Here is a 72,089-nt window from a genome sequence, read left to right on the forward strand (position 1 = left end):
TTAATTTCTACCAGGATAGGAGGAAAAAAAGAAAAAATAATAAAATAAAAAATAAAAATAAAATAAAATAAAAAAAGGTGAAACCAGAATCTTCTAGCTTTTTATTGTGTTAAGAAACATGTTTTCTTGTTGCTAAATTTCCATTACATTGACTATTTGTTTAACTAGTTATAAGAAATTAGACATCTTGGGTTCATTTCAACAAATAACAAAACAAACAAACAAACAAAAAAATCTGAAAATTCAGTATGTTATAATGAGTTACAACAAATAAGGGCACCTGATCTAGACCAAATGTCATAACCTTCTTTTACTTCCTATGTAAAAAATCTCATTATTTTTTAAACAAAGTGTGAATTAATTTTACTGCATTTCCTCACCACATCAGTTACTCAAGCTAGACTGTGGGTTATGTCTGGAGTGTGGCTATCAGTGACTACAAGCTCTTCAGAAGGCACAGGTGGGGAAGGCGGTGTTAGTATCTACACCAAGAAGGGAATAGAATGTGAAGAGCTGTCCCTAAAGAATAGTCATGAGCAAGTCAAAAGCCTATGGGTGACAGAGACCAAGGCAGCAAAGGGAGCCTTGTGATCAGTGCCTACTTCAGCAACCCAATCAAATAGAGCCTGTTGATGAAACCTTCTACCTCCAGCTACAGGAAGTGCTGAAATCACAATTGCTTGTTCTGCCTGGGGACTTCAACCACCCAAAGAAGAAAAAGTAGCATGGTAAGCTGCGGGCAATCCAGGAGGCTCCTGGGGTGCACTGAGGACAACTTCCTGAGTCAGATAATAGATGGCCCTATCAGGGAGGATGCAGTACTGGACATATGGCTCACCAGTACAAATGAACTGATTGGTGACACCAGGAGTGGAGGCTGCCTGGGCTGTAGTGACCATGTCATGGTGGAGTTCATGCTCCAGAGGGATATGAGACAACCAAAGAGTAAAATTAGGGCACTGAATTTTAGGAAAACCGACTTCCAGCTCTTCAGGGAATTAGTCAATTAAACACCGTGGGTAATTGTCCTCCTGGGTAAGGATGCAGAGTAGAGCTGGTAGATCCTTAAGGAACCTTTCCTCAGCATGCAAGAGAGCTCTGCATCCCCAGATGTAGCAAGTCAGTAAAGGAAGATGAGCATGGCTGAACTGGGACATGCTGGTCAAACTGAAGAGCAAGAACAAAATGCAGAGGCAGTGGAAACAGGGACAGGTAACATGGGGAGAGAATAAGGAAGCTGCTAGGCTGTGCAAGGATCAGGTTAGGAGAGCCAAAGCCCACCCTCAACTAAACTTGGCAAGGGGTGCCAAGAAGAACAAGAATAGCTTCTATGAGTATTTCAACCAGAAAAGGAAAGTCCAGGAGGGTGAACTTTCCCCCAGTGAGTGATACAGGCAAGTTGGTAACAACAGACAAGAGAAAGGCTGAAGTACTTGATTTTTTTGCTTCAGTCTTCTCTGATAACTTCTTTTCACGGAGTCCTCAAATGTTTGGTTTGGTAGGATTGGGGAAGCAAATTCCCTCACACTGTAAGTGAAAATCAGGTTCGTGACCACCTGAGGAACCCGAACATTTATAAGTCTATAGGTTCCAATGAGATTCCTCTAAGAATCCTGAGGGAATGAGCTGATGTAGTCACCATGCCACTCTCAATGATATTTGAAAAGTCTTGGCAAGTCAGATTGGGTCCCTGGTGGCTGGGAAAAAAAAAAAAAAAAAAAAAAAAAAAAAAAAAAAGCAACATTTTTAGGCAACGTTTTTAAGAAGGGCAAAAAAGATGACCCTAGGAACTACTAACCTGTCAGTCTCACCTCTGTGCCAGGAAGGATCATGGAGTAGATTCTCTTGGAAGCTATGCTAAGACTCCCTAAGGAAGAAGGGTGATATGGGAGAACCAGCATGGCTTCATTATATCTAAGCCCTTGTCAAAAATACGATCAGAGTACCTGAGTACCTGTGCTGGTATTTCCTTTAAAGCCTGTTAGGTCTTTTTGGCACTGGCACTGCAGAAGTAAGTTTGAGAACTGGCTGATCGACACAAAAATGTGTTAGTTTTCATCAGTGTGGTTCCTGTGTAATAGAGTGAAGTTACGGGGATGGGAATCTAGATCAGTAGGAGAAAGACATATGATTCTAAAATACCCATTTATATATGAAGTTTTGAAATACAAAATATATGTTTAAATTACCATTCTATTTCAAGGTTCATGAAAAGGAAGAGGTATATCTCAAAGGAATAATGATAAAATCATTGGAAGAAGTTAGAGAAGACCAATAATGTACTCTCATTCAGATCACAGTATCCTACAAGTATAATATTCTCAACATCTATAAACACTAAAAATCTAAAATATGACTGTGTAATGGTGTGATACCATGTTATTACATATGATAGGTATCAGTCTTTATGTTTAAGCAAAAACTTGTCATATGTGAGAAAAAGGTTGTATTTTGAGCATTTTCTAAATTTATTATGTTGTTAAAATTTGAAGAGAGTGTGTATAGTGGCTTTTTATATTTTTATATTGAAAAATAATTTTGCGAAGCTGAGATTTCAGATTCTGCTAGTGCAAAAAGCTCTCTGAAAATTGACCTGTTGTGCTTTGCCTCAAAGGAATTTTTTATGGCACTCACAAGAAAGCTGACATGCTTTCATCAATTTTTCTGTTATTTTTCAGAAGCAGTTGTTCCAAAAAGTATCAGTAGAATCCACACTAAATGCTCTGCTTCTCAGATCCAGCCAACACAGGAAAGTCATCCCTGCCAATCTTTTGAGTTTTTGCCTGTGAGAATATGCATATTCTAAAAACGGCATCTGTGCCACGATCTTATAGGAATACTCAAGTGATATGCTGTGAAATGGAAAAGAATTTGAGCCTTTCTTTCCAGGCCTTCCAGAAGGAATACTTACTCTTTGAAGCGAAACTCATATATCTCTTTATGCACTTGTTTCTCTCATGGACCTACTATAAACAGATGGACCTGGTGTAATCAGAAGAAGGAAGACTGCCAATTGTTTCAGTAGAGGACATGGTTCTTCAAGGTGCTGAATGCTAGCTAAAAGCAGAGGCTAACGCCCTTAGTCCACTTCAGAAGTCAACAGTGGTTTAACCACGCTTAGTATTTACAAATGTAAATTAGCCAGTTGTTGCTCCAGTGGCAGGCTGAGATCACTTAATGCTCCAGCTTGTCATTCTGAAGTCAATTAAAAATCCAGTTTGAAAACCTATGCCCAGAATATGCTCCCATGCATACTGAAGTGAGTCAGAACTTGTGAATGATGGTATAACACCCCATTGTTCTTAGTTTGAGGGTGAGCACAGGTTTGAAGTAGTGACTGTGTCTTCCTGACCAATCTTTTAATAGCCTTTCAAAAAAATTAAGACATTTTCTATTTTTTATCTATTTTTAAATTAATTAACTTTTCAATATTTTTTTTTCTCTTTTCTTTTTCTTTATGGTACTTTACTAAACATTTCTTTTTTTTTCTTTAATTTCCTCAGTTACTCCTCCTTATTTATTTTGATGAAGTTCTAATTTCAATAGGTTTCCTTACACTAAAGTAATCTCATCTTCCTTGCAAAAGGGCTAATTGTAAAAAAAAGCTTCAGAGACTTGTTACTCTGCCTATCAAAATATTGAGTCCACAGGATTTTTTTATTTTTATTTTTAATGCAAGCAGTATATTAGCAATTGCCATTTCTATTATTCTTGTGATTAATCTCATGGGAAGAGGTTACCTTTAAACAATAGAAATATGGACTTTAATGACTTCTACAAAATGAGATCTGGGAGAAGCGAGAGCAAGCCAAGGTTGTTCCATTCTATTGCTTTCAATTATTCCATAATATTTTAGTTATTGTACTCAAGACATTTAATTCAAGGCAATGATTATAGAGAGATCAAATGTCTCCTCTTAATTAAGGTCTCAATAAGAGTTCCATTACAAACCTGTACAGTGTTGCTTTTGTTTTTGTTTTTTTTCCCTTGCCTCTGGGGATTGTTTTTGTCTTAATTATTTTTAGATGAACTTTTAAACAGAGTTAAAGCTACCTGAGAAAATATGAAGGAAATTGCTAGTTGTTCTCCAGAGAGAAATTTAGAACGACACTCCAACCAAGGTTATTCTTTTTACTCTGAAGCACTACTGATAATTAATTTGAGAATATAAAAGCAAAACAAAGGAAAAAAAAAAAACAAACCCAAAATTTACTCCTTATCTTAACCTTCAGACTCTCCAGATATCTATCCTTTATTTAGCATGTAGCTAATGCAGTACTATTACAGTTTGTTTTTCACATATGTCAGTTCATGGGAAATGTGCTAGGTAAGGGTAGTAAGACAGCAATGGAAGAAGAGACATCCATAATGAGTGTTTAATTGATTACATTTGCAGAAACAAAAGTGAATTATTTTTCCAACTTCCTTAGTTATCGTCTGATACATGCAACGTATATTTATGTTTTATTGAAATACAGAATTCTTGCAATGTGAAATGCTTGGACTGAAAATTATGTTTCAATAAACACAGCAGTCACAGTTCTGGTGAGAACTTACTTAGAAAATGGATTTACTCCATACTAGATGAATATGTCTGAAAAAAGGATAGAGGAAGATCCAGCCTGAAATGAACTGATTAGCCCATACTAGTTAATAAGGCTGGCCTCCTTACCGACTTTTTTTATTTTTCAAGGTGGAAAGTGGGAGAGAGGAAGGAAAAAGTACTGTCCTATTATGATCTGAATTTTTTTTTAATATGGTATATTTCTACAGTGTGCCCTTTCACAGGGTTGCGACCAAAATTCAGACACTGATAGAGCTTAAGATGAAATCTAGCTTGAAATTAGAAGAAAACAGAGATCTTTGCTTTCATTATGCTTTGATAAGAACATCTCCACATGATCATACAAGTTTTTTTGGGTTTTTTTTTTTGTTTCTTTGTTTGTTTAAATCTAGACAATCAACAACTTCAAAATTATGATTTTGATTTTACACTGTATTTTCATTAATCACAGAATGGAACCCTTGTAGATGCTGGGATTTCTGACTGGTAGAAACATCATTCTGTATTTCTTCTATCCTTATTATACACCTTTGTTAGCAATATGGAAAGTCTTAAATGAATTGCTTCCTTGAAGTCTAAGAGTAAGCATTAAAGGCATAGAAATTATGCAAACACAAATTTCAAACAAACAAACAAAAACCTGATTCAGTAATTGGTATGTATGACTGAATTAAAATTGTCATAAATGAATGAAAATTTAGACTTAAAACTCAGATGTGTTGCATTTTGGCCAGGAAAGAAATTTCATCTGAACATGAACATACTGACTATGAACAATAAGGCTTTTTTAGTCCTCAGAAGAGCAGCTATTAAAACAGATAGAAAAATGTGTTTTCAAACTTAAGATGTTTTTTTGTTTGTTTGTTTGTTTGTTTGTTGGTGTTTTTTGTTTGTTTGTTTTTTAATCATTGATTCTTTAGAATCCATGTAGAAATATATATGTAAGTATGCATATGTTTGCTTATTCCACCTGAGGCTTTATGAGTGCAAATGAGTATCATGCTTATCCCACTTTACATAAAGAAGCTCTCAATGTATATTTTTACCATCCTCAATGATTATCCAGTCCTTGAAGGGAAACTTCTTTTTCCTTAGAGGGTAAGGAACAAATACAGACATAAAATGCTCGAATCTAGGTGGATCTAGCATGGAGTTCCTTCATTCATATGCTTGAGCTATATGTAATAGAAAGAAATTGATTTGTAGTGAAGCTTTTTGAAAGTGTCTTCAGGCATGAGCTGATTTGAGAAGCAACCACTTTCAAAATGCATTCTCTATTGAAGAGTGAATATGTTGCTTACTTTTTTTACTTAGAAATGTCTATCACATTTATGCTTTTAGATACATTTAGACTGGTTGTTTTGCTTTGTTTGAATTCTTTTTTTCTTTTTATTTTTAATCCTAAAATGATTGGAATCAATTTAAGTAAAGAAAAATACAGAGATGTCAGTCATTTTGAACAGAATTCACAAGGATTTACAACAATTTTAGCACAATCAGAAGACTATACTCAGAAAGATTGTAATTGTAGAAAAATTATCTGCAGTAAGCAATGTTTGCTTTTGGCATTGTGGTGTTTTTACAGCATTTGCATTATGCTTGTGTTTGCCTGACGTTCTTGGAATTTTAAAGAGAACAGGGTAGCATAAGATAAACTCATTGATTTCTCTAATCTGCTGGTGCTGAACTTGTTACCATTTTGAGAGAGCACAGCGCATCATGTATATTTGATTGCTGCAGATGAGCAGCAGGACATTGCATGGAATGTTTGAGCTCTTATTTCACTTCCATGTTGGCAAGTGATTCTTTTGCGCCAAGTCGATGGCTCAGAAAGAACCCTATTCTCCAAGTGCATAAACAGGAAATAGCCTTGTGTAAGGGGATAGGCAAAACGCAATCTGCTTTTTATTGACAGTTCTTTTCCTGCAGTATCTTTCGAGAAAGGTCATTCCCTCTGGTCCTTCTGCTTCTTCTACAGATGATTCAAGTTACAGTTAGTGTTGTGAATAGAAATGCAGTGCCATTAACACCCCATAGTGCTAACCTTTATTTTAATGAAATATTAATTCCCACAGAAATAGGCGGCAAGCTGTTAAAGAGTTGTGTCTGACATGTGTATGAGAGGCTGTGTAAGTTAAAAGGACAAGAAAAGTGTACAGAATGTGGAGGTCTTCAACTATTCCTTATATTCTGGGCATTTAAGTAGATTTAAATATTAAGTGAATCTTACAGAAACTTTTGGCAGACAATTTAACAATTTTCTCCCATAGTAATTGTGTTTAAATATTAAGTTTTATTTGAGATTAGGCTACATAGTACAAAGGCCAAGACTCCCTGTTATTCTCTTATGGAGACCAGTAGAATCCTGTTATTTTTCAATCTGAACATTTTCATACAGCGAACATTAATTAAATCAATATTTAATTGTCCTTATTTTTTTCTTTAGTCTGATAGTTGTTTGTTTGTTTGTTGTTTTTTGTTTGCTTTACTGGTTAAACTATTACAATGCTAGCTATATTAACTGGAAAAAGTCTCTCTCCTCTGTTGCTGCAGAAGAATTTGAATAGCTTGTCACTATCTGCCAAAACTATGATCAGTGAATGTGCAACCGAAGACAGGTGGGAAAATGTTGGGAAGTGGGATGCATAGGTGTGTGCAAGACAGTGAATATTCAGGGTAACATGGAATCAAGAAGACACAGTAGTTGGGGGAGATAAACAGGAGAGATGATTTGCAAAAATAAAAACAGATTGTGTGCACGAGACATGTACAGACTCGTTCATGCTGTACCCTCTCGAAAAATGAAGTTCTGCAGTATATCATCCCTTGTCCTTACATACTGGCATTATTTAGCACTTGTGCTATGGTAAAGGCAAGCATACTGTGTGCTGTGTGTATTGAAGAAGCTGCAGGACAATAAATTCAGAGGAATATTACCATCATTGGCAGCAAGAAGTCTAATTGTTTTTAATTTAGACTGTGTTATGAGTTAGAGTTATAAAAGTTTGTTGTCTATGATAGTACAGGTACAAAATGACTTTTTTTTTTCTTTTCTTTTTTTTTTTTTTTTCCCCCACAAACAGGCATAAGAACTGCAGTTAGGGCAGAACTATATGTTTCAGGTTTGTTTCACAGAATTTATACTGTGCAGCCTGATTACAGTGTTGCCTTTCTATCAGCTGCTCAGAAGCAGGTACTTATGATGACCAGTGCTGTCAATTCAGTAGGGCCATGTAGGCTGGGGAAAAAGCCCTCAGAAGATTCAGAAGAGAAGTCGTTGATTAATAAACAGATGTCAAAGCACAGACAGATTCAGATTCTCACTTTAAGGTTTTACTATAATTCATATTAGGACTAGCATAAGTAATTGAGGTATAGAACTTTCCTAAAAGTAAGCCCGTTGCTTACAGTAGCCTGGGTTTCAACATGCTGCCTGTCCTCTCTCCCTGCTCATTCTTACTTTCTGAGAGGAAACATCATAAGTAACTTCAACCCTCTCGGTAGAGAATTTATTGCTAACCTACATGCATTCAAAGTTGTTATCTTAGGTCTCTGAAGTAAACTAGGCAAGGGTCTCTCTTTCTGTTTTTATGCCTTTTCCTTCTTTAAACTTGACCTGTGTTTATATTTGCTACACAGATCTGGTGATGAATGATATTTGCTTCGCCAGAAAGAGATTCCAAGTAAGTCGCTTTTTTCATTTTCAGGCTCTTGTCTAAGATTCATACTTCTTATAGACAAACAAAATTGAAGGTCATGCATTTTGAATTCAGCAAATGAAAGACAACTATTTTCCTTGTACAGCAAACCAGTCCCCATATTTTCCTTTCTCTTTAAAAAAAAAAACACAAAAAAAAAAACAAAAACAAAAAAAAAACCACCAAAAACAAAAAGACACCCCAACCCTGCAAACCCTACAAAAAAGGCGATTCCTTTTTTCCCGTTGGCTTTCCAAAACGCAAATATTGACTAAAAATGCTAACGTTTAAATAAAAGAAAAATACTTTAGAATTTCTTACTAGAAATAGAAATTCTTACTAGTTTAAACAGATTGGGTGTTAATATTACTGATGTTGTAGTGATGTTTTCTATGGTCCATAATACTAATTTATTTTTCTACAATTAATTATTTTTTGCCATTAAGCATCCAAACCTGTGCATGAGATCCAAATTCCAAATCTTTGGTCTAGTTCCCCAAATTAGACAAATAGCAGTGTTAGATCTGGTTTGGAAAAGTGTAACGCACACAGAAGATTCAAATCCCCTTGGTGAAACACAACCCTCACTGTGCCTTAGGATACAAAGAGGCACTTTCTGGAAAAGGAAGGAAGGTGATAATAAATACACTCTGTTTGTGGCTAAAGGTTATACAACCCAGAAGATTACTCAAAGCAGTGTCTGCAAAGTTCCAGTCACACCTTATAACATTGCTGAGTGAGCGGTGATTCTGGACGTGGCTCATTCATCTGCAGCTGAAAGTACACAAGCAGCTACCAACCCCCATTTTAGCTTTCTTAGTCAGCATTAGCATATTCTACGTGTGAACATGCACTCTACTTTTTATTAAAGTTTTACTTTTTGAAGTTGAGGCCTCATCAGTTGCAAGGCAATGTGTTACGGGGAGAAGAGGGTTTCCAATTCAAGGGGTTTCTAATGCATTAATTCTTTCCAAGTTCTTGCTCTCCCCTTCATCCTCTCCACCACAAGCACACATGGGTATAAAAGCAGAAAGCCACAGAATATGGAGATTTCATTCATAATTGATGTGTTGGAAACATCTTAAAGGAATTATAACCACCCCAGGTTTTGCATTTCTGATCTATGAAAATGTTACATATCTCTTGAGAGTTGCCTGCAAACACAGATCTGTGCACCAGTATCGCATCCACATCATTGGGAGTGCAGTGCAGGATACGCATGGACTGTGTCTAATATCTGCTGGATGGCAAATAGCTGGAGCTTGTGCAGTTAAGTAGCTTCTTAAATCACCTTTAGGTCAAATGCAAACACACTAATCAAGCTCAATAGTTAGCCGTTGATCAACTATGCTTGAGAGAGGGTTCAATTAGGTTCTTCAAAGCTATATTATACACTTCTCTTGCTTTTCTGTTCAGAAAAGGTTGGATAAGGACTGTGCTGGTGGTTAATGATAAGAGATCATATCTCAGCAAAGGAATTATGTTAAAGCTGATGTCTGCAAAAAGAAGCAAGCAATACAACATGGGCTCTAAGTCAGCATTTTCAGGCTGGGCTGAAGACAAGCTACGGGCCTATTTTATAAATATTAACGAAAGATAAAATGTCACAGACACACGCTGCCCTTTGGAAAATTAACATTGATCAACTCTTTCCAGGGCAAGAATGTGTCCTCTTTGGCAATTGATAACATCTGTCTCCTGTAGAAGTCATTCTACATGTAGAATAAAAACTAAAAATTTAAATAATTTTCTTTTTAAAAAAGCATAATTTGATTATGTTCTAGAAAATGTTATTTGCTATGAAGGCAACACTGACAGTAAATTTCTCCAAGATGGAGGGGGAAATCAGTAAAGGATAGGAGAATTCTGAGGAAGTCTTTTGACAACAGCCTTAAGGAAGCCATTAAACAGCTCCTCATTCACATTGTGCCCATGAAGTGGCATTTAAATGACCGGAAGCTGTACTCTATGAGGCTTCTCACTTTCTCCTTTTTTTCCTATTAGCATCCATAAAGTACAAATACAAACAAAGGACTGAAGGAGAAGAACTGTGCAGCTGTGACCTGAGTGAACACATATGCAAAATGGAGGCAGGGTGAGCATGAGAACAAAGATACTATGGGCTTTTCTTTGGCTAGACAACCGCAGTTTGAACTGGATGTGTGTAAGCCAGGAAGTAGCACATATGGACAGAGATCCCATTTGTCTTACAGTGATGGTTAGGATGCTATGGTGCTGTTTTGATCACAAGATTTTGACTTAAGGCCTGGTTTTAGCTTTGGAGACACGTAATGTCTGAACGTGTGGCGATGGCATCTACACCACAAATGTTGTTCTGCGTGGCTTTGGTCCTCTCAGCATTCTGATTATGTTTGGCAAAGCCTCTCTCTGTTACCTCCATTGCAAGAAAACATCCGTGACAGCTTTTCAGCCACAGGAATTATCAGTGAAGGTACTCTGTTGAGCACTGGTTGGACATGCTCAGTGACCTGGACCAGAACCCTTGGTTTGTGATGTGGGATTCTAAAAGAGGATTATGACAAGAGTACAAGCATAGAGCTACCACCCTGCAGTTGCAGAGCAGTGTGTCCCAGTTCTCCCTTCTGGACAGGAACAGAGGCTGCCTGGAACCTCTTTAACACCTTTTCCAAATCTGTTCCACTGGGTTCAGTAAAAAACCCTGTAATTTCCTACAGTTTGTTCTGCATCTGTTCAGGTAGTACTACCACTAACATTTATACCAGAAATGTCAGCACTCTCTGTCAAACAGGCATTTCCTGGAAAAGCCTGACATTTCTCAGTGGAAGTTCTTTCTTCTTTTTCTCCCTTGGGAATGAAATAAGCAACACATCCCTGCCAATGAGAGCCATGAAACTTCTGTGTTCTGTACCTAATTCTGAAGAAGAGATTTATTTCAGACTTGGTCTTCAGCTGATACAGAGAAGTGAATCCACAGATTTCAGTATGCTATGTTTACTTACTCTGCTTACTTATTTGAGCTGAAAAATCAATTGTGGTTATGGAGCCAGTAAAACAAATAATTGTTCTTTCACTTCCAGCATATCTGACAGTCAGCAATGCTAGACAGCATCAAACACATCATCAGAGTTGGTAAGTGCTAAATTAATTTGTCACCTTGCACTTTGCTCAGATGAGGAATGCTGGCCATTGCAAGACAAAGAAGATGGTAGAAAGCATTACTTATGACAAAGGCTGATCTTAGAAAACTGTAGGTGAAACATACTGAAAGCAAGGAGTTACATATATTTTTAAAATCCATAGTGTTTATGTTTTCTCTCAATGTTTAGGTACTAACACAGAGCCAAATCATTCAATATAAAACCAGTGTTTATCTCATAGACTTTGTAGTGAGTTAATCCAGTTTTCCAGGCTCAGATGGACCTCTTGACTTCCAAGACCCATCCTCTTTCCTCAGTTGTCCTTTACTTACCAAGACAAGGAAGTCACAGCAATTAAAGTGTAGTGTGCTCTGGCTTCATCTACAACCAAACTACAGAAGCAAATAACCAGAATCAGAAAAACTATGGTATTTAGACATGAGCACAATATGTAAAATATGTAAATGATTGTTTATGATCTTTATTTTCATTACCAACTCTACAGTGACTTCAAAACTGTTGTGCTGAATACAGGTATTTCTGCTGTCTGATATTTCCTTTTAGATCATGAGAGTTGTGAGTAATTCAGCAGATACTATATTAGAAGTTCAGTAGAAGGCTCAAATAGTCTAGAGATATATGTGCTGTATTTCTGCTTTTACAGGCAGTTCTGGTTTTGACAGTGTCAAATTTTGTATGAGCAAAGGCATTTACAAACACTTGGAAGTAACAAATATTTCAAGGAAAAGTGAGAAATAAAAGACATAAAAGGCTTCTTTATGATCCTTTATCTTTTTTTTTTTTTTTTTTTTTTTACCACTTGCTGTGGGCAATGCTGAATACAGAAGGAATCTGTAAAAAATCAGATCTTGTAGAAGAAACCATTTATTACTCTGCTTTTAAGCCCAGGAATTACATTTCATATACTTTTTGCTCTTTACCTCTATATGACCATAGCTTGTTTATTCAAAAAATAATTTTCTATTTGTTTAGTTCTAATTTACTAATGCAAACAATTTTAAAGCAATGCTTTTAGAATCTGTTTACACTGGACTAATTGGCTATTGACTTAACATATGTAAACAGATATCTGTAGAAATTGTTTTGAAATTAGTAATCTTTTTTTTTTTTTTCCCAGATCTACATATACTGAAAACAATGTAGGTTTTGTTTTTTTTTTTCATCCTGATCTGTCACAAAAAATACCCCACAGTTTCTATGTACATACAGTTTTGATCTATCCTGTGTCTAATTCATTAAGAGTTCCTGACTTCATTTGAATAAAGAAATATGGTTATGGATCCACTTTGCTTTTTCTCAACATCAATACAAAAGGCAAAGCAATAATTTCACTGTATTTTTATGCACAGATAAAGCATCTAAACTCTGTAAAAGCAATGCTAAAAGGTGCAGGTATTCATTATAATTTCAATATTTAGCTGCTATTTTCTTCTCCACCTCCTGGCATTGGAACTGTTCCTATGCTTATTGAAATCAATAGGAGAATTTTTATTAACTTCACTAAGCAAGTGTAGGATTATGGTAAGCAGGGTGATTTAAGTAGTTCAGAAAAATAGCTTAGTATATCTTGAATGGAAAAAAAAATTAAAAATAAAAAAAAGAATCAAAGACTTTGATTCTCTTCACTGCCCAGTGACTAGATTATTTATTAAAAATGTGTTGTTTTGCCAAAAAATAGCTTAGCTGTAGCAGTTGCCAGGAATGCACTTGGCTTTTCCAAATAGAAGGGCTGCTCTGAAAGTAATGCCTCCTATTTTATGATGTTGGCTCACAACATCAGAGGCAAATGGTGGTGGTATGGCAGTAGTTGTTGACCTTTCCCACTAATACTCGGTTACATTTTGTTGCTGTGCAACAGATGGCAGCGGAGGGGCAGTCTGATAGAATGGCACATTGCCAGTTTTGACTGGACTGTCCTAACACATCCACCATTTAGTTACTACTTGGCATCTTCTGAGTTCCAGCTGTTTGGGCTGATGAAAGGCTGCATAGACAACATTTTCCTCGCAATGTCACCATCTTAGCAGCTGTGAAACAGTGGGTCACCTCTGCTCGTGCAGTTTTAGGAGCACAGCATGAAGGCTCTCATTCATCACTGGAGAAAATGCGTAGCTGTATGATGGTGATTGTGTTGAAAAATAGTGTTTTTTAGCTGAGAATTTGCTCTTTCTAATAGTGTTGTGCTCTTTGTTGTAGTTTCCACAGAAATAACTAGGAGGCATTACTTTGTAGATATGTAAAAAGTTAGTAAATTAAAAAATAATAATAATAAAGTAAGAATTTTAAAAAAAGCAACTTTCAGTCCTATAAGTGTCTCTTCAAGTAAGAAACAGAATCAGCTATATACATTTTTCATTTACTTAAGAAGGTAAATGGGCTTTTTCCTACAGCACTCACCAAAACTGACTGCATGTATCTGGTATTCCTGCTGAGTGTTGAGGATACAGGTAGGAAGAGTTCAGCTACTTATTTTTCAGAAAGTTCTTATTTCCAGAACTTTATTTTTTCAACTTGATGCAAAATGGAGGAAATGCTGATATTAGAAATATTTTTTTTTTTCTAAAGAGGAGATATTTTTCTGTCCAACTTTCCAACTAGGATCAAACGCTAACTCACATAACTCTGTAAATCCCAAATTCTTCTTAACTTTAGCCAAGTATCTACTCAGGAAATAGAAGTGAATAAATATATCAAAGGACCCTGTGAAGCAATGTGTCCAACTACTTGGGAGGGATTACACAAATTTATTTAAACTGAAGTAATATTTCAGATTCAAAATAATTTATGTAAATTATTTGTTTATAATTAATTTATATTTTAGAAATAGAAAGCCTGAGACACAGGAAAAAATGTAACAGGACAATAATCTGATGGCACGAACCCTTGTCTTCACAACAGAAAGTCTAATGAATGAGTTTTTTGGAACTCATGTCCAGAAGGGGATATAAAAGTTCTAATTACCGATGTGAATAATGCAGAGATAGAAATAAATAGGTTGATTTCTCAAAAATTCCATCTAGTCTCAAAGGTATTTTTTAGATCCTGTAATGATAATGAAATATCATTTGTCTCATCATATTTTTCTGGCAAGCAAAATTGTAATTATATAAATAATAGGCTTATACTGATTGTTTTTTAGCTTTTCAGTTATTAATTGCAGAAAACCACGCTTTACTCATTTCTAAAATGGACTAAGATGCTCATATTAGGAGCAATATGTTTATGTTTTCTACAAAAATGATTATAATAAGTTGCTCTGTTGTACAGATATAAAATATTTTTGGAGAAAATTATCCCTTTTACAGTATATTTGTCTTTTCATTTAGGGAAGATATAAACTAAGAAAATGAAAGATGATTAAAAAATGAAAAATACTTGAAATGTTTATTTCAGAAGCTCAGTTCATAATTTCTTCTAAAAAGTGACATTCCCAAGGAGCCTCTATGTACAGTTTATGAAACTTCAAAATAAATTAAAATTATTCAAGGTTAAATATTTTTCACACCTAAAAAGGTATACATTTGGACTAGATTTTGTTGTTGTTGTTGTTGTTGTTCTGTGTTATTAAAAACAACAACAACAACAACAAAAAGGCATAAAGCATTCCCACTTTCTCTTTCTGGTGGATTAATTTGAAGGAACAGAACTTTGGAAAGCATTGTATCATTTGTTCCTCAAAGGGGAACATCTGTCTTCAGTCACTTACTGATATCTAAATGAGGGCTGAAAATCAATAAGAACCTTGAAATTACAGAAACACAGAATGGTTTCTGTTGGAAGAGACCTTAGGTGTCACCAAGTTTCAACATCCTTGATGAAGGCAGGGATATTTATTAATAGACCACATTGCTCAAAGTCCCTTCCAACCTGGCTTTAAGCACTTCCAGGGAAGAGAACGCAAAGGTTCTCTGGGCAACCTGTTCCAGTGCCTCACTGCCCTCACAATGGACAATTTCTTCCTAATGTCTAATATTTGAAACTCTTATCACTTGTCATTGTACTAAATTCTCTGATAAAGGGTCCTTCCCTATCTTTCTTGTAGCCCTCTTTTATGTAGTGGGAAGCCACTTCAAGTTTTTCCCAGGATCTTCTCTTCTCTAGACTGAGCAACCCCAACTCTCACAGCCAGTATATCTAATAATCTTTATGACCTTCACATGGTCCTGCTCAAACAATTCCTCATCTTTCTCATATTAGAGACTCAGACCTGGATGCAATGCTCTGAGGAAGTTCTCTTGAAGGCAGAGGGGGAGAATCACTTCCCTCAACCTGCTGGGCATACTTCTTTAGTTGCAGTCCAGGATATTCTCACATAATCTATGATCATATAATCACTTTTCTGGGCTGCAAGTGCACATTGCTGGCTCATGTTCAGTTTTTCATCTGAAGGACTTAAGGGTCTTTCTCCACATGGCTGCTCTCTATCCACTCCCTGCCCAGCCTCTATTCATTACTGGGATCGTCCTGACCCATGTGTGAGACCTTGCACTTGGCCTTGTCAAACTCGATGAAATTCACAGGCAGAATAGAGCTTGTCAGCTGCTGTTCTTCATCTCCCTTTCTGTGACTTGCTTTCATTATAGGAATGAATATACTGGTATAGATCTTACTTAGCAGTACGGAAATGCTTCTTTTCTTTTATATTTTTGTGATAAATAAATTTAATGTTTTTTTTTCTTGTTTCTCTTTTTGGGCTGTTTTTTTTAATTTTTTTTATTATTATTATTTTATTTTATTTTTTTATTTGCATCAGTCTTCATGTGAGGCTATCCCTGATCCTGTACAGATCTGTCTATGTAGTGTCCTTGGTATTTTCTTTTAGTTGCATTAACTTTGAGTAAATTACTTGAACTGTGTGAAGCTGCTGGCAGTACTGTGCTCCATGGGAAATGTGTTGATTCAGCTGGGCCAGACACAGGAATTGGCTGATAGGCATAGCTGGAGGCAATACACACCAACAATTTAAGATCCCATTTCCAAAGCCACTTGGACAATATCAGAGTAGGAATTAATTTAAGGCAGTGTTGTGTTTACCTGAGGCTGAGACTACATCAATCATCAATTAGAAGGTCTTTAATGCTGTAATTGTAAACCATCTCTTTTTCAGTCTTTAGAGTTAAGTATGCCATTATGGTCAGCTAAGAGAACAGACAAAGCATTAGTTCAAATGTAGTCACACTTTCTGCTTGCGAACACAAATTTAAATAACACAAAAAAAATAGTTTCAAGAATTTTACTTCATATAACTTTGCAATAAAGCAATTGAATTGCTCTCTTCCTGGTACATGTTATTCTGCACCACTCCTACTTGTCAGTGAGAACAACTGCTTTTAGAACAGAATGGCATTCAAAAGGGAAGGTTAAATACTCCTACTATCAGTAGCAGGAATGATATGGCAGTATCGTTAGGACTTCTTTAACAGTAATTCTGAGCCTAATAAGGTCTGATCTCAGCAGCACTTACAGATGTAGAACTTCCTAATATTACATGGACTGCTCCAAAATTAATTTTTTTTATTACATTGGCCCACAACATAATCAGTGGCCATGCAAATTTTTATGAGTATGGCATGCAGGCTTCTGTTCATTGATGGTGAAAACTCATAGTTAGTGGTGGTGACTGTGCTGAAATACAGTGATTTGTAGCTAGAATTTGCTCTATCAAATACTGTTATTGTGTTCTTTGTATCTGTGGTAGTTTCCATGGAAATAAATCAGAGGTGTTACTTTCAGAGCAACCTATGTATATAACCACATATTGGACTTAGAGACAATGTTTTTTTTTTACAGACATACCAGTGTCAAAAATATTTCTTGTTTCACAAACAGAAAACACTACTAAGTTGATTACAAGCAAACTTTATTTTGCATGGACATGAATTATGAAGCAAGTCCAGCACCCTCAGCCTGGATGAGAACTCTCTGCCTCTTTCAGCAGAAGGAGCAATACTCTTCTACTGGCAGTTGCAACATCTTTTACTGTTGATAATCTTTGTGTATTTATTTATTTATTTATTTATTTAAATTCTGTTGACATTTTCCATAAATTCCTTAGGCTATACGAGACTGATGTATTGACAGACAATTTTCTTAATATTTGTTTCAGTAGAAAATCAAGCTAATTGTGTTTGATTACTGCACATTTTCTTATATTTTTAGACTTCCTATTGAGAAAACATAGATGATCCTATTCTGGACCTAATTGTCTAGCCTGTAGGACACAGCTAGTTAAATCTTAAAATTAAAATTGGCTTGAGGCTTTAGAATCCAACCAAGTATTAAATTCCAAGCTCTATTTGAAGAATTTTTCTTTCTTTCTTTCTTTTTTCTTTTTTTTTCATAAATGTGTAGAGATTTTTTTATCAAACCCTTATCCACAAGAGATGCTTGCTCTACAAGTTATCCTTTTAAATTATTTTTCTTGTCAATTATATGCGAAGGAAACTGACAACAGAGCAGAAGAGGAGGAACCATAGTGATGAGCAATATAGTATCCCTATTCTCATTTTCCCATGCATCCGTTTCCTCCCTATGTTGGCACATGGCAGTCCTGTAGTGTATCATTGAAGAAGAAATCTTCATCAAATGTCAGCTGGTTGAATGTGATGGTTATTTTTTTTCAGTGTCCTTACAATTGATCAACTAAATGCGGTAAATTGGATCCACCTTGTTATCTACATTTAATTGCTGACAGAAGAAGCACTAACCACCAAATCCATCACCTAAAATTTCAGAACAGTCCAGGATAAACATACTGATGATGCATGATGTAAAAGAGTTGTGTTCATTTACAAATAATTTCCAGAAGAAAACTTATCTGGAAGGAAAACTTAGAGTGCTATGAATCCTAGAATGCTATAAATTGCATACATACATAAGAAGATGTTTTGACAAATTCAGAGCTAACATGGAAATTCAACTTTTCCTCGGCCTTGGAGAGTTTGAGTGTAGATGTTTTCTGACTATTATCCCAGTGCAAAGAACAAATCTGAAATCTGTTTTCTTCATAAGAAACTCAAAGGCAGGTTAACATGGCCAAGAAACTTGAGTGAATGTCAAGACACAGTCCAAGGTGAATGGGAACTTTACACTGTGTCTGGGCTGAATACTCAATGTAATCACATTATAGTTTTTGTGTTTTTTCTCCAAGGATTTTCCATTACGAAGGTGAGCTACAGAAAATGAGTAATGCAATAAGTCATCTGTAGAATAATATTTTAAAAATTGATTCAGATTCTACTGAAGATGTAATCTTCATTTTGCTTAATAATCCTGTTTCAGTAAAAAGTCCTGTGTGACCATTTACATGTTTTTCTATTGTTTGCTGTTGTTAATTTTTGTTGGTTGATTTGGTTGTTTTTCATAAATGTACTTCATCAGAACTCTATTTCCTTGGAGTAAGAAAATCTTGTTGCAAGCCAAGTATTAACGTCAAAGTCCAAATTCACACAGCTTGACTTTTACACTCCTGCAGGCAATGCATTTGATTTAAAAATTTCAAACTTCTGTAATGTGGATGCTTAAGAATAATGTAGTTGTAATTTTGAAATAGTATTGTTGGAAGTAACATAACTGAAAGCAAGGAGATAATTTCTTGAATAAACGATATGACACCTTTATGCAGTAGCTTCAAATCTACTGATAACTGAAATTGTGTCACAATTTTGGCTAACATTTCTTTCCAGTACATAGATTCTCAACTGTAAAAGAGATCCGTGTTCAGGGAACAATATGGAAATAGAAAAAAATATATATATATATACATATATATATGTGTGTGTGTGTGGCAAATGGCAAGGAATAACAATATTTAGGTATAGCAAGGCAATTTTTGCTTAAGGACAATGATGTTTTGCCTTAAGCCTTTCTGAATACAAGAATCTTAAAGACAGAAGGATGTTGGGAAAAGAGCAGTTTCATTGACAAGTAGAGAAAGGAAAAGGGGAATCATTTAAGGTTTTATCCTTTACTGTCAGATGGATGAAGTAGATTTCTAGTCAGAAATAAGTCAATGATTTACTAACATGTTAGTGAGAATCGGGGGAAAATAGATGCCTCTATTTTCTATAAATAGATCCCTCACTGTCTTGGCTATGCAGACACTGTTCCTATGATCATGTCAGTGTTACAAGAAATTACCTAGGACAAGGAAGTGACTGTTTGATTTCACTTTAGCTAGTAGGGATGAAATAAACTTGAATTTCCCAAGTTTAGTCTTTGTGGTTAGTGATAAGGGAATGCTCAAGTACGCTGGTAGCATGCAGCATGTTTCAAACCTCCAGCACCTTGGCATTTGTGGTAAAATAGGAACTGAACTCATTACTGAGAAAAGTATTTAGATTTCTCTGTGCTTTCTAATCTACAAAAGGTGGTGGTGAAACTCTCCCCTTGCCAGTTCAAAATTTCAAGATTCATAGAATACCCTAAGTTGTAATAGTCACTTTCTGATGACAGACCCCTACAATTTTTGGTATTTGCTGGAGGAATTGTCTGGATGCAACATTCACCATGTTGTTCTGTGTTCACCATATCAGTGTCCAGGTAGAGACCAGTGGCTTCCCTCGACAGTGTATGATGGGACTGGTACTACGTAGTCTTTTCCAGTGACATAACAGTGGAATTGAGTCCACCCTCAACAAGTTTGTGGATGACACCAAGCTGAGTGATATGGTCAGTATGCTGGAGGGAAGGCACTCCATTAAGAGTGACTTTGACAGGCTTGAGAGTTGGACCCGTGTGAACATTACAAATAAGGTCAAGTGCAAGGTCTCACATATGGGTCAGCGGGGCAATCCCAAGCACAGATATAGTTTGGGTGACATGTGGATAGAGAGCAGCCTTGTGGAGGCAGACTTGAGGGTGTTGGCAGATGAAAAATAGAACATAAGCCAGTAATATGCGCTTGAAGCCTGGAAAAGCAGTGGTATCCTTTGCTGCATTTAAAGCAGAGTGATCAGCAGGCTGATGGAGGCAATTTTTCCTTCTATTCTGCTCTTGTGAAACTCTATATAGAGGACAGCATTCATTTCTGCAAACCCCAACATAAAGACACAGATCTCTTAGAGCAGGACTAGAGGAAGGCCACAAGGATGATTAGAGGTCTGGGGCATCTCTCTTGTGAAGACTGGCTGAGACAGTCAGTTCTGCTCAGTCTAGAGAAGACAAGGAAGGGAGACCTTGAAACGGCTTCCAACTACCTAAAGAAGGCCTACAAAAAAGATGGGAAGGAACTCTTGTAATGCCAAAGTCCCAGCACTTCTGGATAACATTTACCAATTCCAAAGACACTTAATATTCATCAATTTAATAGGGAGGCACTCAAGTTACTGAGGGCAGATGGTTAGTAGAATTTCTTCCAAATTCTCAGAACTGATGTCTACCAACTGGTATAGTGTTCACCCTGGGATTACCCCTGGAAGATAATGGTGGCAACAGGCCAGCAAGATGCCAACACAACCCTTTAGTTCCATGGTTACATATATGTAGCAGTGGGAGACAATAAAGTATTACTGAACATAAACATATATATGATAAAGCAGTAAATATATAAAGCGTATCAGGATAAGCAAGGTCATTTATGGAAAGCAAGGAGATTTAGTTACAGCTACAGAGCAGTTCCCCAGATGCAAATGTCTCACAAAGAAGTTTCTTCTAGCCAGGTACAGAAACTAAAGGAAGTTTATTTGCATTCCCAAGTTAACACAAGCCCTTTCTCATCAGAAAGTCACCTGTGATCTGTATTTTTCCACACAACTATTTATCAGGAATTTTGGTGCTAGGACACAGGATAGCCGTTTAAAACTAATCTGAAAACATTTTGATTAGACATTAGGAAGAAACTGTCCACTGTGAGGGTGCTGAGGCACTGGGACAGGTTGCCCAGAGAACCTGTGGGTTCTCATCCCTGGAGGTGCTGAAGGACAGATTGGAAGGGGCTTTGAGAAACCATTACTAAAGTGGTAAATGTCCCTGCCTGTGTCAGGGATGTTGAAATCTGGAGAGCCCTAAGGTCTCTTCCAACACAAAGAATTATGTAGTTCTATTAATTTTTTGCCAAAATACATCTAGACGTGAAAAATTGACTTTTTAAGAAAATTTCTGGAAAGAGAAAATATATGAACAGAATTTCCCGGCAGCTTTGGTCCTTGAAATTGTTAAATACTATTTTGCAGCTTTATATTCATACCAAGCACTTCCAAATGAGTAATTTCCCAGCAATTACACTACCTACTCATGAAATATAACTCTTCCTTTGTAGAGCTGTACAAAGAAGTTTACTATCACCAATCTTTCAAATTAAAATATACCTAAACTATAAACTACTCTAGTGTGAGCTGTCTGACTGAGGACCTATTCCAGGCTTAAGCAGATTTTTCACAAACTGTCCAGGCCGTCCTCCCACTGACAGTTTGGAGGATAATTTTGTATCTTTTTTTCAACTATACTGGGAGCAGAATATCTAGTAAAACTTTGGTAGAAATTACCTTTTGTATTTATTTTCTTCTGCACTTATACTGTAACTTAACTTCTGTTATTGTTAGGCTGAACACCCTTAACAGTCCTGGAGAGCATCCAGGCTTCAAACTCATAGATCAACTTGACTGATGATCTTAAGTGTAATAAAAGCCAATCATTTGAACTGGATAATGACTCATTTTGGTGTCTTGCTATATAAATCTCTTCCAAAAACCTTTTATAAAATCATCTATTTTCCATTACTGCATAAAAATAACTTGGAGATATGTAATGTGGAAGTGATGCTTTTTTTTTAGTGTTAGAAAACTTAAGTCGCATTAGCTTTTTAAAGTGTTTGTTTTGAAATGTTTCCATCTCCAGATGATTCAAAAAATAATTACAGTTAACACATTAGATCAGTTCAATTCTTATTACATGTGTTTTGTGAAAACATAGAAGTCAAAAGATTTTCTATAAAGTCTGCATTTGGGGGGAAATTGTAAGAAATATACTGATTTTTAGAAATTCAATTGCTTGTTTTATAAAAAAAACATTCCAAAATTGTAGAAAATTAATCACTGACAGTTTAGTCTTGTTTTCTTTTGAGGAGGGAGGGAAACTAAAGAAAAGTGGAACAGTGTAAAATTTAAAATTGCATATTAATATAATATCTCGACATTGTTCTTAAAACATTCAATTCTGTTTTAGTATTTTATTTTTTTTTTCATCACGGTAATTCATCTGCAGTAGAATGAAGGCTAATGATTTTGATCTCACTGAATATATTGCTAAGCCTACAGAAAATCCACATATATAACAAGATTCTTTTACCTACTGTTCAGAAGGCTATGCACTTCAGAATCCACCAGGGAAAGTTAAAGTTGTTAAGTATGATAGCAGGTGTTGTGGTACAGCTCTGAACTGAGCTCCAGGAGGGCTATATTTAGTATATGTGTGTCTACACACAGGAGGGATTAAGCTGTGTTCAATGCCATCTTATTCATCCCTGTCTTTGCTCAAAGACTGCAGGAGACACAGAGGAGTAATGAGAATTCACTAAGGCTGGCCTCATCTGTTTCTTTGCACAGTGGGTATTCAAATCCTATATAGCGCAGGCTTTTTTCCAGTGGGGAAAAAAAAAAAAAAAAAAAAATGTTTATTGGTTATTTACATGCCTGATAATTGGCAGTTATATAAGAATAGATTCTGCTATATAAGCCTGAAATTTTACAGCAGTAGGGATGTAGCTCTGATACCAGTTCATCTGTAGCAGCAGACTGGCTGCGTGCAGTTGCCTGCCGTTTAGGAGTGAGTTCACAGCAGCACATCAGTATTGACATGGCATGCACAGAAACATGTTTACAAAATAACAACTACTGCTGATCTTCCAGCTCTTTGGGATGTCTTTGCTCCATAGGCATCAGAGAGAGCTCCCAAGTCTCTAGATGCTTGTAGTACCAGAGATACTGATGGATGGCAAACTGGAAAAGAGCCAGCAATGTGCCGATCACATCCAGGGCTATATCAAAAAAAGCGTGGCCAGTAGAGCCAGAGAGGTGATCCTGCCTCCCTACTCTACCGTAGTGAGGCCTCACCTGGAATACTGCATCCAAATGTGGAGTCCTTAATACAGAAGAGGCATGGACCCATTGGAGTGAATCCACATAAAGGCCACAACAATGATCCGAGGGATGGAACACTGTCCCTAACAGGACAGGCTGAGAGAGTTGAGGCTGTTCAGCCTGGAGAAGAGATGGCTCTGGGGAAACCTGATAGCAACCTTTCAATGTCTAAAGGGGAACTACAGGAAAGAAGGGGACAGACTCTTTAGCAGGGTCTACTGTGACAGGACAAGGGGAAATGGTTTCAAACGATAAGTGGGGAAATTTCGATTGGATATAATGAAGAAGTTTTTCACAGTAAGAGTGGTGAGGCACTGGAACAGGTTGCCTGGAGATTCAGTGGAAGCCCCATCCCTGGAGACACTCAAGGTCAGACTGGACCAGGCTCTGAGCAATGTGATATAGCTGTAGGTGTCCCTGTTCATTGCAGGAGAGTTGAACTGGATGACCTTGAAGGGTCCATTCCAACTCAAACAATTCTGTAATTCAGGATAACATGACAGAATGTGGGATGAAAACTAAAATAAAAGTGGTGTAAGATATCATTTTAGGGCTGATGGATGACAAGGAAAAAACAGCTGGGTGCAATTTGGTACAAAGTAGTATTGTTAAATAGGAACATAATTTCGGCTGTTCAGTGCAGAAATGGGAAAAGGCAGATCTTTGGGGGGCATAGATGTGGGAGGGATGGAGCAGTGCCATACCTGTTCAGTGCTGGACTGTCAACAGTCATGTGGTCTGGCACACAGCCTAATTTTTTTGACAGAGCACTGTGTTATTGCTATTATGCTGGTAAATTACATTATGAAACTCTTCTCTTGAACATATGCTCAGTCTGTCCAATGTCTGGACCTACATGCAGGAAATGAAGCAAACAGACTAGGTGTGAGAAATCATCTGAGCTTTCAAGATGTTTATTTATATTCCCTCAAAAAGTTATGTCATTTAAAAAGACATATTTTTGCCACTTATATACCTAACTTCCATAGGAGGTATATTAGAAATTACCATGTCCTATTTAGCAATAAATCAGGAAGAATAATTTTACTTAAATATTTTGGAGCAAAATAAGCTCTTTGAATATTTTGTATGGAGAGCTATGCTACTAAACTTATTGTACTTGTTCTTGATTCACTGTAACTCTCATTAAAACAACTCAATTTATTATCCCACTAATTTAATTAGTTCTTTACTTTCGCCATTCTGGAAGCTAAAGTAGAATAACAAAGACTGGGGACAAAAGCATTCCATGCTGTTTGTCTATCTATCTCTCCATCTTCAAATATACTTAGCATTTGAGGGTTTGTTTTTCCCCGCATAATAACTTACACTGCTATACATCTATTACCTTCTGTGTGAAGAAACTTATCCTGAGCTCCCTTGCTGACCAATCTTTTCTAAACTTTGGTCCATGCCCTTTGTTTTTCCACCCATTATTTTGTCAAATAATTTCGGAGTGTCTGCCTTCTACTTGCCTTTCAGATATGTGTCTCTTAATCATTGTATTCTGTTAAACACTTCTGTCCTAATTAATATAAACCTTGCCTAATTTCTTTTCAGATCTCTTGCCCCACATTACTGTCTTAATTGCTCGCTGTCTCCATGGTTGCTCTTGCAATCTGGTTTATCACACAGTTTCAGGTAGGCTGACTAATCAATCACCTGTGGCAAGGTCCAGATAGCCTTCATTAAAAACTCAAGCTCTGGGATCAAGCATCACAAATTTGTGTCCAAAAACTGTGTCCTCTCATGAGTTCAATGGGGATAGTAAGCGCCATCCTAATGTTAACAATTCAGTTTTCATCCCACCTCTATGAGCATGCTGAACTGCTGTCAGTACTTTCTAATAATTTAACATGCAGAAGGAATCAAATGTACTGATAGATCCTTCCAAAGTATTTTAAGATAGCAAGTCATAATGAAAAATAGATACATTTTATATGATACTGCAGACTGTGAATTCAACTAATGAAATTATTCCTCAGAAGTGCATTTTCTTTACTACTGAGATTAGGAAAACTGAGCCAATACTGTGATGTAAAAAGGAATTAGGTGTAAACAGCATACTAAGAGTTAATTATTAGGATGGCTATGTAAATAAAGCATTCAGAGCTGTTCCTTTCCAGGGCTCCAATCCTGGTTAAATTTTGATTGCCAGGCTGATTGCCAGGAGACTGATCTTTGCTCTTGCCCCAAGACTTCTTTAGCAATAGAGCTCTTATAGATTCAAGTTGTATAAGAGGTAGAAACTTTGAAAGCAAAAGTCAGTCTACAGGGCTTTGTCACTGCTGGTCACTCTCCCTCCTCTCCACATGGATTCCTCCCACAGTGACCCCTCCCAAACTGACCCCACATGGGCTTCCTACAGGCTGCAGCTCTTCCAGCACTGCTCCAGCATGGTTCCATACCACAGGGCCCACCTTTCAGGAACAGCTCTGCATGGGCCCTTCTTGGTGGCAGCTCTGGCTGGGGTTGCTCCTATGGGGATACCCACAGACTGTGTCTCCTTCAGGGCTCATCCACCACTGCCCCGCAACTCCTCCACTGCTGAAGAGAACCAATTATTCATTCATCACAGACATAATTCAACCCATCTGAATTATGATCATCCAATTCTTCAATTTTCTACCAGCAAAAGCAAACAAACTTCCTTTATTGGAATTTTCTTTCTTTTCTTTCTCTAAAGATTAAGTGAAAAACAAATGGAGAGCAACATTTACTCTGTATTTAGCATCAACAATTTACTTATTTTCCCAAGCCATTCTCCAAGCTTATATATTCTAAAATATACAGCAGTGGTCTAATGGTTTCTATCTTATTAATTTAAATATGCCAGACATATACAAAAAGTCATTATTGTATTATATTATATTATAACATGATACTTTTCAATTAATCTCCCTTATCTCAGTATACTTGATCTATCTGTAGGTGTCCCTGTTCATTGCAGGGGAGTTGGACCAGTTGACCTTTATAAACCCCTTACAATTCAAACAATTCTATGATTCTATATTATCCCAGTATGAGTGACTTTTTTGTTTAAAGTTTGTTCATAAGTGTCATAGTTTGTGCATTACATATTAGCAATTCATATTAACATTTCTAGAATTATTCTGCTCACTCCCTACAAATCCTCCCCAAACCCTTCCCAAATGTCTATACACCTTTTTTTTTCTTCTTTTTTTTTAGAAAATATTAGCAATGTAAATAACCTTCAGTAGTTCGGTAATGCTATTATGAAGGCAGAAGCAAGATATTTGTATACATATTATTATGTTTCTAGTCATCAGGAATGACTCAGAAGTAATGGAATAATATTTGTAACAATATGCTGGAACAAGGTTCAAAATTGAATTGTTTATTCAGACATCAGCTGTCATAAAGGTACTGAGGTAGTCTTACAGAAATTATGTCGCACTGTTAGATCGCTGAGTAGCTTCTGTTTAATACATCCATTTGGAATCTGTGTGTTATCAGAGAATGCATCATTATTTGGGGGAAACAAACAAACAAACAAAAACATACAAGGAAATAATTAATCTTACTTCAGTTCTTTCAGACTATTGCATATGAGTGTATCTTTGTGTATAAGGAATTCGAATAGCTAGATGCCATTCACCAAGAATACACTTGACTTTTGTTTTATGGGCTTAGAGCTTTTATAGACTGCATCAATCAGGATATCATTGAAGATTCTGAATCCTCAATTTGTCATATGCATATGTGTGAATTCTAGTCAAGGATTTTATAGCTGAAGATTAGTATCTGGAAACAGATCCACTGCTGTGTCTTAAGTGTCAAATATTTTTTCAAACAGGAGGAATAAGTGAAAGGTTACAAATCAAAAATAAAAAGTAATTGCTTTTTACAGTTTCTTCTGTATGCTTGATTTTTTAATTTTTTTTTTTATTTTTATTTTTTTAATCTAAACATTGCAAGGGTTTCTAATGAAGCTCTTCACCTCAAGATGTGAGAAATCATTCACTAACATATTCCTGGTTTAGTGACTTATTGTTCAGATACTACTGTCAGCTCTGGCACAAGTTGATGAAGGATAATATTAAATGCTAACTATGTGAAATAGGCTACAGTGATCTATTCTTTTTTCTTTTTGTTTTTCTTATTATTTTTTTTTAATATGTAGAGATAATGAATAATATTAAGCTTACAGTATTTTTCATAAGATCTGTCATCTCATGGGTTTATAACTAAAAACATTATGATTTCTGCATTAGGTAGCAACATTTGGTCACCACAGTATGATTTGAAAGGACAAAGAGTTCTGAGAGCCAAGTCAACTTTCTCAAAACTGTTTTTTTCCTCAAAAGCAAAGGACTATTGCAGTAGTGCAAGACAGTGCGGATTAAACTTAAGTTTGTGCATTCATGAGAAAAAGGGCAATAACCATAGTTAAACTTGTTAAAATAGAATGTATAATCTAGCACTCTAATTGGACAGAAAACCCTGGAAATGAGCAGATGGAGACATAAATTTAATCAATTATAGGGCCATACTGAAGTAGTAAGCCTTGTGTTGTCATGAATCACCTCACAAGTAGCTACATCCCCCACTTTTGATGGTATGTGTTAATGACTAAGCAAAAACATTTGTAATTTCTAGGGTTTTTTTTTTCCTTAGTATTTAGCCAAGGAAGGATAAAATTTGGTTCAGTTCAAGAAGACTGAAAGATAAGCTTTTTTTAATTGCTGGCCTTTTAGAACCTGAGGTGTAAACACTCTGTAATTTATCCAGCACTCTTCGGTGGCTAAAAGCCAATAAACAGATGCTAACAACATGGAGGTATACACTTAAGCCAATATTCATACTCTGTTAAACTGTGAAAAAAAAATCGTAGGAATTTATCATATACTTACCAGAACTTCACTCCATTGAGCAGACTGTATTGTAACTTGAGATTAACTAAAGGGAAAGGACAATGAACGAATAATAAAAGAATGTAGTCTATATTAGTGATCTTATCAAGACCATTTAACTTGCTGAAGGGAGAGGGAGAATACACTTTAATAGAGGGAAAGGTAATGTTTGGTAAATCCATTATTCCTCAGGAATTAACATTTATGAACAGGAAAAATACATGCACTCCTAAATTGATGAAAACTGGATATCTTTCCTTACTTGTTTTTAATAAATATATTGACAGGAAGGAGGATTTTGCATAGTAATAGCATATACTTCTGTATGCTGGCACTAATGTTCTGACTTCCTTTCAGGTGTCAGGCAAACACTGACATCAAACAGAACTTCGTTGCATGGATTAAGATAACAGTTTTATTTATTGAAAACACCAAATGCTTGTATTTATATTGCTTCATTGACTACTTGTTACCTGCAAATACCTCTTCTGCTCAGTTTTGGTAGACCATAAAGAACAGCACTGATATGTGGGTTTCCTATTATTCTTTAATGTAACGAAATATAAAAAAAGAAACAAGAAAGGGCAGTATTTCTTCTAGCCCACTAAAACATTGTTCTTTCACTTTCTTTATTCCATGTTCTAACGTCATACATAATGTTTTGCAGTATTGCAGTGATTTCTTAGTAGAATTTTATTTACCATTTTCTTTGCTGATGAATCTGGGGAAGAACAAATATAGATGTGAAAGATTACTACCTAATGGCAAATGTGCATTACATTTATATGTTACCACAGTAAATTTCCCAGTACTATCATATACAAGACAAAGGATTTTTCCCCTGGTTTGTCATCTATCTTGACACCAGAAATGACAGTGTAATCTCAAGTGCCGAGTTAAAGATTTCCTTTTGCATATCCTCACTGTGAAAAAAAAGGTCACTCTAAAGGTCAATGGTATTTTAGACCTAGAGGATAATAATTGCGATTTCAGACACATAATTCACTTAAAATGTTGGAGCAGTAATAAAAAATTGAATTTAACATCAAAATTTAAAAAAAAAAAAAAAAAAAAAGCAAAAAAACTTGAGGAAATTGTTGGTTTGGAAATTAACCATTAATGTTAAACCTCAGTGCAGGAGTTGTAGTTTCAATAATTTCATTACAGAAATAAATAAATAAATAAATAAATAAATGCACTTTGGAATACTTTTCCTTAGAAATATATCCAGCTGTGTTAAGTTTTTGTGGAGGTGTGACCTGGCATGCAATTACTCATCTATATCTGCTCTGCAGTCTTAGTTTCAGCTAAGACAGCAGTAGTAGCACACCAGTGTTTTCACTGTTGCTAAGTGATGGGAGCATACCCAGGACAGGACCAGGCCACTCAGCTTGGCAGCAGGGAATAGGGCAGAGTTAGGATAGGTGGCCTGAATTAGAGCAAAGGTTTATTCCATCTGACATCATGCAGAAGACAGTAAAGCTGTGAGAAGTGGATGAGGTTGTAATATGTTGTGTTGCTAGTGGGGTGCTGGTTTGCATGTGGTTGTATTGTAAGCTGCAGTGCAGATGAAGAGGGCCTACAGGTAAACTGGGGTGGGAGAAGGGGACTGTTTATAAGGGCATGTAGCAACAGGATGAGGGGAAATGATTTTCAGCTGGAAGGCAGTATATTTATACTAGATTTTAGAAATAAATTATTTATTGTGAGGGTGATGAGACCCTAGAAAAGGTTGCTGTGGATCCCCGTACCCTGGAGGCATTCAAGGCCAGGCTGGATGCTTCCTCTGAGGAACCTGGTCTATAGGGAGGTGTCCCTGCCTGTAGCAGGGGGGGTTAAAATTAGATTATCTTAATGGTCCCTTCCAACCTAAAGCATTCTATGATTCAAAATTTATGTTTGTTCCCCAAATACACAACTGTGATAGGTGCAGAGATCCTCAGATCTTCACACAAATTTTCTTTATAATCCCAGTTCATAAATCACATGCTTTCTGAAGGAAGACACAGATTAATAGGACTAAACTTTTCAAGGATCAAACCAGCAGAATTTTAAGTTTGATCATACCTAATAATGTAGGTAAACCAAAGTGCTTAAAAGAAGGACAAAGGAACAAATAGTGTTGCTCAGTGTTTCCCTATAGATCTAAAAGTAAGCTTTAAAGCACCTGGGATTTTGTCGAGAATTTTTAGTTTGAATAGAGTTTTTGAAAATCTGAAGAGTTCAAAAAGCCTTTCATAAATTGTAATTGTAATTGTAACCATGAATAGTGGAAAAAGATATTTTTGTAGTTTTATTTTTGTTGTTTACACAGTAATTTTATCCACACCAAATTAATTATAGTAATTGCCTCAGAGTAACACTTTAACTGTTAAGGAAGATATTACTAGATATTAATTCTTCAGTCAAAAGACTCAAGTAACTTTACTCTCTTTTCAGACAGCTCTGAACTGTATGTAAAACATTTATGGAAGACAGACACTTTAAAAAGTGAAAGAGAAACAATCATATATCGGAGTAGCTACAAGGCTTAAGATGTGGAAGAATAATTTATCCCTCAGAAAAGATTGATTGCTAATTTTAGAAAAAGTCAGCTGCACCATGTGCCCTATAAATGTCATTTGTAAAATAGGTTTTCTTTTTTCTTATTAGTTGTTGTTGCTATTATTATTAATTTCCCCAGAGGCAGCATTATCAGATTTTTATTTTTTTTTAAATTGGAAATATTAATAATATAATGTATTGTGATATTTTTCATTTAAAAAATCAAATCTTGTTTTCCATTTTTGTTTGTTTTTTAATTTTTAAATTTCTATTTTTATTTCTTGATATTTTTATTTTTATTTTTATTTTTTTTAAATTTTTGAAATAATTGTAAAGTGCTTCTACACTATGGAAAGAGGACCTGAATTATTTTGGCACTGCTTTGAGTCATATGGAAGAACACAGCAATATTTATGCAGTAAGTGTCGGTGCTTCAAATAAAAGTTCATTTTGAATGCAGAAATACTGTACTTTTACAAAACTCTCAAGGCATCTGAAGAACCCTGTTTTCTGTCCTTATCATTACAGTGTATGTATCAAACTCCACAAGTTGTGTGATTTATTCTTTTTTTTTTTTTTTAATTTTTATTTTTTAAATCCAGTCATTTCATGTTTTCAGATAACAGAATTGGTTCATATTTTCAGACAACAGAAATTTAATGTATTTAAAACAGCAAGCAAACAAACAAAGCCTCTGTTTTGCTTCTATTCTGGAAATTGGTACCAGACTCCTTAGTTTTAAATTTTATTATTTGTCTTATACCAGGACAAGTATTGATTGTGTCACAGAAATGTACATGGGTGAGTGGTCTGATCTGTTATGGCATACAGTGTACAGGTGCTATTCGAAACATGATTATGAAACACTTGTGACACTCTATGGAAGTAAATAATCATAACAAGATACATTTTCAAATGGGTGTTTCATAGCATTTTGCATTTTGCATCTTGGAGTTTCTTATTTTTGAATAATAGAAGTTTTCCAGTGGAGTCTTTCTTCAGAATTTAACTCTATCAAGAGCCCTAATCTCCATGAGGAATCTCCACAAGAACAAGGTACCAGTTATTTGTTTGTCTTTGAGATGGTCTTTGGGAATAGCTAAGAATTGGCAATGTTTTGTGGATTTTTTTTTTTTAATATATATTTTAATGAGGGGACTTTCAACAAATAATGGCATTCTGAAGATAATAGAGTGATGATGTTTGAAAATGAGGGGTTACAATTCAATCTGCATTCTGTATTTATGTGACATGTTTCACTGTTTCCAAGCATTATCTATAGAGGAAACAGTGTCAATACTGGTAAATATGTGTGCAGAGTCCACTAGAGAGCATTGGGAGCTTGAAAAGCAATGGAATCATCGAGTTGAGCTCTTTCAGTTTTCCATAGAAACCAGAAATTTCCACTGCCTTCTGAAGGATTTCTGCGGAAATAAGAAACTACCCTCTACTCCCTATCATTTATTTGTAAAAACTCAATTTGCAATAGAAACTGTAACTTTGTTTTTAATTTTACTTAAGTAAATCAGAGTAACTTTATACACCAGTTTTTGCTACAGGAAGAACAGCTACTCTGTGCACAAAGTGAGGCTAAGCATATTTCCAGATGTACTGCATAGTGTTCTGAGACCTTAAGCAAACTTTGATCTTTGAAGGTTTCTGTGGCAGTTCAGAGCTCTGTGTGATACAATTCATCTTGTTTTTCTTGATCAAAATTGCTTTGGATACTCAGATATCACTTTCCAGACTGCAGTGTGACCTTCCAACTTACTCCAGTGTGTCATTTTGCTGAGGAAAAATATAAGCAGACCAGTTGTGGTTCTATCTGGCTGCTACTAAGTAATGCTACTGTGGATGGGAATAAAAAACAAACTATCAAACAACCTACCCCATACTCCCCCAGAAACAAACAAAAAAACATCAAAAATAACAGGGCTATGAAAAGTAGGTAGAGTAGTGAACATTAAAAAAAAAAGAAAAAAAAAGAAAAAAGAAAAAAAAAAAAAGGAGGAGAACCAATTTTAGGCTGTTTCCCTAGCATGTTCAATAATCATGACTCTTTCAGGAACTCTTTTTCAAAGATTCTGTGTAACTCTAAGTAAATCTAAGACCCTTAAGTCTTGCAAGGTTAGCAGATTTTCACAGAATCATTGAATGATGAAATGGTTGTTAGTAGAATGGGACACTAAGTCTTCTGGTCTAACCTCCTTGCTCAAGCAGGACCACCCAGAACAGATTGCAGGGCTGTGTCCATGTTAATTAATTATGAATTAATTACAATTAAGATCTCCAAAGAGGAGAATCTACAGCCTCTCTGGGCAACCTGTGCCAGTGCTCAGTCACCCTCTTAATAACAATGTACTTCCTGATGTTCAGAGGAAATCTCCTGCATTCCATTTTGTGCTCATTGCCTCCTGTCCTGCTGCTAGCTCACATTTTCAAAAAGGCAACATTCATATGTGGAGCGTATATTTTAACTTCTATAGTAGAATTTAATTGCCAAGTTCTGAGGAAGTATTTTGTTCAGGGTACACTGCAGAATCTTCTTGATGCACTGGCTTTAGAGACATGGATTCTTATCAAATATATCACAGTGTTTGTGTGGAAGGTGATATACTCTAATAAGCAGTTTATCAGATGTACTGCAGCCTACACAGTGCAAGAATTCCAGATTTAGGCATAAGAAGGCCTTCAGTACACTAGTTGGAACCTGTGAATTAAGGTCAAAACATTAAGACAATATGTGTCTGTTATAGCCCTTAATAAAAACTAATTTTTGTTTTCCTAAAATCTGCAGAACAAAACCTAGGCAAAACAGATGGAGGGAAAAAACAACCAACCAACCAACCAAAAAAAAACCCACAAGATCTTAGGAGGAATTGGATGTATGTTTTTGTGTTTACAAAATGCTTAACACTATGAAGGTGGTGTGGTCATCCTGACTAGACAAACAAAGAAACAAACAAAAAACTGTGACACTGAAATACAATTTTAATGTTTAATGTTTAATTTTCCTTGTTCTACATTCTTTTAGTAAATTACATTTTTCTGTGGTAGAGCTTATTGTTGAGAGCAAAAAATAAGGTTATCAAAAGGTGATGTGTCAGAACTCAAAGAGCTTTTTAGCTCTTCACTGAAGCTACAATTGTTGGTGGCACTAGTGGGGTCAAGAGGGATATGCAAAATGACTGCTACAATGATAAGTATTTTGTAGGAATTTCTAGAAAAGAGTTCACAACTCCATAAATCAAATCTTACTTCTGACCGTGGGCAAGGTGCACAGGAAATAAAGGCATATTCCTCAAGCTGTCCCTGGAAGCCATTTCTGAAGAAAAACAAAAGTTCTTCAGTACCTCAAAGGACTACAGAAAAGGAAGGAAGTCATACTAAAAGAGGTGAAGCATTTCTGGTCAACAACAAAAATTAGATTCCTAATCTCATACTATTTTACAAGTAAAGAAATAAATTCTGGCAAAAATCTTTCAAATTAAGAAAGCTAAAAACTGTATCTAACTACAGCTGCTATTTAGCTAGAACCAGAATCAGAGTTGGAAAGGATCTTTAAGATCATCTAGTTCTGAGCCCCCTGCTATAGGTAGGGACACCTTCCTCTATACCAGCTTGTTCAAACCTCCTTCCAGCCTCAACTTGAAGACCTCCAAAGGAGGGGGCACCTACAGTCTTTCTGCGTGACCTGTTCCAGTGTCCCACCATCCTCACAGTAAAGAGTCCTTCCACATATATTAGTCTCGTACATACTAAGGGTGCTTGACTGCATATCAATAAAATCTGATTTTGAACAAATGCAGAGTTGCTTAGGGGCTTACTAGTAAATAGCAAGATGAGCAGCAGTTAAACTAAAATTCTTGGTGTATTTAAACAAAAGATTTAAAATCTACATATTTGGCCTAAAATGAACTTTTATCACTTATACCCTGTTAATTCTTTCTTGTCCTAGCCCTGGCTGTTATTCAATGAGAAAAGATGGAGCAGAGCACCAGCGTATCCTGAGAAATCAATAAAGCTGGAGCCTCTTGTGTAAATCTCTCACAAAGCCAACAGAACCATTCATAAATTTTAAAGGTTCAGTGAAGAAAAAAGTATACTTGAGCGTAAGTTCAGATTGATATATTCAGAGTGGTTCTGCTTATGTATTTTGGTGTCTGCTCGTAAGTGAGTTTTTTCAAACTGCAATAAGAACTAAATCAAACTGAATGGGTCTGTAACACCTCATCTGTTATAACCTACTGGATTTTTGTAGATATTAGCTATTAAAATATGCCCTTGCCGTTCTGTTAATTTTCTAGACATCCATTACAATTTTCAAAATTTCATTACTGAATCTACAATTATGTTAAATGCTAGCTTGAGGGCCACCCAAAATGATCTATTTTTTCAGTATCTGAGATTTTGTCAATAATGTATAAACATTAAAAGATTTTCAATTCGGGTTCTCTCCTTGTAGCTTGTGTTTTAACCCAGCAACTGCACAGCACCACACAGCTATTTGCTCATTTCTCCCCACGTGGAAAGAGGGAGAGAACTGGAAACAAAATGGAACTTATGGGTTGAGATAAAAATGATTTAGTAAGACAAAAGAGGAAAATAGACATTAAAATGCAGTGATAGCTAAAAATCTCTCAGCGTATATATAAATCTATTTATCTATCTATCTCTATGTATACATACCGTGCAATTGCTCACCACCCACCAGCTGATGCCCTGCTACCAGAACAGTGCCTCACCACATACCAATGGACACCAAGCAACACTCAAGCAGCAGCTGCCCCTTAGCAAACTCTTCACTGCTTTATGTCTTTCTGCATGGTGTTATGTGGTATGGAATAATACCTAGACTAAGTCTGAGCAGCTGTTCTGGCTTCATCCTACTCTTTGCTGCTATGCCATAATGGTGGCAGTTCTTGCCAAGTGGCCCAGCACAGCAACAACCAAAGCAATGGTGTGCCATTAACACAATCTCAGCTGAAACCAGGACATAGCTGAAAAGGTCTTGATGTCCTCTGGTTGAGAAACATGAACCTCTCTTGTCAAAGAATTATTACACAAGGCTGCCATGGTTAGTGAAGAGCAAATGTCAAAAGTTCAGAGTAAGATTTCAGATAACCTTCCATAAACTGATGTGATATCGTCCATAACCAAAATACTCAGGTAGAGAATTGCCCATGTGATCCACAATGCTCCTTCAATTATTTATTTATTTATTTATTTTATTGGCACACAGATGATCAAAAGTCTTATGCTAGAACTGAAAGAGATAGTAAACCTGAGGTACTTTTTTTTTTCACCAGGAAGCATTATGTTAGTAGAATGAAGATGCAAGGAGGAAAAATTGACAATTCAGTTGAGCTAGGCAGAAACCAAGGAGAATTACGAGGATATATATAAGGGCAGTATGGTGTGGAAGTTCAAATTTAGGATAAAGACATAAGAAACTAAGTCAGTGAGGGATTTTATTAGGATGTTGGGATCAATAAAAATTAAATAGTCTGGAGAAATAGTAGATGAATTTACAGATAGATGGTAAACAGAACACAAAGACAAGATCTGTTACAGAGCACATAGGGGTGAGGGGGTGAGCTTTTTAGCTTTTTTTTTTTTTTTTTTTTGCAGAGCTAATTCAAACATACCAGAAAATATTTTGTTTTGTTTTGTTTTGTTTTTGTTTTTGTTTTTTTTAAACTCTGATGGGGGGTGGAGGAGAAACATTCACTTAGTCTTTTAATTTTTATTTTTACTTTCTATCACCAGTACAAAAAGCAAGTTCTTCCCAGAGCCTAAATGACACTCATCATGTGAGTAGATGTGACAAGGATACATTTATAAAAGGCTTTTGTTTTGGTAAGAAACAGCCCTTATTGTGTAAAGTCTGATATTTAGCATTAAATTATTTATTTTCTACTATCTAAACTGTGAGCTGATGTTTAGAGACATAAGAGTGGAAATAATAATCCAGATTCACTCTGAGATCAGTGTTGACTTTTCCAAGCCTTTAATTTCCCTTCTTTTATGCTTTTCTTTCTCAGTGAATCCTTCTTTTCAGGACACATGACAATGAAAACAAAATATTTATTTTCATCTATTGATCACAATGGTCACTGCTGGAATTATCTTTGAAAATATCGTACTTTTATCCTTGTGCTTTCATCTTTCTGGCAGTATTAATCTTCATTGCAGGAAGGCAAACAGTATCTCAAGTCAGATCTATTTTTTTCACACTATTCAAGTAGCTTAGCTATTTTTAACAGAATCTGCTATATAATAATAATATAAAATTAATAATCAGAAGCAGAATTATGAGGGTAAACAACAGCTTAAAGTTTTTAATTCTAAAAGCAATCTAACAGCATTTTATCTAATTTCCATGCTAAGGATTCTGATCTTGACAAAATAAAGGGCTGAAGAAGTCTGAAGGAATAAATTATGTGAGTAAAAAAAATGGCATGACTTTTAAGTTTAACTTGTTAAAGGGATTGAAACAAATACTTACATAACATGCACAGAATGTGCATGCCCACGTGAACTGTTGATAAATAACATTATGATCTTTCTGATGATCATAGTAGCTTAGCTTCACTGCAGTATGAGTGTCAATATTGCAGCTATGATTGAAGGATCATTTTTTGATTCTGGATCTGCTCATATTTGTGACAGCCTTAATGAAATTAAAATTTAGTGTAGTTTGTCTTCTTTTCTTCTTCTTCTTCTTCTTCTTCTTCTTCTTCTTCTTCTTTTCAATAGTTAATTTGAATATTATTTCACTGTAAATACCTGTTTATACAACTGGGTTAGCAATGTTGGAAAACTGTTTTCACCTAAAGTCAACTGCAATGCAAATTCTCTGTAAAACAACTCATATTTGCAGCTTGCAGTGACTTTAGGGCCATGAACTGTAATTATGTGTATGGAAAGAGAATAAATTCCTAGTGCTGTAAGTTCAATATGTAAAGAATTAATTTTGCAGTGTTTTCAGCATATCGCATTCAGCCAAAACCTTGAATTGTAGGCAAAGAAAGTCAGTGTTTGCTTAAACACAGATATTTGGCTACAGCTGCCAAAATGCTTATAGTCTGAATCAAACTAGATAATACATATTCAGATGATGAAATATAATAAGATATGAAAGAAGAAACCATCTTAAATTTATGCTGCAACCAGAGAAGCATTCTCAAAATGTTAATAAAATTACAGGAATGTCAATGGCATTTTCTTCTTAAGAAAGCAGAAATATATAAGTAGCTTGTGATCAGTGAGACAATGGCTGCACATCCAAAGACCTCAGAGCAGCAGTTACAGTTGAATGCAACATATCCTGAATCATCACACTCAAGGATATCTTCAGCAAGTGCTGAGAAGGTGGGGGCAGAGCCACTGTGACTCTGGAGAGGACAGACTTGAAATGAGTGGTTTTGTTTGACACATAAACAATGAAACAGTTGAAAACCCTGTCAATATCTCATTAACAAAAAGACAAAATGCTCCATTAAAATAATTCTTTAGTTGATTCCTACCTGATGGCTTGATGCTGCGATTAGAAATTGACTTTTACCTTGATGTGTGTATTTTGCCTCCAATATAACTTTTTAATTTTTTGCTCAAAATTCATCTGCATTGATACTGTAGTAAATCTCTCTCTTTTGTTAAATCTATTTATTTATTTTTAAGTATGTACTATTACACCTTTTCAGCAACAAACTCAAAAGGACCTTATAAATCTTAAAAAATCTAAATACATAAAAACAAAATGTTAGAGTATTTACATTTACTCCTTCAAAATCAGATAAAGACCATTTTACCTGGGTTTCACTGAAGCTATATTTCTTCTAAGAAGACTGAGCTTTATGGTGGTTTTTTTTAGTATTTTTTCCTTCCCTATTGATTTATATATATCCTAATCCTTATTATTCTCTAGAGATGTCTGACCTTTCTACACTAAAAGAAATGGGCTGTCAATTTCTTGGTGGGTCTTGACCCTATCTCAGTATGTTAGAGATGTCTAGACATTATCCTCTCCTGACAGCAATAAACCAGGAGGAAGCTTAAGATAAAATAAAAAATAAATAAATAAATAAAAAAGCATGTGTATAGGAAAACAAAACAAAAAATAACCACCCAGACACAAAAGCTGCACCTCAACTATTTTGATATCTATTAAAAATAAATAAATAAATAAAAATTATTTAATATCTTGAGGAAAGATACTGAGGCTGTCAAAATATTCATGGAATTTTCCCTACCCTGCAATTATTCCAAATTTTCATTTAAGGCGCTTTTTGTATGCACACTGGAATGGGACAGATACGTTTTTCAGTATCAATGGGATAGCATAAGAAAAGCAGAATAATTGAATAATTCCTATGTATATTCTTTATGATGGGTGGCTAATGGGTTTGGAGAACCTTTTTCACAGGGTAAAAAGATCCAGCTGTTGCAACGTGCTTTGTTAAAAGTGATTCTTATTTTGTATTGCTCACTGGTTATAACAGTATGGTTGACTTTATTATGCTGAGCTCATAGCAGAGGTTATGGTTTAAATAGGTAATTGTATTTAACCAAAAACCCGGTCTACTAGAGGTATTGAAGATTGCAAACTGCATTTTAGAACCTTGCACAATGATAAAGCTTTTTCTGAAAAGGAATATATACCTACATGTAGGTATATGTGTGTGCATGCATACATGTATAAATATTAGTACATTTCAATCCTGCAAAATTAGGATATTTATTTATTTATTTATTTTGACAGAAGAATTGACTCCCCTGCATAATCTTTGTTCTCAATACTATTTCAAAAGAGCTCATATGTAACCATGCTCACAAATCTCAAGAGAAGAAACAAGGTTTTGTTTCCATTCATTTAGAACACAGTTCAATGTGTTGATTTACTTAGGAAAAAGCGGGACAGAGATTCTCATCTACAATACTCTCAATATTCTTTTTTTTTTTTTTTTCTAATTGCCTAAGGAGCAAAAGATTCCTTTGCTGCCTGTCATCTTTTGTGAGAAAAACAACAAAAGAAATGAAATGTCTGCTGTATCACTTTTATCTAAATGGCAGAAAATAATTCTCTTTTATTTTCTTTGGAGCTAATAGAAGAGGAGAGAGTAGAGTCCTTTAGGGAATCTTTGTTTTGCTTTGTTTTGTTGGAGCCAATATGTGATAGGGTAGACAGGTGGATGGTTTGTTAGGTCAGTTTAAAATGACCTCTTTTTGTAGGAAACTCTAACTCTAGAGACTCATTACATACAGATTTTTTGTCAGGTCTTGTCAGAGATGCTTTACTGTTAAGAACTGGGTGGTTTTACTTCTAATGAAGCCATAATAAGAAAACATAAAAGAGGTACATAATTAAGTAAACTTTTCTTAATAAACCATTAATTTTTGATCATCACAGCTGACTATTCATTTATTTATTTATTTTTGTGGTATGATATCTCAGTCCTTCCAGTGTTTGATTAAGTCTTGAAAGGCCAACAAGAAGAAATTTTCTTTTCTTTTCCTTTTTTTTTTTTTTTTTTTTTTTTTTTCCTGTCTTTGAAAGAGACAGTTGTTAATCCAGTGCTATTTCATAGGTGGAAAGAGAATAATTTTTTTTCTAAGGATTTATGGATTGGCATTGGAAATTTGGTTTTCATCTTATAAAAATATTAGCAGTCATAATTGCATATGGGTCACTAGTTCTATTGTTTACTACTACAACTACTGTGATATACTACTACCTGACAAAATTCGTAGCATCTGGACTTAAATTAGTATTGACCTACCATAAACCAAAAATGTGACTTGCCTATGAATTTTGGATTTACAAGGCATCATTGTAGTAATCAAGGATAAAAATAATTTGGCTGGTGATGTGGAAAAATAACGTACCGGGTAATAACATTTGTAGTTAATAGTATTTACTCAAAGTCTGTGAAACAAAACAATACAGAACAAAACTACAAGTCCTAAATTGACATACAGAGGAAATTTTGTGAAGATGTTTTCTCACATCTTTCATCGCTCTCTTCCAGCTGCTGTTGTGCAGCAGTTTTTCCCTTCCTGAAATCTGCTGTCCTAGGGCACACCCAGCATTCACAGCTCAGCTCTGGCAGCACTGAGTCCCTTTTGAAGCAGCTGGGTCTGGAGACTTTTACTCACTGGAGACACAGGGCAGTTGTGGCCACTTCTACAGCCTAAAAAAAAAAACAAAAAAAACCACATCATAAAGTACTAAAGCATACTAAAACCCTGCCATATAATCCCAGTGCAGCACCTAAGAAAAAAACAGTCTGCTGGAAGCATATCAGCAAAGCAAAATTCACTCAACTGTGAACTCTGCCTCTTCAGATAATTGCCCTGCTAAAGGGAGTTCCCAACAATGGGTTACGTAGGAAGGTATCTGGATGGGTCATAAATATCTCCAGAGAATATATACATATATTAAAATAATTTTCCTATATTTTATTTTGATATACTAAATCTGAAAACAGAGTTAAATCTTTTGTGAAACTTAAGCGAGTTCTTGAAATGATTCCTTGGAGTTCCCATGTAGTGGGACTGGCTGAAACTTTCTCTGAAACTGTGCTCATATATTCAGAAACAGCAGTTTTGTCAGCAAATGTGCTGAGTATTTCAAGTATCACTTCAGGCTGAAAGCAGAAAAGAAAACTGGTTTTCGGTTTTATGCAAGGGGAATCAGATGCTAGCTTTTATAGTTATTATCAGGCCCTTGCCTTCCTTCCTAAATACACCCACCTGAATGTTTCCCTAAGTCTTCGTTATGTCTTCAGAGTAATACACAGTCATTTATCCATATTAATATATTCTGAAGACTTTTCAATTGTTGACTAATCAGGATATTAATTTTCAACGCTAAAAGAAAAATAAGTCATAGGAGATTTAGCTGATAAAATTACCATTTTCATTAGGAATCGAAAAAAGGTTGCTTTTGTTTAAAGCAGACATTATGGAAATCTATTTCAGGAATATGCAGAAGATAAAAAACACCATGCAATACAATGAAATTAATTTCTCTACTTTAAATGATAAAGTTAGTATTGAATTTACACATCACTGATTTTTCAATATAATAAGCTGTATAATTGTACTTATCACATTGATTTTATGATAGTATTACTTAGAAAAAAGAATATGTTGGATTTTTAATTTAAAACAACAACAACAATAACAACAACAACAAAACCGTGTTTCATTCCCACTGAGAATTATATTAGAAGGTTTTCAAATTAAGTACACCCAGACAATTACTTTTATATAAACTCCTAAACAGCCTTACTAATATTATCCTCATGTCACTCATTTTCTTGATTCACCACTGCTATAACCCAGTAAATGTCTTTCCATTTAAAATGTATTGAGGTTTCATCTAGAAACAAGCAACATTTATTTTTAAAACATTTTAATCTAACACTAATTTATTTATCACAATCCCACTCTTTACACATAATGTATGCTATTACACTTACTGAAATAGTCAGAGAACATTAAAGCTGCTTGCTAAAATACAGAAATATTTAATCTGGTTTGCAACAACAGGCTTATTTTGAATTCAGCTTGGGAACAGAAAGAAAATATCCTTAGAGTTTTTCATTTATATATAAAATACAGTCAAACAGGACTCCTTGTTATACAATAGAATTCTTATATCAGAGAATTGGGATAACAACTAGATTTTAATGGTAGATTTGAATTTTAATTATTCTTTTGAGATAACAGGCTAGCCAGTTTGCAACCAATTCAGCTACTGATAGAATCTCTGCCCTGCACTATAAAAAGTTTAAACTTCAACAGTGAGCATAATGAAGCTACTGGTGGAAGACACCATTTACAATGAATAGTCATTGAGCTTTATTTTGAATATTCCTTTACAAAAATTTTTTTAACAATTTATTTAAAGTTTATTTGTACAGTATAAAATTAAAAACAACAACAGCAAAAAAGTATTTACATAAGAATTAATAAATTTACTCCTCTGACTGGAGGCACTAGATACTATAAGAATCATATATTTTTGCTGGTCCAATTGAATGGCCTGTTACTCACTGTACCCAAGAATTTGGACATCCTATTTGGGAGAGCTCCGATAACAAAATTTTAAAGTCCTGAAGCTTGCTCTTTCTCAAAAGCTGATTCTTTTGACATACATTTTAAGTGTGGAAGTTAAATTATCAGTCTGTTTTAAAAGGTCAGAATACTGAAAAAAATGAAATAGTTTTTCAGAACAGAAAATAAATGGTTTTTCCTCCATCCCTCTCTTTTAAAAAAGTTTTCTAACTAAGGATTTGAAGTCCAAAATGGGACATAATAAAATATTAAATGTAAATATAACTTCTATGATATATTAAGCATAGCTGTAATAAATGCAAATTGTATGAAATATCATTTAAATAATTTTTAATTAGAATTGTAATTATGGATGATACTCTACAATTATGATATTTATGTTCTTTATTTACTTGCTTTGTTGTTGTTGTTGTTGTTGTGTTTAGCACAAATAACTGTTATGCCTTAAAAATTTAACAGGTAACTTATTCATGCCAGAACTTTGTTAAAATGGAGTTGAGAATTTTTTAAAAAGTAGCTTGCAAATATTAACATATATATGTCCATGTATCTTCTTCACTCCAGGAAAAAAAGAGAGAAAGAGAGAGAGAAAATCCATGGAGTAAATTGTGCTAGAAGGTTAGAAGAAACAAAAGGCTTAGAAATGAACAATCTAGGCCAAAAGTCTTTTGATGGTGGAGTTGGCTTGTTCCAGTTTACCTTGTATGTGAAACTCTTAGGCGAGCCAAGGACATTTCTGTCAGAGAAAGTGCATAATCCCTTAGAGATTTACAGAGGGAGCAAATATTTTATCTCTTATTACCAGCACCACTTGTAGTGTCTGATTTTTTTCAAAAGAAAACACATTCCTTTTTGCACAACTGTTAGCTAAGTCTGACTGCACTATAGATTACTGCAGTCTCATTCCTCCATACCTGAAGACAAAGTTTTTCTAAAAAAGAAAATGAGAGGAGATGAGGAGTTAAAGGCAAGGCAGGGCACAGCAAGGCAAAGCTAGGCAAAATCCTTGTCAAGGAAACCTCTCTCTACTTTAGACACATTGGAAAGATAGATGTACTTGTTAAAAACTGCCTTGGTGAGTTGACAGTAATTATAGACCTTTTATGTTTTACTGAAGGAAATATAATGTCATTTGATCTTTCTTGGGCTGACTTGTTCCTTGGTCTGCAAATGTCTGTTTTTGACCTTAGAATTTTAAACAATCTCATTTCTGTGTTAATGTTTGCCTGCATTATTTTTTAACTCAGTTGTTGTGAACATTCAGGAAACCTGGATCTTATGTCTGGCTCTGCCACAAAAGATAATGCAAATCTGCTAAATATACATGGAATTATTCCAGCTAGTCATTTGTATCAACTGTGGGTCATTTCCTATATCAAGGTCACATCTTAATTCTATGAAAATCAATACTAATGAGATTCCTAGTGATCATTAAATTTTCTAATTAGTAAAGAAATGGAACTTGGCTAAATGCACACTTTTTTTTGTTTGTTTGTTTTTTATTGGCAGTGGTTTGTGTATAAAACCATGACATTTATTCATTCATTTATTTATTTAATTTCCTGATGTATACATGTGATTTGCTACAATGTATTTATAGGGCCTAACTTTATCTTTAGAGCCAATCTGCCTTTATGCTGATCTGCTTGTATTTGTCCACTGCACACACTCCTTTTCCATTCGTCCTTCTGTATGTCTGAATAAAGCACCTTCCTCTGCTTCCATAGCAACTGCTGTTGTTTAAGACTGTATCTCTCTACAGTCAAAAGGCACCTTGATTTACACAGGCCTTTCAGAGTAACCAATAGGAGAACTATTTTTTTATATTTTGAATTCCAGTGACGCGGAAAAATGAAACAAAGCTTCTGGGACTGTAATCAAAGGAGATTGTGCCAGGCAAAGAGGTTTTGGGCTTCCCATCTCAATCCAAATCTAGCAGGAACAGTGCTGAATCTAAAATGAAAGAAAGCAGTAGCATTTTTTTAGCAGTAATTTGGTTGGTGTTAACTGGAGAGTAAATAGAAAATTGTGTGAAGTCTAAGTTGATGATAGGAAGAAACTTCAATATTTCAGGCTATTAATTCCCCTTTTTTTGTCTAACCCCTATCTAATTCAAGGCAATTCTTTCTATTCTAGTGCCAGCCTACATTATTGAAGGAGTCTTGAAAGTAGGCTATATGCATTCATGGTTTTGACTGAATGTAATAACAATTTTGTGGCAGCTAGAAGTAGAGATGCACAACAAAAGGGAACAGAGGCTATGTACTTCTATGTGTGGATAAAAAAAAATTGTCAGTGGCTCTGGGAAAAGGGAATTAGAAAAGTTTCTATTTCCATTATCTCACCTGCAGTTTTTCTGGTTCAGCAGCCAAGAGAGTCACATTACATCACATGTAATGGAGACCAGAAATTTGGATGAACTGGAACATTTTCTTACAAATGACCATGCATAGTTTCATTTTCAGTTTTTTGCCAAACGCGATTGGTACAGCGATAGTCAGCAGGCAAACTTAAGCTGGAAATAGGGCAGATAAAATGCATGGAGTATATTTAGATTTTACCATCATTTTCTAAAAAAAGAAAACAAATATTGCTTTGTATATCAACATTTATGTTCACTCAGAATTTTAGAAAACATATCCTATGTCTTCTGAATGTATCTTCAGAATTCCTAGTTATTTGTCTCTATTGAAAACTTTTGTTTATTTTTTTTACAGTTAATACTTCATAGGCCCTCTGCTGTAATTTCTAAAACACCTGTGTCAATATATGTCCTAACTTTTTGAAGTCCATTGACTTTGCAGCATGAAATTCAATTTGGACTGCTAGACTTGAGGCAAGTCCAGACTTTGAGACAATTTAAAAGAATTTAATTTTAGATCAAAACAAATTAGATACATCAGTATTAGACACCCTTAAGCTAATTTAATAGCACCTACACCAACATTCACTAGTTCAAATCAGTTTAGGAATTGATTTAGCTAAATAGTTATATTTTCCTTCTAAAAGGGAAGGACAAGTTATGTGTTTTACACAAGGAAACTCTAAGCCCCCACCTAAAATAAATGGGATTTCAAATTTTATTGGCCCAACCAGGTGCCCTCTAAGAATTACTATCAGACTATACTAGCAGGGCTATTGGGATAAAGTATGGAGGACGGGCACAAATGATGGATGCAGGAGAACTGAACAGGTATTTGAGTTTCAGTTTAATCACTGCTTGTAAATTCAACCCCTGTGCCCAGCAGGGCCAGCCATGAGAAGCTGTAACATACATATGTGTCTCTGTGTGTCTGTATATGTTGTAATGCATTCCGGTACTTACCAGGCATCTAAATCTTAATCGGTTTCTTTTTGTTTTCCTCTAAAAACCTGTTGCAAAGTTTTCATCCTAAGAAGTAATTTTTCATTGTTGACCTTCTATTTTTACAGTCATTTTCAGTACTGAACTGAATCTAAGGAAGCATTAAAAATTAGGACCTGAGTATCTCAACAGCTGCCATTAAAAAGAAGATGGATGCTTAAAATATAAAGATTTGTCACAAAGCACTAATGAACTCCCCAGATATCTTTCAGTCATTAACTGGAATCCACAGGTTATAGAACTGAAATGCAATCTATTCATATTAAGGTTAAGGAAGACATAGCTTCCTTAATAATAGAGTGAATTTTGTTTAGACCATTAAGAACATTAGACCAGCTATGTCTTCCTTAATGGTCTAAACAACAGTACTGGACACAGCCAATTACAACTGGATCCAGCAGCCCCATGGCACAGCACACCTGGGCTTCAAAAATGCATATATGTGATTTTATTCCATGTTAATAATAAATCTAACTAATTTGTGTATTTAATTAATTTGGTTAATTACTCTTACATTGATTTGTTTTACACTATCATTAGATAAAGAACTATCAGATACCTTATTCAGCATAGTCACACTCAACTGATGAAAAAAAAAGAACACAAATAATTTCTCAGTTTTTCTTTTCATTCATCTAAATCTTGTAAAAAACATAACTCTGTATAATATTAAAAGTTTTACATTATCTGTTTTCTTTCTTCGCAGACCTGTAATACCTAGACTTTCCATCAAGTACAGAAATAAAAGTTTGGCAGAGCAACACAGAAGTGAATGTAAACAGGAGTTAATAAAATGTGATTTAGGTATTATCATCTGATAGCAATATCAAGGTTGAAAGATAACCCAAATATTGAGGAACTAGAAAAGATGATGAAAATGGTAAAGCTGAAAAAGCTTTAATATGAGAAGATCATGATAGTTTGCTTTTGAAATCATATAAGCAAGAGGAGAAATTGAAAAAAATGGAAAGAAATGAATAGACAGAAAAAGTATATTGGAATTTCCTGTTGTGTGTGATTAATCAGCATTAGGGCAACATTTTGTTTAATTAGAAGGTGGGTAATATAAACCCCGTGAAGGGATTCTTTGTCATCAAACCACAGTATTCATTTGAAATGAAAAATCATTGAGACCAAGAGCCTGACATAGGCTGAATCACACCGATCATTTTTACGAAGCTGTAATCAAAGCCTTGCTTCTCCTCAGAACCCATGCTGGCCTTTGGCTCATGACTATTTCGGTTGAGTCCCACTGCTGTCCAACTTCAACATGTTGTACTGGCAAATTTTACTTTCTGTTATTCTGCCTTCAAGGTAATCCAAATATTACAGTGTTAAATAAAGCTTCTTGTTTGCATTGATTGCATCTTATAATTTTTCTACTCATCTGAATTCACAAGCATATTCCTACTGGTACTAAGATCATTAAAGAGATGCTAAATGCAATCAGTCTGAAAACATTCCTTGGGATTTCACAGTTATTTTGTACAATGATATTTTTATTTTTATTTTCCCATTCTATATGGCTGTTGTCTTCTCATCTTAAACCATTTCCTTTCTTTTAAGTTTATAATGTTTATGTAGATTCCTTTTTTTTTTAAATCAAATATATATATATATATGTGTGTGTGTGTGTGTATGTATGTCTGTATGTCTGTATGTATATGTATATGTATATGTATATGTATATGTATATGTATATGTATATGTATATGTATATGTATATATGTATACAGTTCTCTGGTTGTAATCCCTGATTTATGTGGAAGAGCTGATTAAGATATTCTTCATTGCATGGTATGACAGCTGAACATGGCCATCTATAACGTCTTGTCTTTCATGTCACAGTGGCCACTGCAGAAATACACCACCCACTGGCTCACTGTGCTCGCATCCATTGTTTGATCTCCATAATTGTTCAGCAAATTTGTTGAATGGCAATGAATGCAAATTTTTCCACATGGAAGGATTCAAATTACAACCCAGTGCATCATACTCACTTTCATGTCAGAAATCTTTTTGTCAGAATGCCCCTTTGCTGTCATCTGTCACACAGCAACAAAATGTGATAGAATAATGGTGAGAATATCAATATCAACATCTACTGCCACACCACCAACATCTGCCTCTGATGTTGTGGGCCAGCATTAAAAAAAAAAAAAAAAAAAAGAGAGAGAGAGAGAGAGGCATTACCTTTGGAGCACGCCTCATATTTACTGAGATGATTATTTAACATCCAGGTCTGAAATTGTTATTCTAAGATATATGTGCTCCAGGTGACATTTACACCTTTTATTAAAAATGGAAAATAAAAATAACAATCCCAGTGTATAGTGAAATTATAACTTCTGTCTGTCTCACCTTTCTTTTTGCTCAAACTGTGCTTCAGATTTCAGCAGACTTTTGTTGTGATACCTACACAAAATTTTTATGTTATTAATGCTATTTGGCTTGGAATGAGCATGGAATTGGTGTAAATGGGGTTCTTGAACTGCCTATTTGGTGCTCCCTTGCACTGAGAAAGCTACCACCCTGAATCCACCCCAGGGCTTCTGACAATAGAAACACAAAAATAATTATTGTAGAGCCAGAGCAACAATTTTGATTTATTCTCCCACTCATACAGTAGTGAGAAATTTCTGGTCTGCCTGATGGGAACCTATGTGTTGACTGACTCATAGGATTTCCTATGAGGAAATTGCCCCTTGTCTTGTTATTTGACCCTCCTCTTCACCACCATTGCATCTCCTCGTAAAATGCTTTTTCTAGGTGTTGGGTTTTTCTTGTTTGTTTGTTTTGTTGTTTTTATTTGAAAAGCTATTTCTGCCTGCCTTTAATTGGATATGAGATCGAAATTAATTGCATTTTACCTAAGAATGAATGAAGCATGACTAAATAGCAGATAGATAAGATAAATCAGTTTCTTCTATTTTTCTTTGAATGGATTCCTCCTCCTGAATGTCACAGTATTCTTTTACCAAGAATACTGCATTTTTACTATTATGTCTTACATACTGTAGCCATCTATTATTTTACACCCATGAACTTGAGTGTTAGAATATTCATATGTTGTGCTGATAACAGTGTCTGTGACTTAAAAAATTCTGTTTTCAAAACATAACAGCATTTGGGAAAGTCAGTGAAGTGTTCTGAGTATTTTGATAAGTTTCAATTTGTATTTGAAACAAACTGTAAATATCATTCAGGAAATAAAAAATATTTTGTATACCCTGGTTTAGTGCACTTTTTATTACATGTCTGTATTTTATTTAGCTTCCTTTTATCCAAGAGATGTTGTAGTGTTTGATCTTCAAGGGAAAAGAATAACATGTGAAATTCTGTTTGTTGTTTTATACTTTAATCATGATGGGAGGGAGTCCAGAATTGTATGTAGAGTCATATGTCTTTTGTTATTAATTATAGTGTTTAAACAATAAGTTGCTGACAAATTGTGGCAGGTCTACCATACCAACTAAAAACAAACAAATAAACAAAAAAAAACACCTTAAAATATGATTATGTATTTTGCACTGGTCTTCTGAAAGCTCACCTGTTTCATATCAATCACATGTTCTGCCATGCATTTCAAGTTCAAATACTGAGAAAGTACTGTTCTTGTAGTCTTTTTTTCCAAAGATATTATCTGCTAAGTGTTCGACCTAAAAAATCAATGAACTTAAGCAGTGAATCAAGAGTATCATGGATAAGTCTTTTCAAAAACTCAAAAGTGAATTGACTTGAATTGAAATCAATTTGCTACCACAAGTTGTTGTGTACTTTTTGTGTTCCAGAGGACTTGAGATGTACTAAAATTTGCAATCAGATTTTGCAAGAGAAAGACTTAAGCACATGGATTGAAAGAAGAGGTCTTCACATGCTGGCAGAGAGGGGTGCAGATTACATCTCTGATCTCAAGGATGACGATGCACCTTTGTACATGTAGATACCCCAGAACACACCAAAGGATGCTGTTCCTTGAGAAGTAACGATAGAAATAGCATCCTGAAAACAAAAAGAAAAACAAAACATCAACAAAAACAAACGAACAAACACCACAGGCTCACAGCATTTCAGTGCAGACTGAATTCTGTCAATTGCAAAAGCATAATATTATTTCCCCAGCTTCATATTATTCCCATGTCCTGTTTCAGGTGTATTTGTTTTGTGATCATCTACTTACAACATGAAAGCCTCCCTTTTTGCTGACGATTAATGGATGGAATAATTAGTTAATCAGTCACAGAGTTCTTAAGCCCATTAAGATTTTCCTACAAAACATAAAATGATTTTTAATTTGCCTTACACTTATTTACTTAAATGAACATATCCTAAATTGCTTTGACGTTAATCTTGTTTATACCTATAAGTGGACTTTTATCTGTATTTGGAATAGTGTCTATCCTATGTGAAACAGGAAATCAAACCAAATTATACCTTCGTAACTACTTCCTTACTGTTTTTCTCAGTTGTTGCTCTGGAAAGTACTTTCCAGTCATTAGGCAAAGTTAATACTGATTTAGATTGGCATGACGGTAAAAGAGTGGCCCACAGGTCTGTGAGACAGGCCTAGTCTGTTTTGGTATGTCTGAAGTGTTAAAATGAATTTGTCTTCTTTTTGATGTTTGTTGGCTCAGTTATTGAGATTTTAATTAAATGCATGCTAATAATGGCAAATGTTTAAGTTAAAGGCAGCTACTAAATTGAGCTCAACATTTTCCATGAGTGTAACAAAAGCTTGTTACTTAGTAGAGCATTAGAGAAAAGAGAAACCCCTTAAAATAACTCCTATTTTTTAAAAAAATAAAAATAACTAATGTGAGTGTTTAACTACAAACTAAGTATGTAGATTATGTACTTTAAAAAAATAATAATGAGGACAATTGAAATTACTTAATAAATAATGCTAAAATCTGTGATGCTATAATAATTTTCATATAAAAGTTTCATACTTTCTTACCAGGAATAATTATGAATTTCCTGTGGTAAAGTAAAATAGCATAATTTATTGTATGAAAAGTTTGAGGAAAGTTGAGAGGATGAGATTAACCTTAATATACAAATTCTAATTTTGGCAAGTGATTATAAACATTTTTTAAGAATGTATTTTTGTTTCAATGGGGAGCATGAACTTCAAGCAGAAATTCCATTTTGTTTGGATTGACAAAGTACATACACACTTCAGAAAGTACAGGGTTCATATCTGCAAACATTTTTTGTTTTCAGTCTATAATTTCCATTCTGAACATTCAAAAAAGTTGATAAACAGCATTTACTTCTGAAGTCAAATGGCTTTCTAACTAGTCCCTACTTCTCCACAGTATTCTAAGAAAAAGCTATTCTGGCCATACAAGGAAAAACTGAACACAAATTTTTGAAAAATATCACAAGACTTTTGTGAAGCCAATATCCCAGATTATCAAGTGACAAGTGCTTCCAGACTGCTCTGAAAATCAGACCTAAAATTGCAATAAGTGGGAGATTACACTTACAGAAAGAACAGGAGCATTGGTGTGGTGGTTCCGTCTACCACAATTAAGTCCGAGCCATTTCTTAAGAGAACAAGGATTTGTGAATTGGAAACTGACATCAGTAAGCTAGAAAGTTACTTGCATTTCAAGCATTCAGGGACTCCTGTAAATGCAGTTTTAAAAAATGAGTTACACTCCCAAGGTTCTCTTCAACATTTTATCTTCTTCAGCTTATCTGAGTTTAGAAGAAAATTGCAAATTTAGCTTAAGTTCAGCCCATATCTACCAGTTGTAATAATAGCACAGGTTTCTTCTCAGCTGCAACTGTGACCTTCATAGATCATTTCTACATAGATTATTGCATACATCACAACAATCATCTGAACTCCACTGTGTCTTGCATCATGTTACCTTATCTCTAGATTTCATCTCACACCAAACTCCTTATTCCAACTATAAATTTTACCACTACCACATGATACCCCTGTCTTCAAGAACTGTCAAGAAAAAGCAATATTCTGCTATCTGAAACATATTTCTTTGAAGTCACAGCTATGTAAGTTAGTCAAATACAGATATGCATTTTTAATATCACAGTAATTCTTTCCCTTCTCAAGTTCCCTTGATAAAGCTCATGCGAGACTATTTCTGCTATTATTCACCACTTTATCAAACACATTTAAAATTTACTTTGAATTTTAGATGTCCTTCAACACAGACAATTTATTTATTTATTTTAGAAGACTTTTTTCCCCCCTGATAAGGATTCTTAAAATTTTACCTGAACAGTAAAGTTCAGAAATGTTATTCTGCAATTCCTGTGACACATATTCTGAAATAAGCCACCTGGGAGTGTGTTTGAAGCTGGTGCTTTGATGTGTCACTCATTTTCCTCCATGTTTAGCTGTAATTGCTTGGAGGTCACTGTATTTTGTCCTTACTCAACCTTCCTGCAAATTCATTTCTCTCCCATGGAATCTCATGGTATTTCTGAACTGCTAGAATAAAGTGAAAAAGCTAAGCTCTGGCTATTTTAATGACAAAAACAAAGCAAAATTGTCTAATGCTGACATTTCAATGGTGATTAATGATTCATATTTTTCCATAATTGGACAGCAGGTATATCTTGACTTTCATTTTTGAATTCAATCTATTCAGTGCCAGTTGGTCTATTTTATCTAAATAACAATATTAAAGGAGTATTATTTTTGTATATTCTTGGTCAGCATAATACTGTGGAAACCACACACTCAGAACCAAAGTTCATTGTCCCAGTTTATGAGACACACACTGCACAGTCTGCTGTGAGTAGTCTGAAAACAGGAACTGGTTTGATGAAAAATTCTGGTATTTCATTAATCATTTCCACTTCAAGTTAATAGTGAGAAAAACACCATTTTGTCAGCAGGGCATCTGAGTAATGCACTGCTTTGGAGACTCAAGCTGGAAAAGACCCACTTTCAGGTCTCAAGCAAAAATTTTACATAAACCAAGGAACTGAATACATATATTAAATATATATCTTACTTTCCAAATCAGTACTCCCATTTATTTTTTTTCTGATGCTGTTGATCTGATGGTATTCCTTTCTCTGATTTTACTAAGAATTTCATCCTGGGTCTGATGAAGATCTGATGATTTTTCTTTTAGATACTTTCTGGTTAAAGCCAACAATGTTTTCCCTGATTTTCAGCAGCATTGCTATTCACTCCAAAAGCTTGTCTAAGACCCAAAGTGATAATGAATAATACAGTAAGTGAGCATACTATAAATTCCAGCTGTGGTTATTATCTTTACCATATAATTTTGAACCTTTAATAATAAACATTGTTAAAACCGTTTTCAGGTTGATAACCTATTTAAATGACAGCAGAATTTCCTCTGCTATTTCAAGACAACATAGAAATTCCAGATTTAGCTGGCAGGGATACCAAACAAGTACTCTACTACTTTTTTCTACCTTTGATATGATTTTAGAGCATTCTGAACAATGGATGATAAATCCTTCAGCACCTAAACCGGTATTAGAGTTTAATACTTGCCAATGGGAATCAAGATTGCACTGTTCTTGCATATCTCATCGTCTGGGATAATGGCAGTACTTTCTGAAAGAGCATCTACATTTTTATCTTAACAAGACAGCCATATACTAATTATACAGTGCAGATTTAGCAGATAATCTGTGCACTGCTAGAATTTTTCTAAGCCAGAAAAATAAAATTTTACATGTGTAGGCTATACAATGTATGTATACAATGTATGCATACAGCTGTATGCCCTTCCAAAGGTTTTGTAAAGACAGCAGATTCTGGTTCAGAGTTATCTTGGTGGTCTTTTTTTTTCTTTTTTTTTTTTTTTTTTTCCATAATTATATATACAATAGTGAAAAATATTTTTTATAATATACACCATTCTGGAACTGAATGGGACACAGGGAATCTGGTTCTCACAGAATAGATTTTAAATATATTTACATTAATGATAATGAAAATATCTAGATTCATTTCATTCCAGCTTATTTTTCTTCATATCAGATGCTTAATGTCTTGACATTTTTTATGACAAGCACAGAGTACCTTATGATTCTACTGCTAAGAATGGAGTCTCTTAGTTTTGTACTGCAAATAATATCAGTGGAGGCAATTTATTTTATTTTTCACTTTAATGTGGAAGGCTAGAGTGAATCAGAGAATAAGACAACCCCTTGATTTTACCAAATTTCTAGAGGTGTCAAGATGCAATTATAATATACTTTCCACATTCTTGACAATTTCTTTTTAATATCAAGACCAAAATGAGAACAAACCCTAAATTTTGTTCGGAGGCCTATGGTTCTGACATTTGTTATTCTATTAAAGCATTTTCTCAGTTCTCATTACTTCAGTTTTCTTTCCAAATTATTAAAATAACATAATCCATGTTCTAGAGTATATTACAAATTAATAACTGCATCTACACATGTGTGTGGGAGCATCAGAACCTGCAAGAGCCTTTTCTATTTTTATTTTTTCCCAAGTGTGCTAAATGTAGCACTAACCTCAGTAAAAGCCAACCATTATTGCATTTATAATCAGCTGACTTTCATTTCTGTGTCTGGTCATGGATTTAAATACCCATATGCCAGAAACTGTTTTTGAAACTCTTGATCTTTGGTATACTTATTCCATTTAATCGATTGAGTATTTATTTTTGAAAGAAGTAAAATTAGAGGCAGACTGTGGTCAGTTCTGTGACATTTAAAGATTCCTGATGCCTACTAGCATTAAGATAAACAGTCTCCTATTTCTTTTTCACTTTTCCCTCTAAATTTGAAGCTGAAGAAGCTGAAGTAAATTCAGAGTATATATGTTTCTTAATTCAAACAATTGCATTAAAATGAGTGTTGTTTTCTGAGCTTCCAGGGTTAAAATGAAGTGATTTTCTTTGCAGGAAGATTAGTTGTATATTTTTACTGAATGATTTATTGTTATGAAGCCTCATTAAAACTTGATGGATTCTATAATCATGTTTGCTGATACCTTTACAACATTTACATACTGTCTTCAGTGCCAAAATATATATATATTTTTTGAGAGTTGTATTCGTACTGACATTATTTATCATAATTCAATTTTCTGGTGTATTTTCACTGTCTGCAGTAAGAAATATCCACTTATTTTTCAATGGTATTTTCTGAACTAACGGTTGAAGCTGAATACAAATCCCTTTAGATACCAAAGAGCAAATATCTCAGTCCCACAGTTTGCTTAAGGAAAACATCACCACTCCCAGCATATTGTAGGTTCCCTGGGGACTATTTATGGAGATCTGTGGACAGGTTAGAAATAAAAGCATTTCGAACAACAATAACAAAAATCCTTCCTATCAACTCTCCAGCCCTTTTCCATGGTTGGAAAATCATCTTGTTCCTCGATAGATAATTCTAAGGAGGGTTACTTTTGAAAATGTATGCAAAATTTGGACTGTTCTGTTATGAAAAAAAAAAAAAAAAAAAAAAAAAAAAAACCAAAAAAAACCTTTTTATTTATTGGTGGTGTGTTTTGGTTTTGTTTTGTTCATTTATTTTACAGTGTGCTCTCATGGCCGAAAAGGCCAATGGCATTCTGGGGTGCCTTAAAAAGTGCACGGTCAGCAGGTCGAGGGAGGTGATCCTCCCACTCTACTCTGCCCTGGTCAGGCCTCATCTGAAGTACTGTGTCCTGTTCTGGGCTCCTCAGTACAAAAAAGAGAGGGATCTCCTGTAAAGAATCCAGTGGAGGGCCACAAAAATGGTGAAGGGCCTGGAACATCTCCCCTGTGAAGAAAGGCTAAGTGAACTGAGTCTATTTAGCCTTGTGAAAAGAAGACTGAGAGGGGATCTGATCCGGGTTTATAAATAACTGAGGTGTGGGGGGCAAAGAGGCGAGGCCAGACTCTTTTCAGTATTGTGTGGAGACAGGACAAGGGGAAACAGGCAGAAACTGGAGCATAGGATGTTCCACATGAATGTGTGCACGAACTTCTTTATGGTGAGGGTGATGGAGCACTGGAACAGGCTGCTCAGGGGGGTTGTGAAATTTCCTTCTCTGGAAATATTCAAGACCTGACTGGACACCAAGCTGTGTGACCTGGTGTAGGGAGCCTGCTTTGGCAGGGGGGTTGGACTCGATGACCTCTGGAGGTCACTTTTAACCCCTATGATTCTGTGAGTCTGTGATTCTGTGAAAATATATTTGAAAATTGGCCAATGCTGACCAACTGATGAACTCTGCTCATACTATTCCTTCTAAATTTAATCATTAAGGAGAAAAAAAAAGAATCCTGAATTGTCTCTAGTTTCTTCCTAAGCCTGCTCCTGCTTATATTAGTAGTTTTTCCTTGGTCTGCAAAAACATAACCGTCTAGATTTACATTATAATTAGTACTACTGACATTATATATAAAAAGAAAAGCAAGGAATCGGACAAACAAATTTAGTGTAAGTTGTTCACATCTGAACTGACATAAAGTGCTACAATAAACAAAGGTCTTTACATTGTGTTTTCAGTATATCATTACTTAACTGAACAAATGTATTTCAGTTCATGTTCTTGTGCCTTTAAAAAGTATACATTAGTGCTACTTGTAACACAGACTGTTGGATCAGTATAATCATACATCTTTCTGTTTCCAAAATTCATGTCTCCAAACCAGCTCCATGATTATATAAAAGAAAATCTATACTGTGATCTGAGTCAAATGAAGACTATCTTCATACCTCTGGGAGTTGAATTATTGCAGCAATCTAATATAGTAGTAAGCTTTAAGAAATTATGCTTCTTAATTGATTTTTGTTTAAAAAACAATTTGTTCTTTCATTACCACTACTGAAGCATGGAAAAAGCCTGGTTCTTTATTTCTGGAGCTGCAAAGTACATGGGCAATATATACAATTACCCTCTTGGTTTCAACAGAGCTAAGCATTCTAGCTGTCTATAAAGCTACATAGCAACAAGAAATGTGATTGCTGTTTCAAAACTGGACATTTCACTAAGAGCATTGAAAAGACTCTTTTTCCATATAAATGGGTAGAGGTGGTTAAGGAAACCGGCAGTATGGTGGGAAGGAGCATGTGAGCATGCTGGGAGACAGAAGGGAGAGAGGGAGAAAGATTAAGAAAGTTGATTCAAAGAATAAGGAAGTAGTTTCCTTTGCTTTACCAGTGAAGTGCCATACCAAATTCTAGTAGAAAAAAGGAGAAATGTTAAAAATAAAGAATGATTCCTTGAATCAGTTCCATTAAAAAAAGAGCTAAAGGAATTCAAACTGTCATTATCAGCATTCTTTTGCAGTGTGGTAACTCATTTGAGGATGCTGATTTTATTTATTTATTTATTTATTTATTTATTTATTTATTTATTTATTTTTAACAAAGTGAGAGCGCAGCATGTCAGCCATAACACCACTTGCAATCACTGTCATACACTTACTGCGCTTTAGCTGCAGTGTGATTTGCAGAAGCAGTGGAAATGGCTGCTGTCAGCTTCAGAACAGATGAGGAACGAAATCTGTCACAAAACTCGAGAACTTAATATATCACTAAAGACAGTTAATTTAGCAGCCATGACCCATGCAGGCAACAGAATTAATAGCAAATCTGTTCAGCAATGAAGTTCTCCTTGCTGTACATTAGAGTCTTAAGTCAATATTCCAATTTCAGCGTTGCTTTCTGTACATCCAGCTCTGGTTCTGCTTCCTAATCACATAGCTCTCTGTTAGTTTCATAGCACAGCCTAGTACCACGTTTCTAACATATGCATTCATTATGGTGAAGACATATAAATTGGACTAAAATGTTTTGACTGGGAAGAATTTAGAGGTTACAAGTTAAGACAGGCTGAGGAAGGATTTTTAACTTTTTCAGCACTGGAGCCTTGTACACTATTCAGTAAAGACTAGATGTCCTGTTCTCTCTTCTCTCTTCTCTTTAATTCTGTTATGAGAATTAATTAAAATTAAGAATACATTTGGCAAAGTGACTTTTTTTTTTTTTTTTTTTTTTTTTTTTTTTTTTTTTTTGGTCACAAGTGTATGGTGACTGTAAGATGGTAAGACTAATATTGCCATTTTCCTGAGGTTTTTTTAGACACTCTTTTTGCAGTGCCTTTTATCTTTTTTTTTTTCCTGTTAAGAGATCTCCTTGCAATACTGATGAAATTATTTCACCACGTATACAGATGAAATAACAATTTTAAAAAAGCAAATAACAAACAGCAAGAAAAACAATTATAATACAAAAAAAGTTAGCAATTTCTATCAAGGCTACCTTAAATAACAGGCTTTTTGGCACAGAGTGAAATTGTCTTATCTTGAACATAGTTTTTCTGTGTTGATTGATCCTAAGAAACTTCCTCATGTCTAAAATGCGACAAATATTAACAGAGATGTAAAATACCAATGTCATGGTTTTATGATTTTTGGTTATCAGTATTCCATATCATAACATCATGTACTGCACTGGGAGGTAAGGTTTAATGCGCCAGTTCCAGGTATCTGTCCCAGAAAAGAAGAACTACATTCCCCAGAAGACTGTTCACTGTTCTGTTATCATTTCTGCTCAGGGGGAACAGATAGAAGGCCTTGGTAGGTCACCTGACATCTCTCTTTTTGATTGTCAAGACTCTCTCCTCCCTGCTGCTCGACCTGACTGTGCATCTCACCTCAGCGTTATGGTGAGACCTTCAGTTCTCAGACACTCTTTCTCTCATTATATTTGATTTATTAGCTTCAATTCTGATTATACTGTATTATAGTGTGTTATCTTGCATTCCGCTATCTTATTTAGTAAATTAGTTTGTTTCTCCTCAGATCATTGCAGTTTTTAATTACTCAGGGTCCCCTGTTTCCTTGTGCTGGAGGCGCGGATCTGCAGATCCCTCCGACCTACTAGTCATGGAACTGGGTCAAACCAGCCATAAGCCACTGACAACCAATCAAACAACAGTTCTTCTAAAGTATATGCTCTTTTCTTTCAAGACTGTTTTGTAAGCAGTGTTGTCTGAAAAATTATTGGGAATATTTGTTAACATTATGTTAGCATTCTGTTCTACACTACTAACATTTGCTACTTTGTAAGCAATATTAATAGCAGGACTTTTTGGATTATAGGAACAACATTTTCCCTTATATAACCTATGCATTGGAAAAAAATAAATCTCAGCCCTGCATTACAGAGTAGCTATAAACAAGATAATTAAAATTTAATTAAAATTTGTAACTTCAGTTACTTCAGTGCAAGTATGTGTTAAAACAATCTTATTTCAGAAAATTGCTTATATTGATTACATTTTGGTGAAGTTTTGTTTTTTGTTTTTGTTTTTGTTTTTTTCCTTTTTTCCCACTTTCCTTCTGGCTTACTAACTAGATGGAATTAGACAGTTTTGCTTTTTGTTAATGCTTTCTATGCCAGGTAATGAACACAGCTCTTTTAAAGCTGCTATGAAAATTCAATCCAGCAGCTGTGAATCATGTGCAGAGCAGGTGCCCCAAGAACCACAGCTGTATTTCCCAGGGAGATGGAGAGTGGTTGTGGAGCTAAGGGTTTAGGGGAAGATTAGCTGAAATGAAACAACAGAAATATATTAAATAGGAAAAACGAGATAAGGCTTCAAGGACACATGTCCTGTGACAGATCTGGAACCTAAACGACATAAGTTAAATTCAAGATGAGAGCAGCTGCATTTATTTAGAGTCACAGGATGGCTTAGGTCAGTAGGACCTTGAAGATCATTGAGCTCAAGCCCCCAGACATGTCAGAAACATGTCAGTGACATCATCTGAGGAGGGAAAGGAGAATTTTGCCATCTCCAAACTATTGGAGATATTATTAGGGAAAAGAGAGCTGATAAGGTGTTTGCTTTGAAGGAAAGCCTAAAGATGTAATGTGTACTCTGTGAAACACAAAGATTGACTAAAGATGAAAGAAGAAAAGATAAAAAGTATTAAAGAAATCACTATGGAGTTTTCTGAGTACCAAAACTGGCAGTAAAAATGGAAGGGCAATTCTGTAGGAAATGTTTGTTCTGTGGTAGCAAGTTTGCCAGACCTCAAGTGCATGGGGGATAGTAACCCTCCCAACAAAGGACTCTGAGGATGCTTGAGATAGCATTGCATGGGGCAGCAACACTACTACTGTGGTCTGTTCAGAGCATTTGAGCAAGGGCACAGGGATTTGATGAAGCACTTGACACTTTAGCATCTAAGTTGGAGAAGTAGGGTGTATGAAGAGGAGTAGAGATTTGGAGACAGCATCTTCCAAGGTAAGATGATGAATTTTGTTCAGGTTTTGGGCCATAGTGATTTTCCTTTATTTGTTTTTTCTTGTCTTTAAATCTTAAAATATAGATTTGTCAAACATTTTAAATAGCATAAAAAAATTATGCCAAAAGAGCATCAAATTCTAGCCAAACGTGCACTATTTAGAAATATTTTTATCAACACTTCTTAGGAAATATGATTTACTAATCTTGAGAAAATAAACCATGCTACATAGGACATATACTGATAGAAAACGGGAAAAATAATTCTAAAATAAATAATTCTAGTTAATTGTAATATTTCTAAACTAATTTAGTTGTAGGTCTTGTATGCTATCACTTCATTGGTTCTTCGCTTTTTAGCACAGCTGTTTACATAAACATTTCAGTGCAGAATTGACTGTTTTCTGTATTATTGCTTTTTGTGAAGAATTTGTTCTTGTATACCAAGTGTTGCTTTCTTGTTTTCATAAACACACTTTAAGATCACTGGTTTGTCAAAGGACTGGAATGTGTATTTGCTTTATACACCCTTATGTGCACCTGCAGTGATGAGTAAACAGATATGTAATCATCTGTATTCTAATCTCTTATTTAGCCTATATTTGTGCTTTCTTTCTGGGTTGTTTTTGTTTGAAAATGCCTTTTGAACTATGTAGCAAACACAGGGCTACTTGAAATTTTAAAGTGGAGTAGTTCAAATAGAAGTTCAAATAAATGTTCCCAGTGTTCAGCAAACACTCAGTGCCAGCTCTGTCCAGCAATATCAAATATTATTTACCTAATTTTATGACTCCTGCAGTGGAAAGAAGTTTCCATGCTGCTTTCATGGAAGTCTTGTACAATCTGATTTGTCTAGTTCTAAGGTTGAAAGATGACAAGATAAAAAAGAGTCTTTGAAAAAGGGAGGCAGAGAAATGACACTTGCAGTTTAGGAAGCTTGAATTTTCACCCAAGATTTTTATCTATTTCATATCCTAATAAGACATTCCAGTTAATTCAGATCCAAAAATATCTTAAAAACTTGTTTAAATAAATACTTTTGATTATATGAATAATGACAGTAGCAAAAATTCTTGGTAGCTGCTGGTTGTAAGGAAATTGCTCTGCTGCTTTGAATTCTGTGAAGCTGTAGGAAAACTGTAGGAGTTTTTTTGAGATTCTCTTCACTGAGAGAGAAGAATCTAACTTTTGTAATGTTTGACAGAACCTTCAAAATCAAAATGACTGATGCAAATCAAAGGACATGTATAAAGTTACTATGGAGAAGCTCATACATTTCCACAGTGTTTGTAGATGTGATGAACTACAGAAGAAAATGTTCTCTGATCCTTATTAAGTTAGGGCAAAACTTTCTCTGATTTTATCAGAAGAGAAATTCATCGGCTTTGTAGAATGCCACCTGGGAAGCTGGTGACTTTAATCATATGTACAAAACAGATTACTCTTGTACCAGACACCATGGGGGTATTTCTTCCAGTTAAAGAACTGAACACTAAATGTTTTTCTGCATGAATGTCATCTTAGGAAATCTGTACTTTTGAAATACAGATAAAATGCACATGTATTTTTCATATGGTGATATATTAATATTTCAATTCACATTGCATGCAGTTGGCTACATTCTGTGATTGTGATAGTCAGCAGCGATTGTAATAATTTCTTCTTGTCATTTAGAACATTGCCCAATGCATTGGATAGTATTGTTAAGGACAGAAAAGTGATTTACTCATGATATCACACTAAGCCAATGTTGAATACATGTTACCAGAGTTTTGGCTTTAACCACTTCACATTTCATCTTGAAATGTCCTGAGCTTACTTTGACAGCATTTTGTTTAGCTGTACACAGGTTTTCTTGCTTCTCTTCCTACTCCAGATATTTAAATTAAAAGAAACATATGAAAAGAATGATCAAAAAGATGGCACAGGAACGTTTTGTAATATAGAGCCTATGTTAAGTGAAAAGGAACATTATTTTTCTTGTGTTCTTATAGGAGGGAAGTTTTTAATGTTTAACAGTGGGTTATTGATCACTGCTGTTTTATTGCTGAATCCTTTTAATCTCACATGGCTGTTATATGTCAAATGTATAATGTTTGGTATCAGCACCACATGCAGCAAACATTTCCACATTAACAAAAGATTACAGGACATGTATAAATATTTTTTAACATATCTGTTACATAAATGGAATGAGTTGAATAAAAAAAAAAATAAAATTATAAGGAGCCATAATACTAGTGTGTCTGCTGCACGCTTTTTCATTACGTACTCTGTGCATTAAAACAATTTCATTTTGCTTTGTATGCGTAAAAACTAGAAAGATCTTTTTGATAGAAGATAGATAATCAATATTATTAGTTCACAGCTATATCTTAATCTCATTCAGCAATGAAATGCCTTTGAAACTGGGTAGTATTGGGTGAGTCTGTCTAGAAGTATCACAGCTAGAAAAGAAAAAAATCACTGATAGGACAAAATAAAAGCTTTACTACCGAGGTTTGTATAATTAATGGGAATTTTAATGGTTTCGTAAGAGGAAAGATAAAGGTCAGTCAATACATACTGATAGTTGGGAAGTGTGCAGATGAACAAATTTCAGTTTAAATCTGGTTTTGTTCTGACTGGGAGAAAAAATACATGACTGATACTCTTGCAGAACATGGGCTCAGGGAGTACAAGGACTGAACATCTTGTGAGTTGTCCTGCAAAAGGGCAGCTTTAAATAGTGGGGATATTTTCAGTCTAAGCAGTAAGCTATCATCATCCAAATTTCAATAAAATAGAAGCTTCCCATACTGTGTTCAGTGAAAAGTTATGTTAAGACTCAGACATTAAGTTGTCCGAGGATATTACACAGATTCTCTATTATGCAAAGAGATCCTGAATTTAGATGACCTATGTGTTTTCCAGACTTGCTTTGGTAGACTGAAGCTTAAAGTATGTAAACCAGACATGTATGAAAGGTACAAAGTGAAAAGGGAAAGTGAACAGAGAATATGTAAGAAATCTTACATATTCATAAACGCAAGATCAGTTTGCTGTTTTAATCTTCCATGATTTCCATAGAGCCTATGGTGATCTTTTCTGTAAGGATATCTGCGGAAACCTACTCAACTTTTCTGTGGGATAGCCTTCACTGAAAGAGCTTTCTGGAATAAGATAGAGCTACATATAGAATGTGTTTTCAAGTTTAAAGGATGTCTTATTTTTTTCAGAATCCCTGAAACCTAGCTTCAAATGACTTAACATAGGCAATCAGTAACATATGAGGAAATTTGATACCCAGGATAAATACAAACAGGTAGCAGAGAGATCAGAACAACCATATTCATCTTGGAGAATTACAACCGGGATATCAAGAACTTGACCAATAGGAAAACTGAGAGGTTATGATGAATATAGTCAGAAGAGCCCAAGCAGTTCTTCAGTTTCCCCTTAAGTAGTGGCTAATTAACTGAGTCACTCTCCAGGCTCTGTAGTTTGTGCAGACATGATTTTAGTGGATTGTAAGTTAAGTTAAAATGACAAGCTAAGTAATTCTTGCACTTGCTGACACATTCGTGCATTGATCTGAACGAAGATCTGCAGCTTATGATGACACAGGGCTTTGAGGAACATGGCAAGACTGGGAAGTTTCCCCAGAAAATAGAAGACTACAGATGGCAGATGAAAAGTCTCATTTGGAGCTGTGATTTCCCATTAGCTTTGGTATGATGAAGAGACACTAAAATATACTATTAAGGTGATCTAGAATTTGATGTGAAAGCAAGAATAGGCAGAGAATAAGCAAACAAAATTAGAAAAGAATATTCTGTCTTCAGAAAATAAAGATATAAATATAGAGGGAAAGTTGCTTTGTTATTAGTAAAATTACATATACAGTACTTATATATAGATGTAATATATGCATATCATATATATATATCTTTTATCTCAGATTAGACAAGCATATAAAAAAAAAGGAATGCATATACAAAGTATTACATATTTAGAAGCATAGAATGCACATTTGAAAATGCCCAAAATGTAATATAACTTTTGTGTAGGACTTTGCCAAGATATGAAGAAACCAGTACTTCCTGTTCTGGTCTTTCATTTTAACCACTTAAAGCACTTGATTTAAATGCCATTGTAGGATGCACTGGACTTCTGAACTTGGCAGCTATACTTCTTCCTTTCACACTCATAAATATGTAATGTAAGAATGTGCAGAAAGATCTTCTATGATTCATACCAAATATGGAACAAAGTTGTAAAAAATATATGAGAATACCTTTCCATTTGTCTCTGTCTATCTTAGATCTCTAAAAGAGTCACTTTTCAAGAGTTGAATAGAACCATACAACTGAAGTTTGAGTATAAATAACAAGTACTTTTCAATATTCCTCAGTCTGTTAAACCTGGGGAAGACCTAAGAAAGACAATCTTTGTGACATACAGTTTGGCAAAAAGTTTTATTTAATAATGATTAGAATTGTTTTGGGGGGATTTTGTACAACCTCTTCTCTAACAGCAAGCAGCAACAGAAGAGTCTTTTTGAACCTTTGGAATTAATTCTGAATTATGGATTAAGCATAAAAGGGAAAACCTTTAAAACAGTTTATAATTTAGCACATTGGAGATAATTTTTGTGTTGCTTTACAATCATATTTGTATGGAGAAAGAATAGAGTGCTTCCTTTTCTATTTTCTTTATAGAATAGAATCAAAGAAGAGATGTTGTTAGTTCAAATGAGAAAAAAGTCTGTGCTAAAAATCGATGATACATAATAATCCTGTGTTTCACTGAAAATTCTGTACAAAAATGCACATTTGAAACACTCAGATACACACTTAAACATTTTTCTTCGTAATAATGAAAAATGCTGTGAACGTCTAGGATTTTATACTCAGTCACTCTATCAGTCAGCTGGCCAAGGCACACTAATTTTAAATTGTTAGTGATTTTTACACGTCAATACTGCCCGCAGTTCAAAAGATTCAAAACAAAATTTGGTTGATGAATATTTCTACAGGCTTTTTTTAAAATTAGATGTCAAATAAAAGTGGTGGATGCTGCCTTTTGCTACACAGACATTTAATTTAGGAGAAATTAGCCATCTAAAAAACCTCAGCAACTCAGTTACCAACAGAGATAAAAGTCTGGTTGTTAAAACCAATGGGAACTGGAGACGTGCTTTTGTTTCTCCAGACAAGAAGGAGAAGAAATTAAAGTATACTTCTTATTTCATTCAGGGAAGAAGGAAAATTGGAAAATGAGTACTACTGGAGAGCAAGCATGTCTGTCTTTCTGTAAGAAAAGATGGCGTGTTTGGAAAGAAAATAGAAATAATTTTGGTGGTAGCAGATGCCTTAAGCAGAATCCAAATGCCTTGATTTAATCATTTATAATCTGAACACAAGTTGTCAGTACACAATTACAAAAAAGGCATAATCCCTTGGCATTTTGGCAAATACTGCAGACAGTATGAGTAGTTTATGAATATAAGGTACAGTAAGATTTATTTCTCACTGAAAATGATGTTTGACATCTCTTACAACAGTCTAGACCTCTATTTTTAAAGACTAAAATATAGAAAATAACATTTCAGAATGGAATAAATACAGTGATTATGAAGCCAATAATGGTAATAATGAAACTTGAGAAAACCTATAAATACGTTACAATTTCTGAAACGTTAATAGCAAATGCTAAGGTGGTTTGAATAAAAAGGAGAACACAGATTCTTCCTCCTGCTCAAGGAGACAAAATGAGTTACAGTGCTTGTGTTACTGGTTATTTTTGTTGCTTGGTTCATTGGTTTGTTTGTTGTTTTTGGTGTTGTGTGTTTGCATGTCAATGCTTTTTAAATTTCTTTGTCATTGAGGTCTTCAGTCATTGTTATGAATAAATGTGTGATAGAAAGGACCACAGTCATCTTCATCTTTCTATTCTGATAGCCAGAAAGGTGGATAAGAATGAGGTGGTGGTGATATTAACAAGTCATGAACAGATGGATGGCTGATATTATAACACTAATACTTGCATACCTGACATTAATATGGTGATTTATTAATATGATGCTATATTAATGTCAGGTATCCTAGTATTTGTAAGGGTAAAGGTTGTATGAAATGGAGGGGTTGATTACAATTTTCTAATGAGGTCAGAATAGCTATTAGTCATGGGGAAATGAAAAAACATTTTAGTATAGTGTTCAATGTAACTCCAGAGGCAGTCCCTCTTGTCACATAGGAAAAGCTGTACCTTTAAAAAAAAAAAGGGGGGGGGGGGGGGGGAGGGGGGATAGAAGGTCTCTTTAATTCCTTTAGTTATGCTTGCAAGCAGCAAGATTTGTGTTTTTGTTTGTTTGTTTTTTTTTTAAAAGTTAGTGTCTCTCCATGAAAGAATTAACGTTTTGTTTTGAATAGAAGATAGAGATGAAAATGCTATTTTGAGAGACCCTTTTAAGTGGGAAGTGATTCCCAGTACTTCTAGATCAAAAATTACCAAAATCATCAATGTCACAGCAAGAGAAATTTTTAGAATACTCGCAATTTACCAAAAACACATTTATTTCACAGTTTACTTCTAAGCTTCTGGTACAGATGGCAAGCAAAACAATTAATGTTTTGCAAAGTGGCAAAGGCTAAGCCTTCCATGGGAACTAAATCTGTATATTGATAGTTGTAGGAGAAAGATTTGTCAGGATTTACATATTTCAGACTTTAAAATGGCAGAGATAAATCTGCTCTCTTCTGCTCTGCACAATCAAATGCAATAGCTTTTTCCCTTTAATGTTCCTATGTATCTGTTTTATGAAATGTTACATCATTTTAAGAAAACTCTCAATCAGACTCCCTGTGGAAAAGTGTTACATCTTTTTAACAACTTTATTTTTTCTTCATTCAAAGACTTGACACTAATCTGATTCAGACAGTATCTTCAAATTAATTGAACTACATATCCACTTGTTTTACAATATGAACAGATGGAGATCAGCCAGGGGAAATCAGCTGTGTTCTCCTACTTTTGCTATTTATTAGACTATACATTATACTATTGGAGAAGCTCTTCTTTTTTCAAAAGCTAGGCTTTGAAAAAATGGCCTACAGAGTCCTATAAAATTTAATCATATAGTACAGCTCTAGAATCAACAGTGTACATATATTTTATGCACAAAACATACAAAAATACAATTTCAGTATTATCTCTTTCAGAATATATATACATACATGCATATATTCTTGTTTGAATACCCACAAAGGTAAGATCAGTCACTGACACAGTTTGAGAAAAGACGTAGGTGTGTAGAACTGCTTATGTAAGATCATCTGGAATGTAGCTTGATTTGTAGCTAGGAATATGCTGTAGCCTCCTCTTAGTTAAGTGATTGTATATGTACATCAAAGATGTGACTCCTTGAGATCCAGGTGGATGTCAAGTATCATAGTATCATAGTCTCGTGTGGGTTGGAAGGGACCTTAGAGATCATCGAGTCCAACCCCTGGGATTCGAGCCTCCTGTGTAGCAGAGCGGCACTTCTACCACTTGCGCCACAGGGGGGATTCGAACCCAGGGCCTCCGGTGTTGCAACATGGCATTCCTACCACTGCGTCACCGGGGCACACATATACATACAAGTAAAAGTGAAAATGAATGTTGGTCGTTGGAAAAAAAATATGTCTTCTGTAGTAAGAGTTCTTTCTATAACACACGTGCCATGAAGAGACACAATCAGTTTCTGGACTTGAACACTGTACTTTGTGTCTGCTACCGTGCAACGTATGTGGAACCTTGGCTTACCTTCAACTGTTTTACTTACAGAGTTTCTAGATTTTAGGTAAACACTGATAACCTAGATTTCTATTTGATTTTATCATCTACATTCTTTTTATGCCTGCAACCAGCACTGTTATCTTGTTGCTTCCTTACACTTCTGGCAGTTCCGATAGTCCTATTTTCTCCTATTTGCTGTTCATGGGGCACGCTGCAGTATCTCTTTTCTGTGCTGCTTCCTAATAAAAAATTAAACAAACAAATAAAAATTTCCTTTTTCTTAGTTAGAATGTATATCATCTAATACGAAGAAGCATAGACAAATATGTGGCAGGTTTGGCAGGACTTCTGAGGGGGACCAAACTGTCTGTGAGGCTCAGGCATGCTTTCTGATGTCTCTCAGCAGTGCCCCCAGCTCTGCATGAGTGCTGTGCAGACAGACAGCCTATATATTCTCAGATGTTTGTCAGGATGATAATGAGATCATTTAAGTGATGACAAATAGACAGATGGTGAAGTGCATCTTGGCTGTTTCACTTTCAGGAGGCAGAAGAAATATTTTTCTTTTTCAGGGAAACAGCCAACAGAGAATGGATTAAGTTCTATACCACAATGGTCTCATGAAAGGTCAAAATGAGATTCTTTTTGCTGAGAATAAAAAAGATGTCTTAAATGCTTCACTTTCTTAAATATAATGTCTTAGCTATAAATCACTATATAATGTCCAGTTATCTCCTTTAAATAATTGTGTGGTGAAGTAACCTACCTCCTCAAACACCTTCTATGTCTATGCCCTAAGCCCTAAACAATTCATTAAACATCGTCTTGCATGTAATGGTGCACACAAGAAATAAGTTAAAGTCTTGCAGTTTTGAACATTCAGTGATTGTGTAAAATAAAACAATCAATTCAATACAAAATGTCTTGTATATAAAGAAAATGAATTAAAAACCCCAAACCCTAAGTAGTTTTGAAATCAATTGTTTCTCAGTGTGTTACAGATTAGTGTTCTTTATTTATAGATGGGAATTTTCAGGAATAGTACAGCAACCTGGAAATCTTAGAAGAGAAGTGAGATGAATTGTGTGCTTTCAGAAAAATACTCAGAGTCCATCAAACTCAATCTAATTTGTTTTACTGACTAAGTGGGCTAGAGAGGAGGCCTATGTTTTCAGGACAGTTAGATGAATGAGTAATTCTTGAGCCATGAAGAGAGTTTAGCCAGTTTAGAAGACCATATTTTCATCTAACAGAAGTCAGGAGAGGTGCTTTGCTTTGGGATTTTTTGTTTATTTTTTTTCTTTCCATAAATAACATTGCTCTTATCCTAACGTTAGCAGAGATTACATAACATATATGAGGAAGAAATAAGGCTAGTAAGAATCGCTATTTTTCTTAATCTTCTTATCATTAAATCTTTGTAGTCAAGCATGGCATTGCCAAGGTGGGCGTGACCAAGTCAGACTTGGTGGGTTGCAGTGATTGTACATCCGTGCACTTGATATCACCTTTTATATCACAATGAATGGAACTGGTTCAGATTTGAGCTTGCCTGGGTTGCTTTATCTTCTCATTCCAGTACCCAAAAAGGTGTGAAAAAAGAGGCCATATGAAATGTGGAACTTGTGATAAGATGAAAAACTACAGTCTGACTAAACATTTTGCTGTTATAGATGCATAGAGAATCCTTTACATTGGTAAAAGTATTTAGGAGGAGAAATATTAAGAGATTAAGAAAAGCATTAGAGTAAATGGAGAAGGAAATTATTTTGTGTATGTTTATATGTTAATATGGAAATTTATATTATCTACAAAGTATTTCTGAGTGAAGAAAGTAAATACAGTTTTATAGCAAAGGCTGAGAGGTCTGGAAGTCATCATGTAATTGCTGATAATACCACAAGACTAGGGCTACTTCAAAGCAGTAGAAAAAGTTCTCATGTACATCCTCAGTAAAATTAGTTTTCAATTCTTTAGTCAAACTGTTGAGTATCTTATTTTACGTCAGTAATGAGACTGAGTTCCAGAATTTTGATTATGGCTCTTTCTTTCTGAATTTTTATTCAGATACTTCTAGCAATGTTATTTAGTTGAGTTCTGTTGACCCTGTAAAGTAAAGCTCTGTTGTGGTGGGAAAAAATGTGAGCTGTGTATGCTGGCTGGAGAAATGTGAGTGATGTGGTTTCTTGGTGTGCACTGTGGAACTAGGAGGAAGCAATTGCTCTCTTCCATGAAGTTTTAATTACGGTTTATTTTCAGAGCTGTGCAGTTTCTTGAAGTTTGAGCTGAGATTTCTGAGAAAAGGGGGTTTCCTTTTTCTTTGTGACCTGCTGTGAAGCCACTCAAGGGCATACACACTATGAATAAACAAACTGAATAGAGCTCTATGTCACTAGTTTCCCTTTCATCAAAATGTCGATTCTAAAAGGCTAAAATACTGGGTATGGCTTGATAAAAGTACAATAGAATGCATTCTACAACTTTATGCTAAAGCTTGAAAAATAAAAAGCATAAGAGGTAAATAAAGAAGCTAGCTGAAGTGAAAGGGCAAGGACAGAACAGAGGGGGATATCCTTGATTTTAAGTAACAATCCCCAGTGGACCAACTACCAGGTAGTTGTACCTTGCTATTTGTATAGCTTTTACTAGAAATTACAGACATTGAAAATATATATAGTACAGAAAAAAACCCTAACACTTAGGGATTTTTTACTTTTTTTTTTCACTTATTCATATTGATTTAGAGTACCAAAGAAAAATCTGCTGTAACCTTGCAATGTTATTATTTGATTTCATCTAGGAGCACTGGTTTCCCAGAGTTTAAGCAGTATCATCTAAGTCTTAGACTTAATTTATATAAATTTATTTGAAATCATTGTGGTTTTATATCCCACTTTTTTTTTTTTTTTTTTTTTTATGCACTATATTGACACTCTTTTTAGTAGAATGATGTTAAAAGTTACTGTTGGATCATATGTGCTTAGCTATCTCATGACCCATCTTTGAAATTGTAACTTCTGTCATATTGAGAGCATGTTGCTGACTTTCACTCCTTCACAAATTGAAATTTATTAGTTTGCCAAAGGATATGAGAACTCTAGTCCCAGATACTGATTAGTTAACAATCTTCTAGTCCTCAGTCCTGAAGAGGCAAATTTTATGCATACAGCCTCTGCCCTCATTTTCCATAATTTTGCACCTGCATGCGAATTTTGGAAAATCCCATATAGGAGAATCAGTGTAGAGAATATAAACCTCAGTATATAGAGAATATAGCCTCAGTAACAGTGCATTTGACTTAGCTAGAACTTTATATAACTAGATGAACTTCAACATGGAAGGAAAAAATAAAAGCAAATAAATTATTAAGAAGATTATTTTAGAATTTGAAGTTTAGCAAACTGAATGTATTTTTATATGACATTGTGTTTTCCAGTTCTGACTTCACAGAAATCTGATGTATCCTTGTTTTTTTCTACCACCATAGTGACACAGATGGGGTGAAGAAGGATCTGTTTTCATCTACTGAACTGTGTTTTTGGCTGGATTGAAAGCTTTGTGACCAAGAGATTTACAGATACACTATTTATTCTCTAGGATTGTTGAAGATAACATGAGTGAGAAAATACAATTTAAATTATACTAAAAGCAGTTTGGAAAATTCAGAATGTTACAGTTTTCTTCCACTAGCAAGGAGAACCTCTCTAAATGCTGCCCTACTGCCCTACTTAGTTAAGA

The 72,089-nt window shown here is 35.0% G+C and overlaps 1 long non-coding RNA gene across 1 annotated transcript; it reads left to right on the forward strand.

Annotated features, from left to right (window-relative positions):
* The first annotated feature begins 10,085 nt into the window (after positions 1 to 10,085).
* On the forward strand, positions 10,086 to 36,757 carry LOC107309907. The gene is made up of 4 exons (XR_001553387.2): positions 10,086 to 11,224; positions 11,322 to 11,373; positions 34,856 to 35,009; positions 36,667 to 36,757. It is a non-coding gene; the product is annotated as an uncharacterized LOC107309907 (long non-coding RNA).
* Positions 36,758 to 72,089: the final 35,332 nt, after the last annotated feature.

Source organism: Coturnix japonica, chromosome 2 (assembly GCF_001577835.2).
Source record: "Coturnix japonica isolate 7356 chromosome 2, Coturnix japonica 2.1, whole genome shotgun sequence".
In the NCBI taxonomy this organism is placed as follows: Eukaryota; Metazoa; Chordata; class Aves; order Galliformes; family Phasianidae; genus Coturnix; species Coturnix japonica.